Here is a 72,089-nt window from a genome sequence, read left to right as displayed (position 1 = left end):
TTTTGGAAATGTTTGATATGTTTTATTTACTGATTTTGCACCTATTAATTGATCATATTCTTTTTATTTATTTATTTATTTATTATTTTTACTTCTGTGCATTTTATTGTTTTATTGTTACTATTATTGTGCATCTTCTATTGTTACTCTACTTCTGCCTTTACCTCTGTGTTCTGTGCTCCTCTTTGCTTTATTTTTTTCAGCCTTGTTGATTTTCTTTTCTTTTGTAAAGCACTTTGTTAAGAAAAGTGCTATAAAATAAAGTTTATCGTTATTATCCTCATCTGAAATCTGTGGAAAGTCACATCCCAGAGCTTGATCCAAATGCCCAAATCCTTCTTTTGAAAGGGAGAGACATTGTAAGAGGTCTATAATTAGCTAAAACACCTGAATCAAGAGTAGGCTTCTTAAGAAGAGGTTCAATTACAGCTACTTTAAAAGACTGTGGTACATAGCCTGTTACTTAAGACAGATTGATCATACCTAGTAAAGAAGTGCTAACTAAGGGTAAGGCTTCCTTAAGCAACCTAGTTGGGATGGGGTCTAAGAGACAGGTTGATGGTTTAGCTGAACAAATCATTGAAGTTAGTTCAGAAAAGTCGACTGGAGAAAAACAGTCCAAATATATGTCAGGATTTACAGCTGTTTCTAAGGTGCCTGTGTTTGGGGAGAAATCGGTGCCTGTTGAGGGCAGGAGGTGATGAATTTTGTCTCTAATACTTAGAATTTTATCATTAAAGAAGCTCATGAAGTCATTACTACTGAGAGCTATAGGAATACGTAGATCAATAGAGTTATGACTCTTTGTCAGCCTGGCCAAAGTGCTGAAAAGGAACCTAATGCTGAGTAATAGGTAGCTCCTATCCTCCCAGACTAAGCAAGATTCCCCCAGTTTGATGGAACGCCAGATCCTTTCAAATTTTCATGATGTTTGCTTTAATTTGTGGGTTTCGTAGTTATACCATGGAGCTAATCTCTTATATTTTATTATCTTCCTTCCTGATTGGTTTTCCATGGTGTGGAGCCGCACTCCAACACTGCAAATAAACTACATTTATTACATGTACTGTTTTCACTAAAGGAGGCAGAGGAATAACTAAACATTTGACACACCGAACAAGAGAGAGCAGGAGGACGAGAGGGAGAGAGAGAAGCCAACTGTTTCGCCAAGTTTAGCTATGAGCTAGCTGCTGAGCTGAAGATAACTGTGGGATTAATGAGTAAAGTCGTAGTGTACGTTTAAATATACAGCAGGTATTTATCCACAGTAGTGAGAAATATAGCAAAGGTAACTGAGCTGGGAGCAGCAAAAACATATCAGGCAACCAGAAATGACACAATACGCTTACCGTAGCATGTCCAATTTACTGATGACTGTTTTGGAAGTTTCCCCGATTATTGTCGGTGAGTTATTTGGAGAGTCATTTATGTCCATGAAGGATGCCCACATTTTACTTAAAAACCTGCCAAAGTCTGGGTCTTTAAGCAAAGAGGTACTGAAGTGCCATCTGGAGGGTTGTTTATGGAATTGTTTACTGTGTAGATGTAATGAGATAGGAGCATGATCACTTATTATAATTGAGTGGATTGAGGTGTCAGTTATGCCCTGTATGATCAATTTACTAGTTAGGAAAAAGTCTATATGAGAGAATAAATGATGTAGTGGTGAGAAATATGAAAATTCTTTTGCTGTTGGATTATTTAGTTGCCATTTGTCGTCAAGTCCAAACTCTTCCGTATACTATTTTATTGTCTCTGTGGATTTCCATTTTCTGTTTGCTGTTCCTGTTCGGTCTGTTGCTGGGTTGAGAACTGTGTTAAAATCACCTCCAATGATAATTTTGGATTCTGTGAAACTACATAAAGTGAAGAATCTATGAAAGAAGAAGGGGTCATGTGTGTCGAGTTCGTAGATATTTGCTATGGTTGGACTGGTATTGTTTATTGATGATTTGAAATGATGAATCTGCCATCTGGGTCAATGATGGTGGAGATTAGGGGGACTCTCTTGTGAATCAGTATGGATATACCTCTTTGTCTTGAGTTATAGGGAGCAGAGAAAACTTGACTGAATTCTGGTGAAGTAGGCAGATATCTGGATTTAGTTTATTTAAGAAAATAAATATTTTAATCTCTTTAGTTTGGGAGCCAGTCCCACGTAAATTCCAGTTTAGGAATTTAAGTTAAGCCATGATTCAAGATTATTGGTGAAATGTATCCTGGTAAATACTTGCTTTGAGTTGTGTGAGTGTGAGAGTGTGTGTGTGAGTGTGTGTGTGTGTATTTGCCTCTGCTGTCACTAGATGTCATATATGATACAATAATACAACATATAATGAGAAGGAGAGGGGGAAATAATAACAACAAAAACAGCAATAAACACTTACATAAACACATGTAAACAAGCATAATACTACACAGCAAGAGATAGGAGAGAGTAATGGAAGAGGTTTGGATTTTAATAAGGCATATAACGGTCACTGAGTGTTAGATAGTTATAGTTATACTTAGTTATAGTTTGTCCACAACCAGAGGGGTGTTCCATCAACACAGCTAAAGAAAGCTGCGCTTACTTGAAAAAGCCTGACTAGAATTAACGTCAACTTTAACTTGAGGCTCAAGCCGTTCCACTAACGCAGTTTAGCTGCCTCTAGTCAGCACTAAGTCTAACCAGGCTGGAATAAGCTTCAAGTGTGTGCATGCACAGAGTATATAAGCAGCCCAAAACAGTTGATTGTAGAAAAGACGATACTATATCACAAAAAGAAGAGAAAACTGGAGCAGTGTTCTTCTCCACAGCAGAACAAACCTGCTAATGAAACTATATGAAGAAAATAAACGGGTTTTCACCAAAAAGGCCAATACTACTACAATTAACAAGGTGAAGGAGATGGCTTGGCACAAACTTGATGACAGATTAAATACATTCCTGTAGGTGAGTAGTGATGGCCTAAAGGTTAGAGGAATTAATTTATCACCAGAAGGTTGACGGTTCAATCCCCGCATCCGGCTTGATGAGTCTGGGTGGGGAAAGTGAAGAACAGTGCTTGTCCCTGTTTTTATCTGGTTTTATCTTTATTTGTTAATAAATCAGCATTCAGTAGTATCACCCTTCAGATCAGTGTGGTTGTATTATCACTGGCTAGATAATATCAGATGTATAATTAAAATTAGTGTCGGCAACCTAAGAGAACCAACAACCAAAACTGTCATACTCTTTGACACATTTTCTCTTTCACAAAATGTCCATTAACAAGCGGCAATGAAAGTTAAAAATTAAGTTGCAGTTGGAGATAAAGAAACTGAAGAAGGATATAAGAACAGTGGAAACTGCTTAGTGATCACATCTGTCCGGGTCAAATATCACTATAATATCATAACCTTTTTTTTTCTTTATTTCTCATGCAGAATACCATCGAATTGACATTTGTATATTTATTACCCTACATGAATATAGAGTTACTGAATTTTATTGACTGTTTCAAAATACAGTACAGCTGTTTCAAGCACATGGTGTGCATTTTTGAAGCAGCAGGTTCTGACTTTTGCCAGTGACAAGTTCCTTCTTTTCCCCGGTGTCAGAAAAGGCAAAGCGGTGAATTTTGCTTTCTATAAGCAGTTAATACTGTATAGCCTACATTTAAACACAGCAGAAGGACATGGTTCGGCCTTTATTTAATTTTCTTTTTGTCTTCACAGCTTGAACAAAATGAGTGAATTAATAAATAAATAACTTCAAAATAACGCTGGCACACTTTTATTTCTTAAATTATAGTCCAATACAGGTCCAGTCCAATACAGGAGTGACCACAAATAAAATGGGGATTTACTTAAGTATTTTTGTAAAAGTCCCTCACAGTTCTTCTATTTTATGTTTCCTGAACAGAGACAAGTCGGACATTCTTTGACATGCAGCTGAGTTAAGCTTGACCGTTAGCCTGCAATGGAGCAGGCTAGTTCTGCTGACTAAGTTACCATGGTTACTGAGCTGGGACTCATATAAGCCGCAGTGATGGAACGGAACTCTCACTTTAATTAGCGAGGCTTATCGAATTAAGCCAGGCTATCCCGCTAACCAGCTTGATGGAACACCCCCCAGGTTGGCATGTTTCTTGTTTTGTCTGTGATGTGTCAGGATGGGATAGAGAGTTTTACGACGTTTGTTTATTTCATGTAGGAATTGGTTGTTGAGTCCGTATTTTGTGCCTTGAAATGCTCCAGTTTGGCGATGATGGGTCGAGGTGACTTGTTAGTGCGGGAGCTAAGACAGTGAACACGGTGGAAAGTGATCTGATTTACAGTGTTGAGTGGGAGTTTGAGTTGGGTTCTAATGAAGTTCTTGGTCAGTGTTTCAGGATTGTCAGATGTGTGTTCAGGTATGCCGGAAAAGATCAGGTTATCACGCATGCTTCTGGTTTGAATTTCCAATATGGTTTTGTGGTAGAAGAATCATAATCATACACTGGAGAAATTTGAGTGTGTTTGTATTACATGTCACTTTGCTTGGGTCTGCATTAAAGTCTTCACCTTTTTTAAAAAAAATACTCTCTGGAGGAGATCAAGAAATAAGGGTGTAAAATGACTAGAATAACTTATAAAAAAAATAAAAGGCCAGAAGACAACTTGGCAATAATGGTGTAAAGTGATTCCCAATACTTATATAAAAAAATTGGATATAACCAGGTAGAATTGAATATGCCAGTACATATCCTCAAACAGCTCAAAACCTGTTTTGAAGAGTTTTGACCAACAACGAGTGACGGAGATAAAAATAACAGAATAATTGGTCAAAAATTAGGGAGGGTGGACGATAGGTGTGACCTATGCCGACCCAAGGGAATAAAAACTACGCCCCAAAGAAAAAAACCTTCGGAGCGATTTGGTTCGTTGTAAAAGTGCTAATTGCTCCCCTTTTTTGCCAGCATTAAAGAACACTTTGCTGCTTGGACCTCTGACTCCCTTTTTATTTTCAAAAGATAGTTTTTTGATCTGGTATATGTTCCTTCAACAATCTGAGACAACAGTTTCTTTAATTGTTTTGTTTTCTTTTGTCCATTTTTTCGTTGAGTGTTTTGACGGAGGTTTGGAGAGAGCTGTTGGACTGTTCTAACTTTTCGATGTATTTGTGGGCAAATTCCAGGCTTGAGCAAAGCTCTTTTATATAACCAGTAAGTCAGTCAGTCTGTTTTTTATTGATGGATTGTAGGTCACTGACCTCGATTTCTGTTGTCTGAAGATTGTTTGTATCTGTAGATGATGTCTTCTTTCGTTTATTAAGGTTGGATGAGACTTGCTGAGGGAGTTGTATCCATTTTGTATTGGTTGTAATGGTGATTGATGAATGCTTCCAGGTCTGCTAATTCTTCCAGTGTGCAAAAAAAAAAAAAGTGTTCCAGTTGTGGCTCAGGAGGTGGAGCGAGTTCTAATCGGAAGATTGGCAATTCGATTTCCGGCTCCTCCAGTCCACATGCCGATGTGTCCTTGGGCAAGATACTTAACCCCAAATTGCTCCTGATGGCTGTGCCATCAGTGTATGAATGTGTGTGAATGGTTCATTTCCTCTGATGGGCAGGTTGGGACTCTGCATGGTAGCCCCTGTACCCATTCAGCGTATGAATGTGTGTGAATGGGTGAATGTGATTTGTAGTGTAAAAGCGCTTTGAGTAGTCGGAAGACTAGAAAGGCGCTATACAAGTACAGTCCATTTATCATTTACTGAGGTGTGGGTTATTGTGTTGTAAAATGGAAAGAAAAGTCTCCAAAAGAAGTCAGATAGTCAAAGATCTGTTTGTTTTTACTCAGTGACTGGGCACCGTCATGATGGATCTCACCTCCTTGTGTAATGTCTTGTCTCCTAGAGCATGACACAGACAGTGTAACGGCTCTTGTCAATTAGATGTATTTATCTTTTTAATAATTCTGCCTGGCTTGTAGCAGCTTTTCTCCCCCTAGTGCGTTGGATAGGTTAGGGGAGTATGGCTTGGGAGTGGAGCGGCAACTCAAGTTGGGCTGCCTGAGCTGGCTCGCAGGCATCACTTCATATTCAGGAGAGAGGGAGAGAGGGAGAGGAAGAACTTGCACAACAGAAGAAAATTACATTCAGGAGAGAGAGAGAGAGAGAGAGAGAGAGAGAGAGGCAATACAGCAGAAGAAAACTACATTCAGGAGAGAGAGAAAAAAAGAGAAGTAGCAACATGCTGGTCCAGTCAGCAGTTCAAGCAGAAAAAACAAGGTAAATTACTGCATCCATGGCCGTCAGAAACAGATTATACTAACATGATAAGACAGACAAATGGAGAATACACATAATATTCCTGTATAAATTGTATTTTTCATTCCATAGTGTTTCCACTGATAAGAATTATCATTCTCTTCTCACTTTTAGAACCTTTTTTTTCAGAGACACCAATTGGAGAAGCAGCCTGCTGGTCCAGTGAGCAGTTCATGTAGGAACAGGAGGAAAAACCAAGGTAAATGCCTGCATCCATGGCCAGTGTCAGTTAGTCTCAGTTAGAGAATGGATGAGAATGGGTGAGAATAAAGCACAGAGGACACCCCATTTCTGGGTTTGCCTGAGGCCCCCAAATCACTAAGCCTGCCCCTGTGCATAATTTTATGGTAATTAGTGGCCCTCTTGCTATTTGTTTGATCAGAATTTGGGAAATACGTTTGTGTTGTGAACTGACCACAAGTTCTTTGTCTTTCTTTTATGACACTTCACTGAGACTGCAGGCCCAGTGGTGCTAACAGCCGACGTAGGATTGGGGGGTCCCATGGTGTTCCCCCTCACCTGCACTTCACAGCCCCAGATTGTACTTTATTTTTGCTTTTTCTTATTTTATTCATTAGTAACAAATTTTCTTTTTTTCGCAGTGTGTGTGTAGGGCACAGGCACATATAATGGTGAGTAACCTGTCCCCATTGACCTCTTTAGTGGTCTCTCCCTTGCTGTGCAATATAGTATATGTTCTTAAAAAAAGAAAATGATTACTATATTTTAGTGGATGACAGGTTTCAAATAAATTAATGTAAATTTTAGCCACTTTACAATCTTATTCCTGTGTTGTGTATGTATACATATACTTTTTTCCCTCCAAATATAAAAAAATCTTGAGTTTTGGGAGAAGTCCTTGTATCTCTTCTTCATAGACTGCACAGTGTATATTTTATTAAATCTGTGGGGATTGGCCAGTCTAGGAGTTGCCTGGGGATTGTCATTAAGGGCCATTGCAGCAAAGTGTCAGTAGTTAAATCTAGGCCTTACTATGACCTGGCCACACTAGGGCAGCATGAGACAGAGCCTGAAAGTGGGTGTTAAGAGCAACAGTTTAAAAGGAAAATACCTGGCGCCTGATAACTGCTGCTCCAATTATGGATCTATTGCGGCATCAGTCAAAGAATGATGTTACTTGATAGAAATAACACAAATAAACAATTAAAATATGTTAATTACTGAAAGAGCAGAAAGGATGTGAGCAATAAATCTCAGCAGGCAAGATAAGATGGCTACATTTGTACTATAGCCAAGTAAGCAGCGGTAATGCTTTAACCATCCATTCTGTATAGTCATAGAGAACAGAACTGAGTGAAACAATAACAACAGTGATTGCACAGCTGTATAGGACTGTATATACTTTTCCTAAATAAGCCAAGGTGCACTTGGAATGAAAAATAAGAAAAGAGGAACGGAAAAGCCTTTTGGCTTGCGAAAAAATAAGAACATTTAAAGAATGGTGTCATGATTCATTCATTATTCAAATTCTATACACGTAATATTTTCATGAGTAAATACGATGTTCGAGCCGGCATTGGTGCTGTTATTCCCGTTTCCACATGTAGTTTGATTAATCTACAGTATTACTATCATGCAGTATTATTAATATTGCAGTAAAGCTGTTTCTACATCAGCCTGACAGTTCTTTACAGTTCCTCCAGACAAGCTGACCAATCAATTAAGACATTCTGATCAAAATTGTGCTGTTCACTAAAAAACTTCTGCAAAGGATACGCCTGTGCTTCCTTGCCTAAAGCTCCTTTGGGAGCCTCCTCTGTCCTCTCTCCTTGTCTCCTTCTCATTTAAGACTTATTTAAGGGTTTGGAAAATCCCTGATGATGTCATATAAGGGTTTGGAAAATCCTCCATCCTCCAGCACATGAGTTAGTCTGGGAGGCTCTGCTTTATCTAGAGAGTAAAGAAGAGAAGAGAAATCTGAATCTTCACTGTCAAATTCTGAGCTTTACAACACAGGTTTGTGGAAGTGTGTCATAGCTCAAACAAAGGAGATTTCTGAGGACCTTAGAGGAAGAGTTGCTGATACTTACAAGGCTGGAAAGGGTTACAAAACCATTTCTAAAGAGTTTGAACTCCACCAGTCGACTGTCTGGCAGATAATGTACAAATTAAATACATCCAACACCATTGTTATCCTCCCAAGGAGTGGTTGAATAACAAAGATCATACCAAGAGCAGATGTGTAATAGTCTGGGAGGTCATAAGGGACCCCTTTGTAACGTCTAGGAAACTAAAGGCCTCTCTTGCAATAGCTAAAGTCAATGTTGATGAGTCCACCATCATGAGAACATTGAACATCAATGGACAATCTACAGTTTGCTCAAGACTATGGAATTGGAAAGGATTTGAAAATTGTTCTGTGGATGGATTAGATGAAAATTGAACGGCTTGAATGAGAATCATTGTTTGGCGATGAGCAAACACTGCATTCCAGCATAAGAACCTTATCCCATCTGTGAAACATGGTGGTGGCAGTATCATGGATTGGGCCTGCTTTGCTGCCTCTGGACCAGGATGGCTTGCAATCATTGATGGAGCTATGAATTTTGAGTTGTACCAGCAAATTCTACAGGGAAATGTCAAAGTATCTGTCTGTGAACTGAAGTTCAACAGAAAGTGGGTCATGCAGTAAGCCAACAACCCTAAATACACAAGTCAAGTCGCTCTACCAAAGAATGGTTAAGGCAGAAGAAAATGTTTTGGAATGGCCGAGTCCTGGACTTAATCATGCTGTGGAAGGACCTGAAGCATGTAGCTCATGCAGAGAAACCCACCAACATCCCAAAGTTGAGACTGTTATGTAAGGAGGAATGGGCTAAAATTCCTCCAAGCTGATGTGCAGGGCTGATAAAGTTACTGGAAACATTTGGTTGAAGTTATTGCTGCAAAAGCAGGGCACACCAGTTACTGAAAGCAAGGGTTCAAGACTTTTGCCTGACACAAGTGTGTAAGATTTGACAGTTTTCTTCAATAAATAAATGAATAAGTTTAATGTTTTTGTCTCATTTGTTTAATTGGGTTCCCTCTATCTAGTTTTAGGACTTGTGTAAAAATCTGATCACACTTAATGTCATACTTATGCATAAATAGAGAACATTCAAAAGGGTTCACAAACTTTCAAGCACCACTGTATAACGCATGAGTGTGTGTGGTGTGGTCACTGTGGTTGTAATTTTGTTTTTTTTTGTTTTTTTTTTTTTTTTACAAAAGGATGTTACTTAAAGAAAAAACAGACACAACAGTTTTGGTTGCAACAGTTTATTTTATCATTCAAAAAGAATGGACCCCATTAAAATATGTGACTATAAGCCAAACTTTATCTGTCAACATAAATAATATTGCACAATTTACTTAATCAAAGTGCATATGCCAAAAACATTAAAGGAATAGTTGGAAATTTTGGGAAATTATTTGCTTTCTTGCCAAGTTAGATGAAAAGATGCTCTCATTTTGATACAGTAAATATGAAGCTACAGTTTGCTGTTGGCTTCGCACAAATACTGGAAACAGCTAGTCTGACTCCGTCCAAAGTAGGGCTGTAACTAGATCAGAATTTCCTGTTTGGCTGCATATTTAACTTTTTGGGGAGGGATGGAGGTTGGTGGGGTTTTTGTATATTATTTTGTCATGTGATTGTGCTTCCTGTTTTTTCTCAACTATAGATATTTTTCAGTTTTATAAATACTCATTATTACAAATATTTTTTCTTCAGTACACCCTACCTTACTATTCCTACACCTGCAGAGCAGAAGCCCCAAACTAAACTAATATAACAGCCAACATCTCAAGTTGGACATTTTATCTACAAGAAGTCAATGAAATAAAGTGTGTTCTGGTCATAATCCAGTAATAAAAATTCATCTCTCCTGTGTGGCTGCTGATCACACTGGATGGCAGGGAGTGCTACTAGCATCTAGCTCAGGACTAAATTAGTTTAATCAGCTTGGCTAGTATTCAGCTTCGGTGCTGAGAGTATCAGAGCAGCAAATGGACACAAGCTCTACTGCTTTGCGTCATTCCATCATCCTTCTGTTTCCATCACAATTAGGTTAGTTTTGTAGTTAGGTGACTACACAGTAATGCAGCTAATTTGTTTTATTTTTTAAGTACTATGATTTGACTGAAAAAAATGAGGTTCTCTAATGAACACATTATATTTAATTTGTTTAATCTGCATAAAGAACAACACATTGTGCTTTTATAGGTGATTATGTGCTGAACTATTTTTTGGCCAGCTGCACTTCTCATAGCCATGAGGTTGCCAGGCAACAAACAGAGACTTCAGGAAGTTCTCCTAAGCTAAGTTTAGCTAAGCTTAGCTAACCATCTGCTGGCAGTAGCTTCATTATTTAACGTACATGAGAGTGGTATCACGCTTCTCATCTAATTTGCAAACAAGCACATTTAGCAAAATGTCAAACTATTCCTTAAACCAGTGGCTCCCAACCTTTCTCCTTAAGGGACCCCTATTTACCATTGAGTGAACAGGAAATGATTGGTCACAATAATAACTCATATTATAGTCAATGCAGGAAGTTTGTGTAAAACTAGCAATTTGGAGGAAGTTTTAACAGTTTATTTCCTGTGAATATTGCAATGCAGCAGAGACATATATTTATAGGAACATTTTATACAATTCTTTGTATTATTTTTTAAATTAACTATATGTTATAGGCTTCTTTTTGACATATTCAGTGTTCTCCCTGACACTTGGCCATTGTTCCATAGGTTTAGGGTTAGGTTGTTTGTTGGTTGTTTTAACTGCTTTTGTAATGCAGGATGGGGATATTTAGCTGGCTTTCTGCACTTGCTTAGCAGAGAGTGAAGGCTCTGTGAATACAGCTATATTTATTTTTCTTAAAAAATAGTCATTGTATAAATAGTAAATGGTTTCATTTATATAGCGCTTTTTTTCAAAGCACTTACCAGTTTTCTTTTTGCCCCTCATGCACCCATTCACTCACACACTGATGGCAGCGAGTTTCCATGTAAGGTGCTGCCTGACCAGCAGCAGCAATTTGTGCTACAGTATCTTGCCCAAGGTAACTTCAACATGCTGACAGGAGGAGCAGGGGATTGACTGATTAATCATTTACCAGAGAAACTCTCTTGAGCACAAAGTGATGTCGTCAGTTGTCTGTTTTATCTGACCAAACCATCCAAAAGGTAAATCAATTTGCCACAATTTAAGAAAAGGAAAAGCATTTTGAGAACCTGAAACCATCAAATGGTTCTACTGAAAATGATAAATTGATAAACAAAATAGTTGTAGGTTACTTGACTTATCTATTTATTGATTAATTGACCAATTGTCGCAGCCGTAATCAGGACCTCAAATATTTGGAGCAGCTAGCTCATTAAAAATGAGGTGTGCAAAGTAGGAAAGCCACACCTGATATTTAAACATGTCAGATTCATATTTAAAGCTGCCCTGTGGAGTTTTCTTGTGAACAACAGGTATGTTTACATTGATTGTTATTCACAAAAATTCATTCCTGTGTATCCTAGGTCTAGCAAACATGTTGAATGCATTTACTTGCTCATAAAACATTTGTAAACTGATTAAGTATTTTAAATCCTTCAGGGTTTACATCTGTGTTTACTAACTTGTCTTCTCTTCATTTGTTGGTGCACCGCTGCATTTCTGTGTATTACATCCACCTGTAGAACAGTGAAACCATTTGGCAGGACTGTGCAACATGTCATCCATGTGTACATGCACAAAACAAACAAAACAGGGACCCACTCATAAAAAAACTGCTCCAAAGCTCTATTAGGCAGCAACACAGAGGGTGACTCACGTCTCGGAACAGTGCTGCACAGAGGCTCCCAAGCACTACTGATTTCCAAATTAATTGATATTTGGCATTGTTTTTGGCATTAAAAACATTTTTTTGGCCTGGCGGGGGTTCTCATTCGTCTGACAGCCCTCTATTACTATTATAGGGGAAACACTCACCAGAATAAGAAAAACATGTACACTACTATCCATGAATTAACACCAGCACATGGACTAATGGTAATAATAATAATGAAAAGCAAGAAGAAAATGTTATCATCTTCGCAGGCTCTCACTCTCTGTTCCCTCACCCATACTAATCAGTGTTCTCTCACCCACAGATCATCCAGCAGTGGAAATGATTAGGGATCAGATAAAAGCTTAAACATCTCAGATGCATTTATACCTTTTGAACATCTGGCTAGAGTGCATCTCTAACAACCTCCTGAGGTGGTTTGGGCAATTGGATCAATCCATCTTGAATGCTTCTTGGATGTATTTACACTTAGCTTTTTAGAGCTCAGATAGCAAGACGCATGAAGTGACTCATGCGACATTTCATGTACTGCTGCTCACGTCATGTTCAGGTTCAATTAGGCTGACACTCAAAATAGTAGTATTTCTGTCTTATTAGCCAACAAAACGTGAGTTGTACTTATTTTTAACTTTTGTTACACACATATGTACGTAATTAGAGGGTATGGAATTTAAAAGGATTTGATATGACAAGTGAATTAACACCGGATTCAGATTCGATAAAATGCTCTTCATCCCCAACTCTAAAGAAACACTGACTTGAAGGCTTTCGTCCAGAATGACAGACTCATAATATTGGTCTGGTTGATTGCACTGTAACTTTTGGACATTTTAGCTGAAGCTCCTGCTCTACAGCCTCAGTGATTTTCTTACCAGGACACTTGTGGTTTTTAAGGTGTGACAGCAAACTAAATGTTTTCTCACATACACTGCAACTGAATGGTTTCTCTCCTGTGTGGATTCTTTTGTGTTTATTCAGATTTCCCTTCTCACTAAATCTTTTACCACAAAGTGTGCAAGTAAATGGTTTCTCTCCTGTATGGACTCTCATGTGTCTGACCAGTGTCCCTCTTTCATTGTACCTTTTCTTACACACTGAGCAACTGAAAGGCTTCTCTCCAGTATGAATTCTCATGTGCGCAGCTAATGTTCCACTCTGGGTGAAGTTTTTACCACAAACCAAGCAACTAAAAGGTTTTTCTCCAGTATGTTTTCTCATATGTATATGCAAACTTCCCTTTTGCCTAAATTTCTTACCACACTCAGTACAGTCAAATGGCCTCTCCCCTGTATGACATGTTATGTGTCTTTGCAGAGCTGTGTTGTGCTTAAATGTTTTGCTACATGCTGGACACCTATAGAGTTTTTTCTGATTATGAAATCTGTGATGAGACACAACTTCCTTGTCTTTCACTTTCACTGCATCTGGAAATGGCTGAGATACAATCATCTGGTTCCAGTCATCATCCAAATCCTCAGTCTCAGTTTTAAAACACTTTGAGAGGAAAAACTGACCATCACTGGCTGCTTTTAAAAAACCAGCTACATCCAAGTCAAAGGCCGATTCTGATCCTCCACAGTCCTCTCCAACAGCTTCAGCTTCCATCTTTTGAGGTGAGCTGTTGGCTGGCGGATCTGCCTCTCTGTACTCTTCAGTTTGTTTATGATGAAGCTGTGAGGACTGAGGATTCTCTTCATCATCTTCACTCTTCACAGTGACAGGAGGCAACGGGAACTCTGGGATATCAGCCTTCTCCAGTCCTTGAAGCTGCTCTCCCTCCTGATTGCTCCAGACTTCCTCCTGCTCCTCCTTAATGCACGGGGGCTCTGGATCCTCCTGGTCCAGAGTAGAGCTCCACTCCTGCTGTTCGGGGGGAATCTCTGCACTGACGATCAGCGGCCGGATGTCCTGAGACACACCTGAAATAAAAAACAAGCACATTATCCAAAAATAAAAAGAGATGTAGAAAACTGAAAGCTCAGGAGTACTGCTGTATGTCTGAAATACAGTGACTACGGGTGTTCCACTATCAGATGTTCACTACATGATTGTGAAAACATTCAGGGCATTCATCATTCATCAAACTTTACTGAAATACTACTATTAGTGCTTAAATATAGTCAGGGTGGGTGATATATCGAATATACTCAATGTATCGTGGCTTGTTTTACATGGGATGTTTCCAAGTTTATAAAGCTGTGGTCTACAGTCAAGAGAAATTGAGGACAATTGCATGGATAACCAGTTAACAAATAAAACTAAGTCAACACATTACTATAGGGCTTAACACCCCATACACACCCACTACATGTCAGCTCACATTATGCACAGCTGTGATGTGTGTGTGTATATATGTATATAGTTTTTTTTTGTTACTTTGATATGAGTTGTGTTGATAGCTTTGTTGATTTTTTTAGGGCCTGAGCCCCAAAGGGGTGAAGACCCTCTTGTCTGTTCTGTTTCTATATTTCTTTCTTTCTTTAGGGCGTGAGCCCCAAAGGGGCAAAGACCCTATTGTATTTTGTGTGTTTGTTTCTTTCTTCTTCTTATTCTTTTTTTATTATTACGCCACTTCAACCCCAAATTTGACCCCCTAAACATGCTCAAAAACTCACCAAATTTGGAACGCACATCAGGTCTGGTGAAAAATTTGATAAAATGTAAAAATTATCCTCCAGAGTGCCAAAATGTGCTCTATAGCGCCACCTATGTCACTAAAATGGAAGAATGTGTGTTGATGGGTGTCACGGTTAAATGGAGGTCATTTTTGAAGGATACAGCAGAAAGGTCTATATACATACAGTACATTATATACAAACTTTGTATGAAGTTTGGTGTTATTATTTATTTTACAATAATTATGAGTCTTATATGTATAATTCAGTAGTGGGGATGACCTATGAGGGGAAGGGAAAAAATGGAGTGAGAGTGACAGTTTAGTGATAAAGTGCAGTAGAAAAATAAAATCAAAACTAAAATTTGTAGTTCTGTACTGCATTTTTTCCTTTATTAGGGCCCTAGCACCTAGCGGTACGCTGACACTCACCATTCAAATATATGAGTATTTTTCTGTGTCCAGCTGCGGTTATTTATTATCTCTTCACATCTGACAGCAGTGTTCAATGCTTACTTTTTTGTCAAGGAGTACATGTGTTCCTAAATGAAAAAAATTAGGAGCACACATAGAAATCTAGGAGCACACTGAAGAATGTTCAAGTAACTGTTTATTAAAGAGAACAATTTATCACATACATACATAAATGCTGTGTGTGTGTGTATTTAAATGAAAATTTATGTTCTCTTTAGGGTGCTTGATTAGGGCAAAAACCATAATCACAATTATTTTTTCCTCAATATTGACATCACAGTTATCTAATACGATTACTTTTTGACTATCATTTTTGGTGATTGCCGATATATGCAAATATTTTTTCCCACTTGGCTGAGGAAACTATTACACATGCAAGCATAGATTGTACAAAGTATGATCAAAGATGAAAATATATGAGGGACGAACTAGAGTTCTGGAGCTCAGCATTAAAACTTTAATGAACCTGCCAAGTGGGTGGAGTAGCAGTTTTTTTTTGTTTTTTTGAGTTTATTAGACAGACAGGATTGATGTGTAGGATTTAATATTTGGTCTACAGTCTGAAGCGGAGGGTGGTGGTAATGTGCCTAAAATGCTAGTTGCCAACCCCTGTTATAACCCAAAAAGAGGAGAATAAGAGGTTTTTTCAAACAGAGTGGTACATCCTGTCAGCTGAGGGATTTCCTATCTGTGCAGCCAAACACAGCAACTCCTCCACGGACTGTTTCACCCTGATGGTCCCGGTGTTTCTTCCACAGGCTTCATTTCACTTGACTGACTGACAGACCCCCTGATTATTCCCACTTTAACCTGAATAAAAAACCAGGGCTCGGTGGTCTGGTTGGATCCAAACAGAGAGCCGGGGCTAGCTGAGAGCCGAGTGGAGGCTAACTAGTTATGCTTCCTTCCAGTCATGCTGCAGCTAACGCTCCATTAGCCTTATTAGCGTCGCCACTTTCTGTATCTGTCATTTCAACTTTAAATCCCTCTAGCATTTCATATAGTCTTATGGTTGTAATTTGCATATCTATTTTTAGGTACAAATGCAAGTGAAATACTTGCACTGTAGAGCCCTGTGACAGTACACATTTCAATCAAACTTTGACCGGGTCATGTGGGTTAAAAGTGTTAAAAGTGCACAATTTTGATGACACAGCTGTGAGCAAGTCAGCCTCAGAACATCATCTGATTCACATGAAATTTTCAAGGTGTGCTCTACAGTTGATATACAGTGACATGATGTTTATTTAATGCGTGTTTTCTAACACCATATAGTGGACACAGGAAATGAACTCCTTCATGCAATGTTAGATAACAGACAACTAAAGTTACATGTCTTTGTCCAGCAAGTACTTGTGGCACCGTACATTTAAACCGTAAACCATACACGACAGACATGAAGTGCAATCAGGCAGATTCCCAGAGCCATGGAGACAAGCTTTGTGATTCACCAGTTTCCAGAAAGTCCTAGAAGACGCCACTTTATTGACGTGATTGGTGCTACTGGTGGCTCGATTACTGGGCGTCGTGATGGCCTGATGACGTGTCATCATGCAAGCTTACAAAAACAGCCTGCTTGAGCTTGGCTCTTCCTACTTGGTCACACCGACATCGAGGTAAGACGTGTTTTCATCTGTTACCGGTGAGATTTGATGTTTCACCATGACAGAGGAAGTTGCTATGACTCTATTGTACATGCTCCAGTCTGCACCAAACTTTACATGTTTGATAAGAGTCCTGGCCTGAACACGTGTACATGACAATATTTTATCAGTGATGCAAACTGGCTGAATAGCGCCCCCTATGAAATTGCAGCAAAGCAGTCCCAGCAACAGGCAAAATAGTGGACAAAGGAAGTGATGTTTATCTCCTTCTTGCACTGTCTGAAAACAGCCCGGGTCTGAAGACATCTACATGCCCGTGACAGAAGCCCTTCAACTGCGCCGCGGCCCGACGTGCGCAGAGGCGCGAGGGCCCGTTCAATGCTGCTTGCAGCTTTAATTGTACATGTTCCTGTTCTAATATAAAGTAGAAAATAAAATCACTACATTCACTTTGGCATCATGTCATTTTTGCAGTTGAAGGGCCACCTGGAAACTATGTTTTAAATAAATATTTGAAAAACAAATGAGAAACAGTTAACCTTAATGTTCTTTAACAATGTGCATCTTCAAATACAATGTAAGGCACAGGTGCCTTATATTGTATTTGAAGATGCACATTACTTACCTGTCCAGTTACCTGTTTCATATGTGAAATAAGTTTCCTCATAACATTGAGGAAACTGTTTCTCCTTTTGTAATTCTTGTCAGCTGAGCTTACATTTTCCATGCCTTTCAATCCTAGATATTTGATCAATATTATGAACAGCAATTTAACAAGACATTGGGTATGTTTATTGTATTTTTTGAAGCACTAAGAGTTTAATTTAATCTTGAATAATTAAACATGGAATTTATTACAAATTATATACATGTACAACCAGTGGTGGAAAGTAACTTATCCAATATTTCACCAAAAATCAAACATTACAGAAAAGGTCCAAAAACTGAAAACAGATTTGTGTATCAGAACTTTGTTTTTTCTTCTTTCCCTTGTTTTCTACGAAAAAATATTCATTTTCCCACTGAGTCTGAAATTTTCTGCACTCGCTAGCAATCTTGTGTCTCTTTGGGTCTGCCATTTCTGACCCTCAGCAATTTTTTTCTTTGATTGCTTGCTTTGTGGAGACACTGCCTTGTTTAAGACAGTAGCTCCACCTAGTGTTTTAACTAAGAAGTACAACACAGTTAAGCACAAATATTATGTGTGGGCCGTAGTCCATTATATTTTTAGACTTTGATATGGGCCAATTAAAAACGGCCCGTGAGCTGTAGTTATGTAGTTTGGACACCCCTGCTCTAGCTTTATGCTTGGGGTCATTGTCATGTCATGAATAAATTTGGGACCGATCAGACACCTCCCTGATGGTATTGCATAATGGATAAGAATCTAAACATCTAGGGTGTCTAAAACTTTTGCACAGTACTGTAGGTCTGCAAGCCTGACAAGCTGGAGATCATGGACAAATTCGAGCCAGTGTTACACCATATTTGGTGACCCATCCAATACTGTGACCTGCAGTGTTGGACGAAGTATTCAGATCCTATACTTAGGTTAAAGGATCTGAGTAAAAATTCTGCATTTAAAATCCTACTTAAGTAGAAGTATATAAGTATTACCAGCTAAATTAACTTATAGTACTGAAGTTAAGGTACTAATTTTGCAGAAAATCAGGCTGTACATGATATATTAAAATACATTATTAATACTGATGAGCCAATGTATAAGCAACATTTTAATAGACTTCTATACTTTTATTTAATAGGATTTTAAATGCAGGATTTTTACTTGTAATGAAGTACTGATACTTTACTTAAGTAAAGGATCTGAGTACTACTTCCAACACTGCAAGTCACAGAATCAGATGGGTCACAAATATGGTGCAACACCAGGCAGTGCATTCACATAACCTAAATATAGCCATATAGCCTTATTGTAGCCTAAATATGAATGATGAACACAGATGAATAACTTTCAATAAAATTGACAAAATAATAAAAATCAGTAGTTGAGCATGTTCTCTGCTGTGTAAGTTGTATGTGCTTTAATTTTGTGCCTGTGCTGTGGATCTCTCTCTGTAGGGCTCCTGCTGAGGTGTGTGTGTGTGGGATGCAGGTGCGCAGAGGCTGATTGAATAATTCTGACTGTGAGTTTGTGGGTTGTTTCAGGAAGCTGATCGGTTCTACCCTCCAGGCTTGCAGTCTTAAGGCCAACTCCTTCCAGCTACTGCGGGACTCATCTCTCTCCACTTCCAACTAACCTGCCAGCCAACATGTTCTGATGTGATATGTAATTTGTTCATGGGAAATGTCAGCCCAGGTGCCGTAGGAGTGGGTAGCAATTTTGTTTAATCCAATTTTCTCCTGTTTTTTGTTAGGTTAGAAGTTACGTTAGTGGTTTGTCTTTTTGTTCTTCTTTGGTTTGAGTAGGTAAGTTTAGGTTCCTTAACTTTAGTTACTTTTGTTTGTTATGTTGCTGTTAGCCCACCCTGAAGTTGAAGAAATCCTAAATAAAGACCTAAAGGGATGTAAATTACTTGTGGCTGGTGGTTCTTGGGAGCTGGGAAGAGGGGAGTCTCACACACTTCATGTTGCACCAGGGTTTCCCCTAAGCCTTGTCGTAACAATAGGCTATATGTTTAGGAATTATATGAAAGAAAACACGGCTCCTACGCATACATGCACACACCAGGAGTGTGACAGTGTACACTTACTTAACAAGTTGCTCTTTTTGTGGACAGCCAGTTAGAAAAGATTCAGATTCAGTTCCATCTCAGTCTCACAGCGCAGTGAGCTCATCATCATTTATGCAGTTGGATGCGGTGTTTTTTGTTTTGATGAATTAACAGGCCTGTGTCTGGCTACACAAAAGTGATGTAAACAATGTATCAACAGATTGTAAAATGAAAAATAAAACAGTGGAACATGCTTGATTTGTAATGACTATCTAGTTAAAAGAGAGTGATATGAGATAGATAGATAAGGCGGTGTTGTGAAAGACTTTGTGCTTATGATGATAGGCTATAATATTTTAATATTTTAATAGACCTGTGTACCTTACCTCAGACAGACTGCCAGACGCTGCTCTGGGTCAATAGGGTCCCGGTAGTTCTTGCTCTGCCTCATCAGAGGTGGCACTAGCATCCCCAGGAGTACCTCAAACTGTCCCACCTAAAACATGTCTGGAACCGGCCATGGTAGAGCTTTAGCTCCTGTATGAGGCAGTGGAACTCTCCTTCTCTACTTTGTAAAATGGGATGTACCCAAAATCTCCTCTTCTTTTGTCAAGTGAGGAGAAGAAGATCATCATCACTGGATGATGTTGAATCCATCATTTTTTCTGAAGAAAAAGCTGTCACAAATTCATGTTTTCGGTGTTTGTGTCGCAAAGTTGTATCGCTGCCGGTGTGAATAGTTTTGACACGAAAATGCAAAATATTTGCATGCAAGTATTTCACATTTTCGTGTTGTAAAGGCCTTTAAGCTCTGTTTTCGTTGTCTACTTGTCTCTTTCTAGAACACTTTTCTCTGACACACATCACACCTCGTCTCTGGTCTCTCCCTGACATACTGGAGTCAGTCGGCAGAGCCCTGAAGCTCGTTGGTTTATTCAAAGTTTATTAATATTAAACATATCACATGTCCAAATTGCACCAAATTAAACGCTGTACTCCCTTTGTTCCCCAACCAAGTGCGGAGTCGATTGGATGGACAGTTCTAGAGATTCCCAGAGGACATACATACATACAGAGATTCCCTCCTTTAGCAGAGTGATTATAAGTGCTAACATTATTATAAACAGTACTTTAACTCTATTATAACAGTACTTTATGTAGGAGGACAACCGCTTGTTCTTTAATTGTGTTAACTAATCTTTGATTCTTAAGAAAAATAAGAGACAGACTCCCTGGATTCCTAAGTTTGTAAGAGCAGACCCTCGGCCTGCAGAACTGACCTTTGTAACCCTAAGTGGCAGGTGATGCTCTACAGACTCCTAAGACCTCCTAAGAAACCACTAAGTTGAATTATGACATTAACTAAAAGCATGAACTGACCCTAAAGGCCACTTGGACCAGAGGAAAACAACTCCCACCTTAGATGGAGCACCAACTCTTATCACCAAAGCCATAAACTAACCCACATTCCTGAGGACTATGGGAAGCCTCCCTGCAAATCTGAGGCAAACCTGAAATTCATGTAAATTAAATGTCTAATCATTATGCTTATATCATGTTATTTGTCCTGTAAATACAAGATGTATGGTATAACTTTCATATATGTATGACTATCTACTAAAGAGATACAGGACTTAGATTTTATTAACCTTTTATACTACAGGTAACAATACTGCCCTTTATTGACAAGAGTTAAATTCCCTTATATGAAGAGTTAATGAATGTTTGATAACCATGTATTTGTATTTTAACTTGTGATCTATTAACCTCATAGACAATCATATTTTATTAGTTAAATTAGACAAGTAGTTGTGTTGAAAGAATGAAGTTGTATGAAGGAATGTAAAGATGTTTGAAGGATTTGAGTTTAAAGTTTTCTTTTATTGTAAACAATAGTCACATTGAATGCTTTTATATTATAAAGTAAGTTTCTGAAAGTAATCTAATCACGTAAGCATGCCTAATTTTATTTCCTTTCACTATAGTATTAAACTTTATTTCAGTAGATGGTTTAAGATGTGTAGATAGTTTGAGAAAGTTGAACAATGCAGGTTGTATACTTAGACATCATGAAGTGTTAATATGAAGGTTAATGTTTGTTATTAGAAGAACTGACTTATCATGTAATCATGTAATATGCTTAACTGTCTCTTGAATGGTTTTACAAATATAATACAAGCTGCAGGAACGTTATTAATCAGAAATATCATGAATGCTTGGACATTATGAAAAAAATGTGTTTACAGCTTTAATGTGAAATAATAGGCAACAGTGACTTGAAGTGTGAGTTTTTGCATGTAAAAACTCAGAATTAGAGTTCCCCAAATTCCTTTACTTCAGGGGGCACAGGCTGCAAAACACCTAAACCCCCTAGAACAAAGAAATTAAATATTCATCAATAATTCGGCATGAAACCCTTTTAGAACACACCCAAACTCCTCCCGTTGTATCCTAACTTATAAAAACAGACGTCTCTTTTATTCGATTTTCAACCAAATATATCTGTATTTGGATCTTTTATTGCGACAAGTTAATTTGTTTTTATTCCATTAGTAACATTAAGTCTCCTATTTCCACATATAGTAATTTAATACGTAATTTAATTTTAATTTTGAAAAGACGCAAGTGAGGGAAACGTGGATGCAATTTAAGAGACTTGGGATGCACCCATAGTCTTTTGCTCTAGTGAGATCGGATCCAGCTTGACATGATCTTGCAAAGATTAGGCTATATTTTCTTAGCTTTCTTTTTTTCTTGGTGGCTGTATTGTAATGCTCACTTATACAATCATATTTGCCACACTAGTTATGAGATACGACTTGAAAATCGCCAGTTAGGCTATATGTTTGTGAATGTGTGACGAATCTGCTGACAGAGGCAGACCATAGCTGCTGCTGTTAGGGATGCACACCAGTTAGCTTGAAAACCAGTTAGCTTGAAAACTAGTTGGGACATAACACCAGCTAGTTCCGTCCAGCAGCCATAGGTGGCTCCACGCATCTCCAAAAACATTAGAGCAAATTTCCAAACAGCAGTTATTTGGATAAACTGACCACACATTGTTAATCTACATGATTATGTTTTCTCCTGAAAAAATAAACTTAATAAAGTGACATATTAACAGTGCTACAGCAAAAATTACAACAGCTTTTAGCCTGCTTTAAAATCTCAGCTATTGCTGCCAGTTGGTGGGAAATGCATTCTGGGATACTTGGCTGCATACTTCAGTGTGAACTGTCTGCTTAATGGCATTAATGGCATACTTAATCATTCATTTAGTACGCACTTACTGCAGTACATACTCATTGAGTAAGTAGTAGGCAGTACATTAGTATGTGATTTCGAACACAGCCACTGATTTCTCTGGGTTTGAAAACTGTGGGAAAGATTTGGGATAATGCGAGTACATAACTCAACATAACATATAACGTAGGTCTAGTTATTTTTAGACATTTTAATGCAGAATAGTTATATATTATGGCTTTAAATGTTATGTGTTATTCATCTACAGTCACTCTACAGATAGTTCTTCAACGTTGCCGCTATTACTCACAATGTCTGACGCTTCTGTAAGGTGCAGGGGAAGTGTGTACCTGACAGCCAATAGCTAACCGTTTTTTTTTTAAAGCAATGGAAACATAAAATTGAATCTGTCACTACTGACCAGGTGGCATTAGTTCAAAGGTGAGCCTTAAAATAAAAACGTGATCATTACTTTAACAAGACAAACCTGTTTCGGTATTTAACGCTGTCTTGATGGCGGGCAGCTGCTCGGCTCCCAGCAGCCTGCGGTGCCGGTCGATCTCCTCCTCGTACACGGTTATTGTTCTTTCAAACATCCCGATTATCTCCTCGACAGCCACCGTCAGTCGCTGGCTGACGAACGATCTCAGTAACTGGATTGTAGACATTTTTAGGAAACAGCCAACCGAGGAAGAGGAAAGAAATCTGATCACCGTAAAGGAGGCCCGGACCCGAGGGGTGCACTTCCTGATTGGGGCTCTGTTTTGGGTTCGTGTTGCTACGCAATAATAAAGCCAGAGTCCACTTGAACCCCTGTGGTGTGGGGTCGCTACTTTCCGCCTCTCATCTCTGTTGTATTTGCATCTCCCTCCAGGAAACTGCGCACTCTGATATCGGTTCTCCCCTGAGATGTTTTCAGTTCACGCCTCACAGAGCACACAGCTTTGTCCACTGGTTCAGTGTCTGACCCGTAGATCGTGATTTTACGCTCGAAGCAGACTGTTCGACACTGTATCGACCTTTCAAAGCAAAAGTAACACGGCAAGATGTATGAACTCCTCGCTTCGCCACGGCAGAAATCACGTGACCATCCTATATGGAAAGCCAAAGGTATCACATTTCGTCTCAATTCTCCGGCGTTTAAAAACGCCGCTAACGCCGGGTGGCATTTATTAAACGCGTTGTGGCATTTGGTAATGATCTCCGCCCTGTGATTTCTCAGTCAATAAAATTGAACTGTAATCACCCAATCACTACAGAATAAGGGCAGACCACACTCATCAAGCACAGATTTCCTTTGCTGTTTGTTTGGATAGCCTAGAGAAAATACCAAGTATGCACATGTGTGTTATTTTATTAGTTATTATTATTTTTATTATTTATACATATGATTTTATGTTCAAATATATGGAGTGTAGTGATATCAGCCATTTAATAGGTAAAGGCTGGTCATTCATGCTTGTTGACTGGGATAAACCAGCTTGCATGCTGTTACGGTAGGATTCCTGAGGGTGGCAGCAGAGGATCATAAATAAAATATTATGGTGCATATCTTTATATTCCCTTGTAAAATAAAATAAAAAATAAACCTCAGCATGGCATTAATGACACATCTTTTCTAAGGAATCGATTCTAGCTTTGGCATAACTGTGTAGTTATTGATGTTATAGAAGAGTGTTATGGATATTGTAAAGGATACATAGTCATTTTAATTTATTTTATTTCATTTGTAAGTTTGTTTTATTAAGAGTTTATCACAATAGGGTTAGTCACAATGTAAAGACTACAATTAAGCAATATTACATGAGAGGGTGTGCTTTACCATCATTAATAGTAATAATAAAGGTAAAGCACACCCTCTCATGTAATATTGCGATTGTACAACATTTACCAACAAAATAAAAGATATAAACGAAATGTATTCATATTGTGAGGCAGTTTGCTCTAAAAATAAAAAACTTCTTGCTTGTGTTATTGCCGTTTCTATTGGATTACATGGGGTATGACTTATACCTGGAAAACAATCACTCACATCAGTAGACTCCTATGTAATGAAACCTAGTTTACTACTCCAGCAAGTAGGCCAACCCTTAGTAACGACCTAGCAACAGAGATGATTTCTAGTCCCTGCTGAATCAACCAGCCAACTTGAGCCAATGCTTTCTGGAGATTGCAGCATTTCCCAAACTGAATAAATACCACACATATAAACACAAAACTGCTTTGCTAGCTCAATCTCTGAGGCTTTTTTCATTTGAGTACGGCTAGGTGTGCTGTCATGCTGATTTGAGCATGTTCTAAATGTCTAGTGAGATTGCTTGGTAAGAACTACGTGTTGTATAATGCCCCTTCCATCTTGACTCCCGTGCCATAGATGTTCATAACATATTGTTTTAAAGCATACAGTTTAGCAAACCCTCTTGACATACAAACACAGTAGGACTACTGATTGTAGAGTGTAATCTATTTCTTCACCATAAGATGGTGTCCATTGTAACACAAGCATTAAGGGTTAGAATTAAAGGCTGGAATCAAGGGCTACACCATGCAGTGCATTTTGAATGCTTATAACATATTATTTTAGTTTACAGCAAGCACTCTTGATGTATGAATACAATACATATTCTATTGCTGAGAGTGGTGTAATCTTTTTATTCACCGTAAGATGGTGTACAAAAAAATAAACCCAATGATTGGATTTATCCAAAACCTCATGGAAGTAAGAAAGTTTCTTACTTCCTTACTTCCTTTCTTACATTATTCTTTACAACAGTTTTTAAAACTTGACCTTACTGTATAAAATGGCCTATGACATTAAATTTTATAAAGAGCCTATTTTCTTTGCTTGCACTCTCTCTCCCTCTCTCGCACACACACAGACACACACACACACACGCACAGACACACACACACACAGGTGAGGTTCACAATCAAATCAAGAAAAAATAAATTGTAGAATGTCAGAAAAAAAACTTTTTAATAAGTCTTGAAATTATCTGTACAGAAGCCCTGAAAGGCAAGCGAGTACATTTTTTTTCTGGAGATTCAATTTCTAAGTCTGATCTAATTTATTTTGTCTTTTGTGTTTATGAGTTAAGAACAAGTGGAAAAAAAGGTTTTGCCAGGATAATCTTTCTAAGTTCCATAAAAAAAAAAAAAAAATCATCTGTGAAACAGGTGAAAAAAAAAAGTTTTGCCAGGATCATTTCTCTAAGTGTTTTTTTTTTTTTTTACCTGTGAAAACAGGTGAAAACTTTTTTTTTGCCAGGATCATTTTTGTAAGTTTTTTTTTTTTTCATATGTGAAAGGAGCATGTGAAAAAAAAACATTTTTTTCTGTTGGGTGTTTGTTGTTGTAATACTCATTTTGGCCACAAGAGGGCTTTTTTTCTCATCTGTGAAAGTAGCAGGTGAATTTTTTTTTTTTTGTCAGGATTTTTTTAAGTGTTTGTTGTTGTAATACTCATTTCGGCAACAAGGGGCCACAAGTGCACCACAACCTCATGTTCTAAATAGCATTCATGTTTTCTTCCAGGTGAGTTTTAATAGCTCCATACCCTCTAAACACAAGGTACATATATTGTGTATTAGCAAGTTATGAAACATTACTGTTGCTAATCTGCTGTTAGCGTTAGCTATACTGACGTTAGCTGTTAGCCTGACAGCTATCGGGCTATTGGCTGTTAGGGTGCTAGCTAGCGGGCTGACATATTGTTCATGGCTAACAGCTACAACCTGGGTTAAGTCGACTGCATAGCTAACGTTAGTTTACTGTATCATTAGTCATCTTAACGGGGACAATTCACCCCTCATGAGTGGGCTGTTTTACAAATAAAGATTAAAAAATAAAAAAACTTATGAGCGGGACATTTGGACACTTGCTCATGGAACAGGAGAACTTTGTACATTTAATTATAGTTATAAACAACAGAATAAGAACTCAATACATTTTGATTTTGGCAATTTGGTTTAATATGGTTATTATTCATATAAGGAGGAGGCTATGTAAAGTTTATAAGCTTTCTTTGTTTATTTAATGAATAAAATACTTAACAGTCACTATGACTGAATGATGCTGTCTTGTTTCACAAAGGGCAGAATGAGACCTACACACTGTTGGGGAGAAATTCAAACCTGATCAGCTGTGTGTAGGTAAGGCGTTATAAAGTATGACCCAAACATTTTGGAGCAATGAGCTAAACTTGATTTTGTTGGCAGATGAAAGTGCTCAGAGAGAAAATAAGAATGTGTTGTTAGTCTTACCTCATGAATACTTTTATGTGAAACACAGTTAGAATTGTACAATGTGCAGTGCATTTAAAAAAAGACCAAATTTCAGCTCACTCTCTCAATACATTATAACTGTACTTCTCACTGTCAGTTGTGGATTTTCCCCTTCCCTTTGTTTGCCGTGATATATGATATATAATTATTGCAGATTGGTGTAGAGTCATTTCATTTGAATGAATCATTCTTACTCTTGATAAAATCTATAGGAGAAATACAGTGAGCACAACCTAAGGGTCCAAGCACACCTGAAGGTTCCACTGTTGGCCAAGTACCCGAACCTGATCAGATGAGGACATGACAAGTTTCCAGCTTTTCAGTGTTGTGTCAGAGTTGTACCTATGATTTTGGAGATAATCATAATATAATCAGACATTTACACAACCTGATTAACAACCTGGTGAAGTGTCCCCGTTAAGATGACTAACATTACAGTAAACTAACGTTAGCTATGCAGTCGACTTAACCCAGGTTGTAGCTGTTAGCCATGAACAATATGTTAGCCCACTAGCTAGTGCGCTAACAGCTGTTAGCCGGTAGCCTGCTAGCTAGCGCATTAACAGCCGATAGCCGCAAGCCCTCTAGCTAGCTAATGTCAGTATAGCTAACGCTAATGGCAGATTAGCGACAATAATGTTACATAACTTGCTAATACACAATATATGTACCTTGTGTTTAGAGGGTATGGAGCTATTAAAACTCACCTGGAATAAAACATGAATGCTTTCAGTCCTGTTTAGAACATGGGGTAGTGGTGCACTTGTGGCCCCTTGTGGCCGAAATGAATATTGCAACAACAAACACTTCCTGACCCAAAAAAAAAAAAAAAAATTCACCTGCTACTTTCACAGTTGATGAAGAAAAAAAAACGAAAAAAACTTTGCCCTCTTGTGACTGAAATGAGTATTACAACAAAAAACACTTAGAAAAAAAAAAAAACTTAAATGATCCTGGCAAAAAAAAAAAAAAAAAAAAAAATCACCTATTTTCACAAATGGAAACAAAAAATTAGAAAAATGATCCTGGCAAAACTTTATTTTTCTTTGCCAGGCAAAACTTTTTTTTTCACCTGTTTCACAGATGAAACCAAACAAAACCTAACAAACTGGGACTTTAACATGATTATGATAGCGAACCAGACAGAGTGGTAATCCTGGAATGCTGTTTTACCTTTGCATACTGTTTCATTGTCAAATCTGACCCACTTTTACATTTGAAAATGGTGAAACATCGTGAATGCTGTGTTCTTTTAGCCTGATAATTTGCACAGCTGATACACACTCTTTGGGTGTTCTGAGTTAAATTCGACCCATATTATCCAAAGGCAACATTTAAAATTGCTCTTGCTTTTTTTCACAATCAATGAAATTACTGTGGCTGTTGTAGGTGACAGCGGACTATAGTGATGCAGTGTGTTCTGAAATAGACAGAAGTGAGAGTTGGTGTGTGCAGTGTGTGAAAGAGGAGGAACAATTTAATAAGAAAACACTCAAAATTTAATGAATATCAATGGACTTAATTTTATACAACACTTGCGCTCTTTCTTTTATTGAAAGGGAAGGGGTGCTCATAGCAGACTGTTCCCTTTTGTGTGTGTGTGCCCCTGCCCTCTGCAGCGCACATACAGAGGAGCTGCATCAGAGTTTTCCTTTTTTCCTTCCTCCTCTTCCCAGTCGTAGAAACAGGCACTGCTAAAAGCAGCAGTTTTTTTTTTCTCTCTGCTCATTCAGCTTGGGTGCTGTAAACCAAAACTTTATGAAGGATTAAATCACCTGGTTATTAATGGCTTCAAGTTTTTTTGACTCTCCAGCCAAATGTGTTATGGGTAGAATAGTGGTTATGTGCTTATTAAATATATATTCTTAAAGTAATTTTCATGGCTTAAAAATCATGACCAATTATTTGACCTATGACCTTAATTGTGATAAACAGATATGTGGGTGGTGCAGAGTGCAGTAACTACAATCTCAGTGTCTTTTTGCTGAGAAAATCCAAATCTAATTTGATTTCTTATTACATTATATCTGTATTTAATTGTTTTATTGTTTGTATGTTTAAAAAGTTGAAATAGATGAGTAATTAAAAAAAATCAAGTAATCCTCAAATATTATTTGGTGAGGATTAATCTATAAAGATGGTTTGACATATTCATTTTAATTGTAAAATTTATGTAAACCCATTTTTAGAATTAGATATTTGCTCTCATAGAATATAACCAAGAACCTGTCTTAACAGAAATAAATTATACCAATCAAATCTAGGTTAATAAACGTTAAAATTGTAATGCTGTATAGGTTACAAGCTGAGGTTATATAAATTATGATTCAGCTACATAGTGTGCACCTATCAATCAATCAATCAATCAATCAATCAATCAATCAATTTTTATTTATATAGCGCCATATCACAACAAAAGTCATCTCAAGGCACTTTTCACATAGAGCAGGTCAAGACCATACTCTATAATTTACAGAGACCCAACAATTCCCCCATGAGCAAGCACTTGGCGACAGCAGTAAGGAAAAACTCCCCTTTAACGAGTAGAAACCTCAAGCAGAACCTGGTTCTTGGTGGGCGGCCATCTGCTTTGACCGGTTGGGTTGAGAGAGAGAAAGAGAGAGGGAAAGGGGGAGGGGGGACAGAAGAACAACAATCATAACAATAACAATAAGTATAAGCAGCAATAACCAGGGAAGGATGCCGTCAGGACTGTGAAGGACTGCGAAGGCTCGGCCCAGAACCCAGGGTTTCCTGTGAGATGAGAAAGCACAAAAAAAAGGGGGAAGAAGCAGTAACATAACTAAGGGCTGATCCAAGGTGAGCCTGGTTGGCCCTAACTATAAGCTTTATCAAAAAGGAAAGTTTTAAGCCTACTCTTAAACATAGAGAGGTGTCTGCACCCCGGACCGAATCTGGTAGATCCTATCCTATGCCATCCTAATCCTATAGATGGCATATTTAACATTGCCTGTTGTGATGAGGTAAAAGCAAGCATAAAATATAAAAATAAAGCCACTAGCGGAAAGAGAGTAGGAAAAAGGCAGAAAGAGAAAGAAGTGTTGGGATGGTTTGTGCATGAGGACACCAAATATTAATAGACAGTGAAAAAGACAGGAAAGTAGGATTAAGAACAGGCCAAACTGAACACAACACACAAACTAACTCAGCTGCAGTGAGATGAACTGACTAAACAAAAGACAGATAAAGGAAACACACAAGCTCTAGTACAAGCACCAGTGGTAAAAACAGCACCCCCACAGGTTGAAGGACCAGTCTGCAGTCAACAAGCAGACATTCAAGCCTCACAGCTCCTGCCCATACATGTGCATGTCTACTAACCAGGAGGTAATTAAAGACCACAGCAAGGGCAAGGAAGACCAGTGATGAGAGTAGGCACCGGCCAGAGAGGGGCTGGAGAGGCCAACTACTATCTGCTTAATATGGTCGACCACCACTCAACCAACCAAGAACACAACGAGGTCCAGGGATGCCTAATGACAACCTGTGCTGGGGATGTCACCAAATAGGACAGGCAAAGAGACTGTCCCACCAACCCCTGGAAACTGTGGGTACGAAACAACTCAACAAACCCATAGACCCAACATTACCTCTTCACTTTATTTTGAAATTTTACAGTGACCAATCAGACAAAGACTATGAAGAATGTTGGGATGAACTTTTGAACAAACACCAAGTTCATCTGCTTGCAAAAGACATGTATGTGGGGCCACAAGGAGGGGCTGCTGCTGTACAACTGCCAGAACACCTCACACAATGGTTTCAATTCAAAAACTCCACACCATGTGACTTTAATGATTGAAAAAAGTCCAATAATGAAATAAGCCCAGCAGGAGCAAACATGGTCCCCCAGAGTGAGCCCTTACATCCACATCTCAGCAGACAAACAGTTCATTAGGATATAAAACAAAATAGGAGATCAGGGAATAGCTGAAAGAGTGATAGTGGATGACAAACCAGCCACGCTGATAGCATTCAGTGCAGAACAGGTGAAGTTGTTGCAGCAAATACCAGACTGTTTGTGGTCAGAACACAAGACAGATGTAGAACTAGTGAAGTCAGCACAACCAGTGGAAATCAAATTGAAACCAGGGGCTAAGCTACCATACAAAAGACAATACCCTCCTACACTACAGGCAATGGCAGGGATAAAACCTACAATGGAAGGTTTGTTACAGGCTGGAGTGTTGGTAAAAACCCGAAGCCTATGCAATTCTCCAGGCCTTCCAATAAAGAAATCCCACTCAAATGATTAGGTTGGTGCATGATCTACACTGTGGTAGATGTAGAAACCTCAGTGATACCTGATCTACATACTCTGATATCAAACGTTCCATCAGACATTGAATGACATTGTGATTGATTATGTTCAGCATTTTTTAGTGTGCCTTTATATCCAGATTATCAATACCTGTTTGCAGTCACACACCAAGGTGAGCAGTATACCTACACTAGGATGTCACAGGGTTGTTTTGCGAGTTCATTTTCCATATTTCACCTCGACATTGAAAGCACACTGACACAATATATGGATGTTTGTTAATCTGTAGCTCATCAATATAACAGTGTGAAAAAGACTCAATAGCAGTTCTAAAAGCATTAGCAGAAGGAGGTCACAAAGTAAGCAACAACAAATTATAGCTTTTGTCAACAAGATGTAGAATACCTTGGCAGAAGACTAACTGATGAAGATAGATATGTTGCTGCCCCACAAATTGCAGCAATAACTAAAGCACCCAAACCACAAACAGTGACCCAAATGCTATCCTTTTTGGGTATGGCAGGGTATAGTAGACAGTAGATTTGTGACTATGCACTTAAAACAGCACCACTTTGTGCAATAATCAAAACAGCAGGACAAGGTGATGGCTCAATTGAATTGGTGTGGACAGACAAAGCTGACAGCGCATTCAAAGGCATTAAAGGGGAACTACAATTAGTACTGGTATTGGGCACCCCAAATGACAGTAAACCCTCTCACCTGTATGTGGCAGACAGGTCAGGATATGCAAATGCAATATTAATGCAAGACATGCCTACTGGCAAACATCCACTAGCCTACTATAGCACCAAACTAAACGATACCTCAAAACAAATCCGGTATCATGAATGGTATGGCCCACAGATGGCACACCCCATGACTGTGAGGCACAAACTGAGTCATTCCTGAAGCCACACCCAGACATGCACAAAAAACTAGTTGAAGCTGAGTTTGTTTTAGCAGAAGAACAGAGCCCAACATCTGACTTGTCCTCTCTCATCCAACCTCAAGAAGCAGCCAGCATTTATAAAAAAAGTGTTTAGTCAAAAAGGGGGGAATTTAAGACCCAGATGGGCCCCACACAGGCCTCTGTTGAGGTCCTGATGGTCATTTTCTGACCCCAACCTCTGTACTATACACCTTGATTAAGGAGGCACATGGCAAAGGCCATTGCGCAAGGGGGGAAGTGATACGGAAGTGATATGGAAGTGATACGGAAGATCCAGGGAGTTAGGAGACAAGGGAATTAGTGGTCACTATATTTGACAGCTATGGTTGACAGATTTCTGGCAGATTGTCCAAAATGTGCTGTGCATAATTGAAGAAAAACATTTTTGATGCCTATTGCTACCATTTTGGTGCCAGATGGACCGTTCAGACACACAGTGATAGATTTTATTGACATGGGAGAAGACAGGAAAGCACAAGGCAAAAAAATTTGGCGTACCTGATAAGATCAGTTCAGATAATGGTCCACACTTGGTAAATGCGACGATACAGCTCCTGACTAAGTGTATGGGTATCAAGCACAGGTTAGGGTGTGTGTATCATCCACATTCGCAAGGGATGGTGGAAAGAGCAAATGGTACTTTGAAACTGAGATTGGCTAAGATGTGTTGGAATTTGTGTGAAAGAGGGAGGCTCAAGTTGCAAGATGTGGTGCCTTCGGCACTAATGAAGATGAGAATGCAAACTAACTAATGACGCATTTAACCCTGCATGAAATGCTTACAGGTTGACCTATGCCAGTTGCTTATCTTAGAGGACCCTATAAGGGACCTCTGCTTGAACAGTTAGAAATGGAATTAGCAAGCTATGTCAAACACTTAACTGCTATCCACAAGGCTATCTTTTAACAGGTTAAAGGAGCCACCGAAGGGAGAAGGAGTGAGATCACAGAGGATCTCCAACAGGTACAGCCTGGTGACTTAGTGTACATCAGGGTGTTCAAGAGAAAACAATGGGACCAGCCCAGGAGCGAAGGACCATTCTAGGTGCAGTAGATGATGATGACTAACAACTAGGACTCACACATGGCCCCACCCAGACAAAAGACAACCAAGAAGCAGTACAATAAGTATTTACAACCGATCTTAGATGACTTGCCTTATGGACCCATCTCTATATCTTAGTCACACACTATCCATAGTGTCCATGCACAAAGGCTTCAGTTCAGTCAGTAGGATATCAATTATTTGGGACCCCTTTGGCCCTTTATGAAATTCGCATAGCAAAGGTACAGTGTAAATCCTGGACAAATAGAATTTATACGTTGCCTGTAGGTATAACCCTTGAAATTAGCAATCTCCAATTACTATACTTTTTTGATCAGGTACATCACAGGGTGCATCACAGGGTGTATTATGACGGTTGGTGTATGCCATTAGAGACAACTGCTGATAGAGAAGTGATCACATTGAGACTAGGGCCTGTAATATTGTTTAGTATGTATGCCAGTTTAGCATGCTACAGCAGGAAAGGTATAGAGCGTACAGCTGAGAAGTTAAAGGCTCAGTATAGAAGACACAAAGGCAGGTACTATATCTCATTATTAGAGTACACTTTGTTAATGCCTTATGGTGAGGGAGAGATACTAGAAGATGTATATTGCATGTGCAAAGACTGTTTTGCTGATCGTATGCTAGATCCCCAGTGTCCCAAAGCATGGAGACAACGCTCGACCTAGGACACCTATGGACCAATCCGAAGGAGTCCACAGATCAGTGGATGCCACGAACGGACAATCGAACAGATCAGGACCAGAAGAGGATGCGCCACGACGTGCGAAGAGGATGTACAACAACAAGTAACCCATCACCCTGACTCGGCACTGCAGTTGTCTGGTGTTTTGAGAGTCAGTGCATGATGTGGGGGTGTTAATAACAATGTTATTAACAATGTTTTTGCATGTAAAAACTCAGAATTAGACTTCCCTAAAATTCCTTTACTTCAGGAGACGCAGGCTGCAAAGCACCAGCCACACCTAAAGCCCCTAGAACAAAGAAATTGAATATTCATCAATAATTCGGCACGAAACCCTTAAGAACACACCCAAACTCCTGCCATTTTATCCTAACTTATAAAAACAGCCTCAAAAAGATTACTCTTTGAGCTGGCCTCCAAGAACTCCAGAAAATTCTTAAGACCTCTGTTTTGTTTTGCAACCAAATATATCTTTATTTAATCTTTTTTTGCAACAAGGTAATTTGTTTTTTTTAAAATTAGTAACATTAAGTCTCATATTTCCACATATAGTAATTTAATTTTGAAGTAAGCACGTACTTTTATTTTTATTTTATATTTTATTTTGACGTAAATGCCACTGAAGATTTGAGCACAGTCAGACTAAACTTTATTCGGTACTCAACTGAAGTTACTAAAAGCCAACCAAAGCCTGAATCCTCAACTTGAACTCCTGAAGAAGAACAACAACAACAATGCTTGAAACTGAACCTCTGCCTGCTCTCTGAGAGCAATACTGCAAACCAGAAGTAAAGCTGGCCTAGAGACTATCTCAGAGCAGCCTGAAACTGCTTGATTTTTGCATCTACGGATTGCATCTATGAAGATGTCTTTTTATTTATTATTTTCTGCATATTATCTTATGCTTTATCATGTATCCTCAAGACGTTTTGCTATTGATAAATGTCTTCATTTATCCTAAAAGTGTTTGGTTGTTTCTTTGAGCTGCAGTAAACTGTTCACCGGTCACTGTTTGGGACAAGAACTTAAGATTATGAGACTGATTAAATTGAACAAGGGTTAGTGCTCCCTCCTAGCACTAACAAATCCTAACCAAAAAGGAGTTGGTGCCCCAATAACGAGGTAAATGCACAGTCCTGCAAGTATGTTGCCGTGTTTGACCAAGGCCTCCTGTGAAACTGCATCAATTCCAGTTAAACACAGGGAAGCTCACATGGATACAGAAATTCTTAGTGTTTTCTGTCCTCAGTTGAAAAGTTGTATGCCGACATCAGCAACAAGAATGCAATTCTGAAACAAACAGAGGGATTACAGTTCTCAGACACAACCATCTCAAGAACCATATCACTGAGATGATGGCTGAAGATGACAGCAGATATATCCATTGTACCTCAGACTCTCACTGGATGAGAACCCAGATGTGTGGAGATGCACAGCTGTGTGTGGGTTCGTTAACCCAAGGAAGAAGCTTTTAGAGAGAAACTGCTGTGGCTTTGATACCATTGCAAGGACAGAGTAGTACAAGTGCCTGACAGTTTACTTGATTTCTTTTTACTTTACTTTTTTTTACCAAGAATAATTTCAGTTGGTTGCACCTAGCATCACTTTGAACTAACTGTGTGTCAAACATGAAGAGAAAAGGACAACTGACTTAGACTGATGACAGCACAGTGTAACACTTACCAGTAATTACATCTTTCATTTGCAGTCCATGGAAAGGTGTTTTTCCATCGATGCCACGCAGCTGAGCTGTTTAGAAAGGGAGTTTGTAAAACAGTGCTTCATCACTGTCCTTAATGTCAACCCCTCCAATGACACTCAATGCAGTAATCTGAAAAATATAATTTAAAAGCCATGGATACATGCGTTATATTATCACTAGTCATATTAACTAAATTCTAAAAATTTTTAGATATTATTCCAATTTTCCCTTAGTTGGTGTTCGAGACAGTAGTGATGTTATCTTGATTGGATAGCATTTCTGCTGTCCAACCACATACAGCTTAGGTGCCAAGTAAAATATTAATAAAAACTCCTCTCCAACGGGAAGAAACCTCAAGCAAAACCTGGCTCTAGGTGGATGGCCACCTGCCTTGACCGGTTGGGTTGAGAGAGAAGGGGGGGGGGAGGCAGAGATATATTCATACGGGTGACAAAGTAAAGGAAAAACTGGTACAGGTCTGAATGCCTGACCCCTACAGTAAGAGGATCTGGTGGCTCTGTTATGTGGTGGGGGGAATTATGCTGGCATGGTTTGAGTTCACTTGTCCCCTTAAAGGGAACCCAGATAGATTGCTGGCCTTCTTCTGGCCCGGACAAAATGGATGTGAACCTGAAATGGCCCACATGTAAAATAACAAATATGGCCCAAATATCCCAAAACAAATGTGGGCCATTTTTGGTTAAGATGCAGTGCTCATCGCTTGGCGATGTGTAAACTGGATGTGACGCTAAAGTCGCCCATGTGATACATAGTGAATATGGCCCAAATATCACAAAACAAGTGTGGGCCACCTTGACCGAAAGTGGCCAACATATGACATGGGAAATATGGCCTAAATACTATACAACAAATTTGGCCCACTTTTGGCAATTGTATGGCACAGTCAGCACTGGCTGTCATAGTGTGAGCCTAATGTGGCCCATATTTGAAATAGTGAATATGGCCCAAATATTGCTGAACATTATTGGGCCACTTTAGGTAAGGATGTGGCACAATTGGTACTGGCTTATCTGAATGTGAGCCTGAAGTGGCTATCTTAAACATATGGGCCAGTTCCGGCAAATATACGACACAGTAAGTGTCAGTCCGAACCTCACTGTCCTACGCTGAGACACTCAGCTGGTTGCATCTTGAAGTGAAGTGAAATAGGATCAGAGTAACTGTCTCTCTCTTTACTCAACATACCAGACTCTCTGGGTCACACTGGACAGGCTCTGTAACTAACACTTTGTTCAAATTCACATTTCTTAGCATCTTATCACTTATCGTAATACATTTAAAATACTTTAAATCTTACTTCTCTTACTTCATTGAGTTAATTTATATACGACCACTTTGATAACACCTAAACATTGTGATGACATGTGATACAAGGAATCTTGATAGCTGGTAAACAACCTCACTGTGACTGTACTGAAAGACCCAAATATGGTTTCATATTGTGAGTGTAGCCATGTTTTTTGTGTTTTATTCAGAGGATTCACCTCAAACTGAAACATTAGAATGTAAAATGATAACCTACAGTTCCTTTACAAGACAGTTTCAAAATGCCTTAAGGTGTTACTGAGCTAATTTTGTGAAAATTACAAATTACAATAATTGTACTTACTGCAAATGTGTTGCATTTAATTACCACCCATGATTCATAACAATACACATCCTTTATTTGATTTTAAGGGGGAAAAAAATCATTTAACACATTATTTCTTTAAGTTAGCGAGTATTTATAACTCCCAGATATTTAGCATTTTAATAGGCTTTTAACAATAGCAGAAAGGGGACAAAATACACAAGTAAAATTAACTTAATTTCATGAATTGTTGCATTTGAATTTGATCATGTAGTGTACACCATTACTGGTGAATACAAATCTAACAAAACAATACAACAATGATTTATGGTGAAGAATTCAATTTATGGGACTTGTATGAGCTACTGTACATGTTTCATGTATGCACTGTACAAAGATTAACCATCTCTTCTAATCATCCATATGAACAAAATGTATTTAATACACCTAGGACTCAAAGTGTCTTGGATTTTTTACTTATTGTTCACAATTGTTTGTACTGATATCACATATCTTGTCATGCTTTGATAAGACATCTGGCATTTAACTGTTTGGTGCCTCTCTAGATCGCTGCATTCTTTCGAATAGATGAATTAGGCCATACTGTGTATGTAGTCACTGATTAATATCAGCAGATATCTTTCAACATTAGTCTTTTTAGTGCCAAAGTCCCTGTTTTTGTTACTATACTTCCACTGCAGCTCAACACTGCCTGAGGAAATACAAAGAGGAAATTCAATGCTAAAAAGACTGTAAATGTGTCAGATATCCACTTGATATGACTAACTCAGACTGTTGAAGCCTCATATAAGCTTCAGATCAACTTTTAAAACATGTCTTCACGTCTCTACAAAGCACGGTTTAATAACAAGGATTTAAGGACTATGTAATTCAACAGTTGGTGGCGATAATGCTCCGAATGGTGGCAATTCGCCATTAAACAGGAAGAAGAAGAAGAAGAAGAAGAAGAAGAAGAAGAAGAAGAAGAAGAAGAAGAAGAAGAAGAAGAAGAAGAAGAAGAAGACACAGATACACTGCAGCCGGTGTCACTGTTTGTACTTGCACGCTAGCCGATTGTTATGTAAAAGCGGCTAACAACTGCAAGAAACTGAGTGCAAGGCGTCCGCTGAATTAAAAGAAGGAAACAGAAAGAGTATAATTGATTTCTTATCTTCATTCTGATATAACCATCTGTGGGAAATGTCTGCTCTTGAGAGTCTGAAAGAGTTCGCCGAGCAGCGGCTAGCTGCGGCTGTCGATGAGATATTTGAATATTTTGAGAAAACAGTAACTGACTATGACGAGGAATTGGACCGCTATTGCAAGTTGCTGGATATTATTTTGCAGCCTGAAATTAGGCTTCGAAGAGCAGGTTTGTTTTCCTTTACCGCTTAATTTCCCTATGTAACAGTTTCGCTTCGCTAATATACGTTAGACATACACAGTCAGTTAGTACCAGTTAACAGTTAGCTTCTGCTTCTAATGAGCACATCTGGGGTTGGTTGTTAAGGCTAAAAATATATATATATATTTTTAAAAATATGCACGCTTTGGTGAAATTACTTTTTGTAAATGTAACGATATGTAGCCTAACTAACAAGACTAACCAGCATTAAATTAATGGCGCTAGATTTGTAACATAGAGATACAACAGCGAACATTACATTCTTTGATCGAATACTATCCAACAATTTTCCAGACAACACAAGCGATCTTGCTGCGATGTTTGGGCTCTCCTGTGTGTGGGAGGGCGTCACGTTGTGTTGGGGTTTATTGTGGCTGCTTGCGCCTGAATTTAAAGACATATTTGACCAATTTTATCAAATATAATTAATTTAAAACGTGTAATGTTAGAGACTGCCGTAGCTGGAAAAAGACAAGAAACTGGATTCCATTGCAGTTTTTCAAATTTCGACAACTTAAAGGATGTGTTCACAATTTTTCAAGTCTGTCTGAAAACAACATTTGGGAGACCAAATGAACATTAAAACTAGTTTTTCTTGCTGTAATCATTCCTCCTGTTCATACTGACCATTAGATGATCCCTTCATAATGTGCTTTAAATGTAAGTGATTGTAGACAAAATCCACAGTCCTCCTCTTGTGCAAAATGTATTTAAAATTTTATCTGAAGCTAAAATGAAGCTTCAGTGTCCAAATGAGTCAATTCAAGCAGATATTTGTCTTTTTAGTGCCAAAGTCCCTGTTTTTGTTAGTATACTTCCACTGCAGCTCAACACTGTCTGAGGAAATACAAAGAGGAAATTCAATGCTAAAAAGACTGTAAATGTGTCAGATATCCACTTGATGACCAACTCAGACTGTTGAAGCCTCATATAAGCTTCAGATCAACTTTTAAATGCATTTTTGCTCAAAATGTCTGCGGACACACTGTTGATTTTGGCCCCCATCACTTACATTGAAAGCACATTTAAAGGGGATCTTCAGTATGAACAGGAGGAATGATTACAGCCAGGAAAACCTCTTTCACTGTTCATATGGACACCTGACCACTGAAGACAGACCTGAAAATCAGCCTGTCCTTTAACATCAACAATGTATCATATCACTTCAGAAATTGCTGGATTTTGTCCATTCAGAAAGTGTGTTAATACAGAATTTCCTCAACCAAAACACAGAGTGCAGTGTAGGAGACACTCATACATGTGACTGAGATGGTTGCACTGAGGAGCCCTGCTCCACTTTTGGACTGTTTCTAACCATGTAATACTGATTTCCTTGTGGATAATAATAATAATGATGATAATGAAATTAAATAATGTATTCCTTTCTGCATGTGTAGAATCTTTACCCAAGATGGATCAGAGTGGTCCTGGTCCACTGATTGACTGCACCTGAAAGGGGAATAAAATGCTAACTGTTCAGCATCACAGAGTAGTCTAATCTGTAAGACAATGTTACTGATACTGAGACCACTGATCCTGCACCAGAGAGAAGTGCTATAAAACCCATCATCTAAATCTAGGAATGAAAGCAACTTGGTGTTATGTTACACAATGATTATGAGTATGCCAAACTCATAATTACAGGGAGGAATCTTGAATCTTGTTTTTATTTTACTAAATATCTATTTTTGGTAGCTGAAGTGCACTTGAATAGCCGGAGGAAGTAAAACCTCGAAGGTCAAGGTACATCAAAACAGAACATACAATCGTAAAACAGTTGTATCACACTTAGATCGACATAAAGGCACAGATATTCATGTTTGTGTATTTGTATATCATTACTTTCTGCAGATGTCCGTTCGCTGACTGTTAGTGCAGAGGTTCCCCCTGAGCAGCAGGAGATGAAGCCCAGTCTGGACCAGGAAGCCCCAGAGCCCCCATGCATTAAAGAGGAACAGGAGGAAGTCTGGAGCAGTCAGGAGGGAGAGCAGCTTCAAGGACTGGAGGAGGCTGATATCACTCTCATCTCTGTGAAAAGTGAAGATGATGAAGAGAAACCTGAGTTATCACAGTTCCATCAAAGCCAAATTGAGGAGCACAGAGAGGCAGAGGCTCCAGCCAGCTGCCCGGCTGAACAGATGAAAGCAGAAGTGGATGGAGAGGACTGTGGAGGATCAGAACCAGCCTGTGATGTACTAGCAGCTACTGCTGACAGCAGTGTAGACAGTTCTGAACCAAAGACTGAAGACAGGGATGATTTGAACAGATTTAATGGAGGTAAAATGCATAAACCTTTCAGCTGTTTATTTTGTGAGAAACGTTTTGTCTGTAAATTGGATTTGGTGATACACGCGAGAGGTCACACAGGGGAGAAACCCTTTAGGTGCTCAGATTGTGGTGAACGTTTTAGCCACCGTGCAGCTCTTAAGCAACACATGATGCTCCACACAGGAGAGAAACCTGTCACTGGCAGTGTGTGTGACAGAAGAATCATCCGGAAATCACACATCAAAACCCAGGAGTGTGTTGATCAGAGCAGCTGCAGGAAGTGAAGCAATGGTGCTGGTGGACAGGCAGGATTATTAAGCATGGAATGGTCATGGAAGAAACAGAATGGTGTGTAAAAGTTGCCATTGTTTTCCCTCTGGGACAGAAATGAAAACTTTCATTATTCACTGTGTGTGTGTGTGTGTGTGTGTGTGTGTGTGTGTGTGTGTGTGTGTGTGTGTGTGTACACAACGTTGTCTGTATGTTTCCAGCCTATGATGGACTGGTGACCTGTCACCCAGTGTGATCTGGGATAGGCTATGAATTAAACTTTTCTTAGGAGGATGAATAATGTCTAATTTCTTCATTAAAAAGGTATATAGTCCCACTTTTACACATCTTTAATGCTTCTTTTAGTCATTTTCCCTTTTTTTTCTTTTCCTTTTTAGTATTTTTATGTGACTTGCATGTTTAAATAAAGCATGGAACATAGCTGGTGTGAAAATGCTGGAATTACAGTGTCTACAATTGACACAGAAACATAAATTAACCTATGATTGTAATTTGTGTCATTAATCAAGCAAAAATGTCAAGCATTTGTTGGTTTTAGCTTGTCAGATGTGAGGATTTGGTACTTCTGTTTCCTTTCATTCTAAATTGAATATGTTATATATGTTATATAACAAATTTAGAGATGTCATCTTGGGCTCTGGAAACTTGTCATGTTCTGTTTTGGGGTTTTTTGTCACTTTTGAGAATAAGTGATTCATCATACAATAGAAATGAGAATTGGACCTTTGAACTTCAGAAAAAAATATTTTTCAAAATCACATCGACATTCACTAATTACTATATGTATATATATATATATATATGTTCCTGGAACAGAACTTTGCTGTATGTTTGTTTTTTGGTTCACTCCATTTGTCTGCAGCAATGGTGAATATTTTTATATCTAAGTTTTTACGCCATTTCCCACAAGACCAAGACGTTCACAGACTAAACTTGACTGGCTGGACAGAATTGAGGCCTGTTGAGTGATTGCATCTTGTCTGGATGTAAATGAAAGTTCGGAGGGGTTCAGATTCTAGCAAGTGGAGGTGCAGCAGTAGATAATCATATTTTAGAATATAGATAGTACATCCCAGGACCATGCTTTATTTCAGATGAAAGAAATCTGAAGATTGCTGAGATTGCAGTGCATCACAGATCAAACTGTAGCTTCTGCTCTATAATTCATAGGAATAACTGCATTAAAGGATATGGCTGGTAATTTTATATATCTTTCTTTTTGTCAACAAATCTCATGTTTGGATCTAAATAAACAATAAACTGATCAACTAACAAATATTGGTGTGTGTATCCAAAGTCTGATTTATCTTTATATTCCTCAGTACCGTAGGCCTCCGTTGTCCAAAAACTATGGAAAACATGTCAGTAAGCCACACCGTGGACTGGGTGACATGTTCCTTAATTATGAAGAGAGTGATTACTGTAGTTATAGAAATGGCTCCAAAGAGTAAACGGCGATAAGTGGCTCAGGAGGTAGAGCACGTCGTCCACTAGTCGGGAGATTGGCGGTTCGATTCCCAGCTCCTCCAGTCCACATGTCGATGTGTCCTTGGCCAAGATACTTAACCCCAAGTTGTGAATGATTAGATGTCCTCTGATGGGCAGGTTGGGACCTTGCATGGTAGCTCCTGTACCCATTCGGTCTATGAACGAGTGTGTATGGATGAATGTGATTCGTAGTGTAAAAGGGCTTTTAGTAGTCAGAAGATTAGAAAGGCGCTATACAAGTACAGTCCGTTAACGGTTTAGATATTATTTCTCTGAGTGGTTTTCCAAGTTTCGTGTTCCAGCACGAATTCATTCTGATCAGGGTCGGAATTCATGATCATGATCATGATCATGATCAGACCGTTCGGCCTGAGTCCCTGGTGGAGGGCCAGATGGTGCTGTTGCGAGATTTTGGCAGGAGAGGTCGTTGCAAGATTCAGGATAAGTGGAATCCAGCGGTGCATAGGGTGATCAAGGCTCCCCCTGGAGAAGGTCCTGTGTATACAGTTGCACCAGTAGATGACCTCACGAAGGTCAAGCGGGTGCACCGCACACTGCTTAAGGCCCTTGTTGGGATTGCCTCTCCGGGCAGCTTTTCTGCTCCTCCTCCCACTGCCCTTAGGGGGAAACCCCTCCCCCACCAGCTGGTCAAGTGGTGAGAGAAGCCCAAACCGCAACTGCATTGGCACCACCTGCCGCTGCAACAGTTCCTTTGCCCCTTTCCCATTCCGCACCTTTGGCTGTGTCCCTCCCACAGAGCAGTGAGACTGCTGTGTGACGTACAGCACAGCCGGCATTGGCCCCTCCTGCAGATGCAGCAGTATCCTTACCCTCCACTCATTTTGCCCCTCTAGCAGTCTCTCCCCCAGGGAGTAACGGAACTGCCATATGGCGGACTGCCCGATCTACGGCTGGCCATCATTCAAACCCCCATTGCCTTCCCAGGCCTGCCAATGAAAGGGCTCATGCGAGGTCCCCACCCGCCCAGTCAAACATTGTGTCTGCTTTCTTCAGACCCTGGCACTAACTCCTACACTTTTCCAGCGCATCGTCGGGTCAACAATGAAAAAGGGGGGGGTGGATTGTGGCAGTATGATATGCTGCTGTGCCTGAATGCAGGACGGTCTGGCGCTCTGCACTTCACCTGGTGCATTAGCCTATCAGTGCTAGGGCGAGGGGATATAAGGAGGCTGTGTCCCTCCCTCACCCTCTCACTTCCTGGATCGAAGGCCCTCCCACTTTCTGGCCTTTCACGTCCTCCTCTGCTCTCCATGCGGGTAGGCATGCAGCTGCATTGTCTGTAGCTTGCTGCTTTAGCTCCTGTTAGCCTGTGTATTAAACAGCTCACCTCTGTTTTTAGTGGTCCATGGTGGCTGAGGTGATTGCGAGGAGCTCCATTGTTTTGCCATAAGCAAGTAAAGCCTCCAGGTATGGACTTAATGTTTTCATTTACAACAATAGCCTGTTAGCCCAGGTATAGAACACCTTACATGTCCGTTTTTCATAGTGGATCCTGAACACATCACCGGCGCACCATAGATGCTCCAGTTGGCACAGAGCAGTGCAGAGCCTCCTTGTCTTTCTCCTCACTGGGAGGATGCTCGCTGATTGGGACCTGTGGCTGAACTCTGGACAGTAAGATAAGTGCAGGAACACTGCTGCTTCGCCTACCCTCTGTGTATGGTGGCTGTTTTGCTTGGGACTGCTCTGTCGCCTTGCTACATAGACTATGGCTGTGGTGCATGCTGCTCTCTGCTTCGCTCACTGCTTTCTGCTTTGCTTGCCGCCTCCTGCTTCCCTTGCTATTGTGACTGTTTTCTTCAAGTTGCTCTGCCCCCCGTTCTTTGTCCCTCCAGCGGCAGTTGCCCAGTCGGGACTGTGTATCTCTGGCCAGAGACCCTGTTTCTTTGCTTACTCTTGTTTGTTTTTTTGGGTTTGTTAAGTTACCAATTATGAAATAGTTTAATGATTTTTGTTTCTTATTTCTATTTGAGTTTCAGCCCCAGGCTGTTAGTATCTTGTGTTAGGACATTTATTATTATAATTCTTTTTATGATTGTTGTCATTACGTATTGTGTTACTGATTGTGTTTTCCCCTCTCCATTTAGTCGCTTAGAGCCGATGGTGGTGGTGGTGTCCCAGGTGGTGGTTTCCCTTTGTGTGTTGTGTGATCCTGGATTTTTCGTTTTCTTTGCACTTCATCTTCTTTTTTTTTGCTGTGTGCCACGTACGAGTGGGGTGCTCCTTATTTAATTTTGACTTCTTTCCCCCAGTTTTCCCCTCACCACCGGTAAGCCTCAGCACTGGAGCAGGGTGTTAGCATTTTAGTTCTTTTTTAAGTCTTTTTTAATATATTGTGACCAATTAAATAAATTTGTTAAATATTTGTTAAACATTGAACCACGTGTCCTGCCCTTCCTTGTATTACTTACCTGCGTGCCTCTCCATTACCATTTATATTTATTTAAAATTCCCTGGGTGAAACTCCCAGGGTGGCGTTGTGAATTTTCTTTTCAAATTTCATAAGCTTAAATCTTTACCCATAATTGTATCCGCCACTCATATCGCCACACCATGTTAGGGTGTAACAATATCGATACTGAATAAAAAAGGAAGCCGAGTGAAATCCAGTTAAAATCAGTGGTATGGCAACATTTTGCTTTCCCCATTTCATATAAGGCTAAAAATGTGCATGTTGTTGACAACAACGTGTGAGCCATCGTTGCCACTTAGCACTATAAACACACTTGACTGGTCAACATATTTGGAACACCACATTTTCACAAAGTATAAAAGAGCCATTACATTTTTACAAGCCTGCAGCCCCTGTCCTGAATCTTTTTTATCTACACCATTTTGTGACTGTCAATTCATGAGCAACTTTTAAAATATGGCTTGGAGGAGCAAGGTAAATGCACACAGTGCAATGTGACCGGATCTGCCTCACCACATCTGGAGGTGGTCTGGCTCGCACTGACAGAATGTCAGTCACTCTTAGCTAGGTGTATATGCAATTTGAACAGATAACTCATATTTGTGAGAAGGTATCTTCCCACAAGTTAGAGAATGTCAATAGATCACCAATTACTTTTGACATCTGGTGTCATTGGTCCTACTTAGACCAGATCTGATCACAATGCAGACAGACTGCAGATAAAACAAGTGAACAGATGTAAATGCAAAGGACATGATTGGATGTCATTATCTGGGTAATGCAACTACAAACAGATCACATTTTTACAAGCCACCTGATTGACTCTTTCTGGACTGTTTATCTCTCAAGCAGCATTTCCCCTATATGCTTTCAAAAGCGGGGCAGCGCTGTTGCTAAATGAAGAACACCACTGCTGAAATTTCACATTGTACATAATAATCACAATGAACACAAACCACACACACTTTCTCCGCTTCAAGCAGCTGACTGGAGCTAGAGATGCTGCAGCCTCTCCTCTCTGTCCTCTCCTCTGCTCCTACACACACACACACACACACACACACACACACACACACACAGTGACGGTGCAGTGAAAGATAAGGTTTTACTTGAGTTAATGACAACTGCACTTGTTACTATGAGTGCAATAAAAGTTTTGTGAGTAAAAAGCCACTAAGTACTTTATCAAACTACCTTTTCAACAAGCATAAACATGTAGAAAAGCATATTTCCCCCTGCTTTGCCCACAGTGTCCCATCCACCACCGGTATATTTTACACTACCATAGTGCACTGGGTAAGCTAAGAGTGAATTGTTATGAACAAGCTAAAACAAATGCTATATAGCCCAACTGTTTATCTTCGTTTGCCATGTATCTAAAAATTTGGCAAATTCTTGTAAACTTAGCTGCTGGCTGATTTCTATGCTCTTCATTCTTTCTAAACTTCACAGTATTTTGATGTCAGAAACATCTTATTTATTTTATTGACATTTCAGATTTGTTTCCACTGAGATATTGAGTTTAAATAATTAAGTTGTTGAAAATAACAAGCTAAGCTGATATGTAAACGGTGAGGAATAGCTACTCCAACTGCTCTATGCATGATCGGTGACCTCAAAATAAAGTATTTTTTCACATCTGCTTGATGACGACACAACAATGCAATGAACCCCTTAAATTTAGTGATTTACAGTGCATGTTCAGATTTGTTTACTGGACCATTCTGGAGCCCAGGAATAACGTGTAAATTCCTAAAACGAATAACATTTCCCTTTAACTATCTAAAATTGTATTTACAGGTTTATGGTCAATGAAGGCCAACCTGGACTCCTCAATGCTGTGCCAGAACACTTTTCGGCCGACTCTGTGAACAGTAGAATGTGGGTAGCAGTCTCAGTGCAAGTTCCCCGTTGGCATCTGTAGAAAGACAATTTTATAGGTATCAATATGATCTCTGAAGTATTTTAGGAACTTAAGCCTGGGGCCAATTTTTGGGATTACACAGTTGATGGTCCCCTCAACTAAAAGCAAAAAACCTTCTTCATCTATTGTCTGATCTGAAAGACAAAAAGACACAAAACACAGACATCTTGTCATTTTTACAACAGAAAAATCACACAGTAATCAGGGTCTGAAATTAACACTTGCCATCCGCCAAATGCAGTTCAAATTACCCGCCACTGTGGCAGGTTGGCTTTTTGTATTATTTTAACAAATCAATCTATTTCTGTAGGCACAACACTCACTACATCAGGCAACTTCGTTATTGTTAATTTAATATGAAAGAGATGGAGGTCAATGTTGTGAAACACTTAAATTTTCTATCCAGCCTCTTTCCTCAACATTGCACTTGCTCCTACTAGTTCTGAAGTCTTGGGGTGAACAAGATGTTGCCATTGTGTTCATGCAGTGGAAAAACATAATATGATGCTGTTGTCAGTGGCAGTTTAACAAGATGTTCCAGATAAATGAATTCCTTTGCCTAAATATGCCGGAGTTAGCTAAGGAGCTAGCTTTCATCTGTAGTCCGCAGGATGTAGCAGATGAACAACAATACAATACATCTCTCTACTAAAGGAAGGAATCGCTGTATGTATGTATGTCCTTTGCATATCTCTTAAATCATTCATCTGATCCACTCCACACTTGGTGGGTGTATGGCTGGTGACCCAAGGGAGTGCAGTGTTGAATTTGGTGCAATTTGGACACACATGTTTAATATTAATAAACTTTGAATAAACCAGCTCTGTGCAGGGGCAGGGCATAGCTTCAGGGCTCTGTCAACTGATTCCAGCATGTCAGGGTGAGACCAGAGACGAGACGTGACGCGAGTCAGAGAAAAGTGCTCTAAAAAGAGAAAAGCAGACAGCGAAAACAGAACTTTTAATCAAGAATGGACAGTCTTACCCCATGTCTGGACAGACAGTGTAGCATTAGCAGGACATCTAGCAGATCAGAAGCCAGTGACCACACAGGAGGTGTTCAGGTACATTGTTGCATGTAGGTCAAGACTGTAGTTATGTGTTTACTATTAGAGTACTTATTATTTATAACATCTGTGCATAATAGAATGTTGGTGTATATACTCATTGACACCTCACATCAACTGTATTAATTTTTCTAGGCGGTGAAGTAGCGGCTGGAGGCCAAGCAATCGGCCAAACAGGCACATTTTGAATACAGAATATACACAATAATACACTAGTAAATATAGAATATGTTACAAAACAAATAAATAAATAAAAAAACAGACATGAAATATAGGAGCAGTGCCAGATATGACCTGGTATGATTTAAATTTGTATCAAAAGAAGGGTAATCAGTATATCCAGTGAGTAGAATGTACATTCATTCATAAATGTGGTTGTCACTATCAAATTCTGGCAGTGTCTAAGTAGCTAATATGTTGCTATATAGGCTCAAGATGCTGTGGGTGCAGGAAACATTACAAGACTTAAGTGATGATTTGCTTACCTTTAAAACTATTTATCAGGCCTGGAAGCTGCCATTCTGTTAATTTCTCTCTGACAAGGCTGTCCATTAGGATAGGCTATAGTCAACCTGAAAAAAAACAAGAGAGAGCTATACAGAACAAAAATAAAATGGCTAGATCAGCATTTGAATGGCTTTTATGATAAATGTGTTCTCCAGTGGGGTTATAGGTTACTATGAGGTCTTTAAGATATGATGATGCATGTTACAGAGGGCCCAGCAGGTAACAACTACAATGGGGCATGCTCCAGGCTGTTTAGACCAAGCCAAAGCACTTTTATTTGGATTCGCTTGTGTTGAGCTGCTGCTACTAACTTCTGCTCTGTCAACACACACACATGCACGCAGGCTAACATGCTAATGCTAAAGTTGTCCGGAGTTGGAATTGTGACCAATTTTTGCACACTTTGTCCTTTTTTCCAACTCTTGTCCCAAAGTCCTTAAGCTCGAGGTCTAACGTTAAGTTACCATGATTACTAACACAAGCGATCACACTAGCAAGCTATGTAGCTTAACATGGACCAAAAGTAGGTGTGCAACATGGTTACGCTAACTACACAGACAGTGACAGTTTTCGCTTAAATGTGACTTATGTAGGTGCCAACATGTATACAAACCTTTTATTTTACTTTACTTTCCCCTTAAATGCATGAGGAGGATGCACTGCTTCTTGAAAAGTGTGGCTGGGTAGATATGTGAATTTGGAGGAAGGGCGGTCTTGTCTGCGATGTGTTAATCGTCATTAGGGCTGAGCCAACTGCTAAACCAACACCTGGGTTACACAAAAACTACCCAACTCCCTTGGAAATAATCCAGATAGATGGCCGAACAGGCTCAACCCCATGTTTGGGTAACCCAGCATTTTTTTGTGTGTAAGGGTGTGCATGTGTGGCCAGACACAGAATAAGTGACGGTAAAGAATACTTTTGTTTGATTTATACTCCCCTAGATGAGGCAAACGCCTCCAAGATAGAGAAAAGTGAGGTCGGTTTGTGCTCTGGTTGCCGTTTTTTTTTTTTTATTATTTAACGAGGGTACGGCTTTGACAAGTACAGCGACGTTTCACTTCTACTGAGTATCTGCAGTAGACAGAGTAGTCTTATTTCATACTATTTATTTTCCTGTGACCAGACATTAGCCAGAAATAGGTTGGGTAGAGGAATAGCCTTAGGTCCAAGCTGTGTTAGCTTGGCTCTGATTCTGGCTATCTTCCCTCTCTTCCTGGGGTGATCTCACTGCTTGCGGACATTTGGTCCAGCTGATCTGGCTGGGTGTTCAGGAGATGCTGTTGGCAGTGATCATTTCAAGGTCTGCTGCACTTAATCCAATCTGTATTTTTCTGTCATAAGTAATACATACTTCAGTAATTAAGGCAAAAAAATAGCAAATTAAAACAAAAATGTAGTGAAGTTTTAAGGAGCTACTGGCCACTGCATCTGCATGTGCTGCTGTTGCCATGGTATATATATCAATATATGTATGGTAAATGGACTGTACTTGTATAGCTCCTTTCTAGTCTTCCAACCACTCAAAATGCTTTTTACACTACAAGTCACATTCACCCATTCACACACATTCATACACTGGAGCAATTTGGGGTTCAGTATCTTGCCCAAGGACACTTCGACATGCAGACTGGAGGAGCCGGGAACTGAACCGCCGATCTTCCGATTAGTGGGCGACCCGCTCTACCTGAGCCACATCCGCCCCATATGTATATAAAATATATAAAATCCCCCTCTCTACCCCTTTCATGGGGGTGGTGGTGGTGGTGTGTCTTCCTCAAGCTCAGGTCCTCTACCAGAGGCCTGGGAGTTTGAGGGTTCTGAGCAGTATCTTAGCTGTTCCTAGGACTGTACTCTTCTGGACAGAGACCTCAGATGTTGTACCTGGAATCTGCCGCCGCCATAAACAACTGGAACTGAGGTGGGTGCAACCAAAGTTCAGAGCACAAAAAAGGGTTCACATACCCAAATGAATTACTCTGTGCATTTTCCCCCTGTACTCAAGTTTAATGGAGAAAACTAAATAATCGTGACTGATTAGGGTGTGCGAACCATTTTTTAGTATAAATTAAAAAAAATATATATATATGATATTTTTTTTTTTATTGTTGCTGTCACAGTGGTCTCCTGCTGCTTCACTCTTAGTGACCCACATAATTTATTAATATAATATATAAATAATTAAATAATCTATATGGGTACACCACAAAAGTACACCTTCACACAGAGAAAGTTGATGTAACTCAGGGATACAGCCCATGTAAAGGCAAATCAGAGATTTCATTTGAAACACATTAGACCTGTTAGAAAATAGTCACTGAAAACATGTGAGAAGACTGTGAACTATGTAGTACTGAATTGTGAAGCTGGACTTGCTGCTTTTCACCATTTCCGTCTTAAAAATTTTTTGGGCAGGCCTGAAATGGTGGATCCACGATGTAGAGGGGTGACTAGTATGACCCCTCCCCTAACACTAATAGAACTAGAGCGCCTTGGCATCATCGGCTGGGTGTGTAGTCTGTTGTTTGCTAATGGCAGCATGCAGTACTTTCATTGCAAGCTTAGCATTACCATCTGGAGGGGATGTATGATGCAGTCACAACAGTAGATGTAAACTCTCTGGGCAGATAGAAAGGTCTACAGTTAACTACGAGATATTCTAGGTTAGCAGAGCAATGCCTCTTGATAATGGCATTGTTCATGCACCAAGCTTTGCTAACATAAATGCACAGACCCCCACGCTCCACCTCTGGTCATACTGGAGTCATTAGATGTTGATTCTGCCCTTAGGATGTAGCACCCCAGTAGCTCAATGACGCTATCAGGGACACTGCTGTTAAGCCATGTTTCCTTAAAAATCATGAAGTTGCAGTCCATAATCCTTTTATGAGTGGTGATCTGCAGTCACAATTCATCGATGTTGCTCACCAGAGAATGTACACTGGCGAGGAGGGCCCTAGCTTAGCCCTTTGCTCTCCTCTCTTCCACCATTTACACTCTCTCCTGGCTGGCAGAGCCAGGTTAATAGCCATGTCATGGTATTAGCTGTTATTGGTGAATGGGGCCAATTTTGGTCAAAAGTAGCGCTCAAGGAGTTATTTCAAACCCAGATGAAGCGTCCATTGATGGGTAGAGTGAGTTTTGGTCCACACAGAGGATATATCCATGTCCTGCTGTTGGTGCACTGTCAAGTCTCACCCTCACTGCCTCGGGCTGCGTTGTGGATGCTACTCTAGTGCCTTCGCCGTCATTTCCCAAATGAAGGCACACTCTTGTCTCAAAAAAGGTTAATGTGCAGGCTAGGCTATATTTCAATCTTACATCATTTAGCACATAAATGTGGTATGCCTGATGCATTATATTAAGAAAGACAGTTCATTTATAGTATCAGGGATTTGAGTAAAGTTCAGCAGAAATGGAACCATCATGCTTTCTACAAAACAATATAACACAGAAAGTCACACTTAATACAAAGGTTATTCACTAAATGATAATTTTTCCTCTACAGAAAACACCTTTTTATGTGGTGTGAAAAATTCAGAACACATATTAATTATTGCTTTACACAGAGTTTAAACCTAGTCTAGCAGTTACCATGTTAAGCCACTAGAGTGCGCAAACACAACACCCCATCAGCAGGCACAGCTCTACTGAAAAGCCTTTCAACACCTAGACACAATAGTACTTTTTTTTTTTTTTAAGATTGGTTACGTGCATGGTTCAAAACTCCTCACACAGGTAACATGAAAGCAACAATTACCATAGCAACTATTGTGTACATAGTCAATTTTTGCTGTATTAGAGAATTAACAGTAGTTTTTTTGTTTTCTTCACAGCATTATTCTCATGTCCTGTATTGATACTGTATTACAGTATTATTAAGTACTGTATTTTTATTTTCTTTATGACAAGAAAAGAAAAATTGTCAAAAATAAAGCCCACTGAAAGCTTTCCTACTGCATTTCTATGACAAGTCCCTGTAGAATATACTGTAGTACAGTCTATACAGAGGTACAAATCTTACTGTCTTTACACAATGTGCACATTTCTGACACTATCAACCATTAAAAAACAACATATACACAATAAAAAAGTGATTTAATTTCACAGACTGCCATAAAAAACTGTTGTTGCCTGTTGTTAGTGTTTATTTTTAGTGTGTTCTGATTGACACATGAGTTGTGTTCATGTCTGCTGTAAGGATTCGCTTTTGTATGGAGAGAGATTTGTTTCAAAATGATTTGTGTCAGTTCGACAATCTGTGTGTAAATGTGTAATCTGTAAATATAAAACACCTTCCAAAAATACAAAAAAAGATTTGTAAACTCACAAAAATATTTTGCAAATATAAAACGGATCTGCAAATACACATACAAATTACCCACCTGAAAGAATAAATGAAAAATATAAATAACGGGGTGGCTGATAACTGCCAACTGAAGAGGCAGTCAAGCCACCGCTTGAGAGAGCTTAACGTTGCCCACAAGTATCCTTGTGCCTTTCATACTTAAACAGAAATGTATAGGAAAGTGTGTGCTAGATATTATACATAGAACAAATAAACACACACTAATACTCACTGTATGACATTAACATATAACAATGAATGCACGTTACTTATCGCTAGCTATTTAAAAAACAAAACAAAACATGCAGCTCATAGAAAGACTGCATGCTCCTACTTTGAAATGCGGAAATGACATTGTTAGCAGGCGATCACATGCTATGCTAAAATGGCCGAGTGATACACATGGATTTTCGCTTGGACTGACAGAATGTTTGTCTCAAAACTCTGTGTGTATAAAAAGCAAATCCACAAGCGTAGAACTGAGATCCACAAATGCTTTTTCAATTCACAAATAAAAAATGAATACACAAATGCCTGTTCGAAAGTTGTAAATGTTAGCTTTTCAGAAAGCTGTTCTAAACTAAAAGTGATGTCTCACTGTTGTTGTTATTGCTGAACATCCCTCATACAGCCGCTAAGAGTGAGAAGTTACAATTGGATAGAGTCAGTTTCTCCTATGCCACACAACCATCCAACTTGGACCATTTTTATTGCATAAAGCATGTCAAATATTGGTGCAGGCATACCTATTTGCACAAACTGGTACAGGGATGATATTTTGATGTTCTTTATATCGCTTTCTGATTCTTTTTCACAAAAAGTAAACATTGAATGTGAATCTGAAATGTGTGCCTGCTGTTGACAGGCATATCAACAGCCAGCAAGCTGATTTCACTAATAAAGTCTCACACATAAACACATACTGGTACATGTCAGCACTGTTAGAAAGGCTCTCTGAGCACTGAGGAGGTTTTATCAGCAGACATAGTTTTCCTTGAGCAAAGTTTGTCTTGATTTTATTCTGTTCCATTCTTAGGAGGGGACATGGAGGAACATCTTATTGTGTAGTCTCGGTACTTCCAGGTCACTTGGCTATCTGAAAAACAGAAATGGAACCATCACTTTGACTTAAATCCATGTACAAGCATAAAGAAGAAAATGTCATCTACATGTATTTTATAGTAAATGATTGTTTGGGTGAATACTATGGGAAACACCATGTAATAAAACAAAACAGCTGAATAAGCATGGGGTATATCAGTAACCATGGTTACAGGTGTTTCCTGGTTACAGTAGAGACTGGTGTGTGCCCATACTTTTTTAAAAAAAAGATTTTGGGGGCGGAATCTTTACCTTTTGCCAGTTTGAAAGTGCAAGGACAGAAAATGTGGGTAGAGAGAGAAGTATGACATGCAACAAAGGTCCAATCAAACAGCAGATGTTGTGTTTATGGTTATGTGGTATGTGTCTTAAAGGGGAAATATCATGCTTTTTGTAATTGTCTGTTTTCTGTCCTGTTAATCAATTGATCATTTCATCTAGAAACTGTCAGAACTTGTGAAGGTTGCCCTTTATTACTGTTGCTGCTGACAGCAGAACAAAAGCTAAATATTGCTCTGTACACTTCCTTTCCCATGAGGTGACTCTAACAAATTTCCCAAAATATGAAATTTTCTTTTATGTGCATATATTTAAAACAGAACTATCTTATTATAATTATATTATATTATTTTATTCATATTATTATTAAAAATCTGTGCATTAAAGTTATACTTGGAAACAGTGGTTTGACACACAAAAAAAGCCTGATATAGTCCCTCTGTGTCGTAGACCACTGTTGTCCAAAAACTATTAAAACACATAAATGAGCCACACCGCTGCACTGGGTGACATGTTCCTTCACCAAGCTGAGATTATGGTCATTGTAGTTTGTTTAGAAACGGCAGAAAGGCAGATGCCCTTGAACATGTGCAAGAACGCGGTTCACTAGCTTCACAGTGGTTCACTAGCTTGTTGTGCAACATATTACAACCTCCTGACTTTGTGCTAAAATGTACAGTATATTGTTTAATGTATTTTTGGTAGAAGTTATTACTATGATATTCTCTTTTTTCTTGCTATTTCTGTGGAGTTCTGTTGCTTTTTACTGTGTTTTATGTTCCGTGTTTATGTTTAATACTGAATATTACAACTGTAACGGGGGTCTATATTAGCCTCACAGTTTACAATGCCCCCGTTAAGTTTGTCTTATATGGCTGATAATAGTGACAGCCTACAGTCTCTGCGTTGTGTTGTGATGATGATGGTGGACTAACAGCTGACAGTTAGTAACGTCAGTTGACTCCAACGAAGACAACCAGACAGCTCCGATGTCGATTCAATGATGTCTGTTTATTGCTTACAAACACTTTGGGGGATACAAGCCCAGTCTCAGTAAAACTATTTAACATAAGCAAAATCATAATCAAAGGAAACTTAAAATACTAATAAATGATTTTTGTGACGAAGCTTAATAACCATTAAATAACAAATTACAGGGCCAACGGTCTAACCTTGACCAGGATCAAAAACTCACTATATTACAGATTACACAAAGCATTGATACAGATGAATCAGTTCAAATAGATAATCACTCTGAATGTCAATATAATTAAAATTAGCAATAAAGTCTATCTCGGGTCAGCTACACATTATTATTTACAGGTTTCCATTTAATAGTCACACACTCTGGGGGATACAAGCCAGGTCTGACTTGTTCCCCCGGTGATGGGCTTTATAGCTGCATCGTTACCTTGGATACTATGTAGCCTAGTATTAAATATTAAATATAAGATAACAGCATAAAATAATGAAAATAACACAAATATGTACACCTTACAACTATTAAATAAAGGTAAAATTACTGACAAAATTATATTCTATATTAAAAGATTTTGCTATTAGACATAGTGACCATTTAAAGCACAACTAATGTATTTAATGTAACATGCAAGAGGTATATGTTACACAACCATAGACGTTGTTGGGTTTTGATATTTGAATTGAATGTCTATTAGTCTCAGCACAGAAACACACATATAACAGATACCACCAGATTAACACCAGTTGTGACCTATGACTCAACACACCCTCATTATGGTTAACACACCTCCTCTGTTGTGATGGTGCTGTATAGCCTCACTCTTCACATCTTTTTAAATGCACATTAACAGTAACTGTGGAAAGCCCACCATTTAGAACAGCCCAGGTGTAGAAGAGAAATGAAGGGTGGAGAAAAAAGACAGCATGAATTGCAAGTGATGAAATAATTTGCCTGTTTGTCCCCAGGCCATTAAAGCTTGTGCCTCGTCAGAAAGCAAAAACCTGCAGGGCTGCATTCCATGCTAAGCTTTTACTCCAACACACTGTGGAAACAGGGTGTGAGTGATGTTGTGAAATTTGGGAGAAAACATGTAGATGTTAACCAGGCTGAAACACATTCCAAAGGCCAATCCTGAGTGGGATTATAGGAAAAATGTGAGCTGACATCAATATCTCCCCTAGCCTACTGTTTCATCTTCTTCTTGATGACAGCAGCACTGAAGGAGCCACAGAAACCTTTATGCGGGTCAGTGTAATACTATTGCAGCAATAGCTGCTATGCAGTTTGTAATAACTATCATCCCTATATCAACTGTGGATGACCATTAAACACAAAAGGCAGTACATTATGTAATGGGAGATGCATTGACATTTTTTTTGAGTATTATGATTATTTCAACAGTATTTTTAGAGTTTCAGCAGTGCATTTTTTAGTTTCTCTAAAACACTGCAGTTCAACCATTTGTTAGATGTCTCACTGAATGTCTAAACAGTGAGCTGTTCACTACCTTGACCCTTTCCCTTCATCTCTGAACACAATCAAATTTTTTGCAGTGAGAGGCTTCTTGCATTTACAAGGCAACACATCACAGCTGTAATCACAGAACTGAATACAAAATGAACACTGACTGATTGACACTGTGATGGCTTGCCTGTCCCAAGCTATTTTCGATATTCTGTAAGTGGATTTTTGTACTGACACAAACTGACACCAACTGTTGTCAAGAAGTTATTAAATAATAGTTAAAACAGTACAGTGTACTTGTGAGTGTGGGGTCAGTGTAATGACAAGCTAAAAAGTTTGCTGTTGCTGGAATTTGTGTTGATGAGTGGTGGTTTTGAATGAATGTGCGGTGACGAATGCACACAAAGAATTAGCAGCATGTCTTGATTTGGAGTGCTTCTGTATTCATGTTTGTCTTGTGCTGGTTTTGTTCTTCGGGTTGTTGAGAAGTTTTTGACAGAGCAATCTCACCACAAGTTCCATTTAGGAGCTGTCCTGGACTTTTGATAATTTTTTTCTTTTGGATGGACAAGTTCTTGATTGGCCTGCACAGAGCTCTGACCTCAACCCCATCCAACACCTTTGGGATGAAATGGCACACCGACCAGAGCCAGCGCCAGACAATTATCAGCAAGCTAGTGTAATTTAAATGAGCCAGATGAATGGCTATCTAAACATAAAAGAAGAAATAACACAAAACAGTGGAATCCGCTTATATTAATCACGTCTGTCCAGGTCAAATCGATCACTATAAGCAGATGATAATTATAACCGATTTTAAAAAAATTTTTCTTAATTTCTCATGCAGAATACCGTCTAATTTGTATATTTATTACATGAATAAAAAATAATGAAACGGGCAGCTTTGCTATTTACTGAATTTTACTGACTGTTTCAAAATACAGTACATCTATTTAAATGCTTGTTGTGTCACTGCTGCATCTTGTTGGCTCGTTTTTGGCAGTTTGTTATTAGCTTCAAGACTACATTTTTCAATGAGAGAAAATGACTTTCTTTTTCCCATCATGATTTCAATATGCACGCAGCACCAGCCTCAGGTCACCAGCTGGAAGCAGACGGGTTACCACAAGGTAATAATGGTGCCGCAGCCACTAGGTACATATCAAATGTGTATCATGGTAGTAAAGTTAAAAAAAAAAAAAGAATTACCGTAGTTTTAAAATTTTTTCCATATGTTGTCAAGTATGAAAAGATGAAATGAACACTGTAAGTGGACAACTTGACTACTATAAGCAAATTATTTAAACAGCTTTTGTATAGGAATAATTCTGTCCCAAGCTTTTTGATCCATATAAGCAGTTAATCACTGTAACCGTGATCACCATAGGCGGTTTCTGCTGTAATATTAAATCCAACACTGCATAACCCTTGTTACAAGAGCAGCTGCAAACAAAATTGAACAATGAATATGTTACAGTTCAGCACCACAGAAACCACAATCATAACATGCCACAGCAGGCCAGAATAAAAAAAAAACACTGGCTTAGAAATGGCTACTATTCCCACATAAGAAGAAGTCTTCTGGCCTTTGAATTGGAAAGGTTGATTATGTCATTGTAATCTGAAGTGTTAAGTGTTAATTCTCTTTCAAAAGAGTGTCGAGTTGTTCAGGTGTCCAGTCAACATGGATGATCTGACGTGCATCTGGATCTGTTCTTACACCATATTTGGTGACTAATTGGGACCTTTAGAGCCAACAAACGTCTCACAACCATCCTGCTGCGAATTCTCTTGAGGCATGACCTGGTTCAAACATATTTCATCCTCTGGACGTTGTTTTTTTTAAAAAAGCGGCTCAAAGATAGCTGTTTAGCCATAGTTTCCAACTTGTATCTAGCTGCTAGCTACACGAAACCATGTTGTGACAGCGTATGTGCGATGTAGTCATCATGTACAGTAAATGAGGAATATGAATGATGATAGGGTGGGCAAACTGTCAATCTGCTGACTGACAGCTTGCTCACCCTATCAGATTGAGGAAAACTTCCTCTTATGCGACTAAGTGGCTGCACTCTCATGAATCTGATAGAGTGGGCAAGCTGTCAGTCTGAATTTTGGGGGGGCAAAAAAACCCAATTGGACAGACATTGTCCCCTCAGTGCCCCTCTGTGCCACAGGCTATGACACTGACTGTGAGCCAGACCTTATCACCCAACATCAGTAGTTGTCCTCTCTTGTTGCTTAATGGAGGCAATTCTCTGCAGCCAGGTTACAGCTAGCCACATCTGGTGAAAAGCCTTTCCAAGGATTACATATGGCTGTAATTTTTCAGGTGTCCACATACTTTTGATCATGTAGTGCACTACCTAAGTGATTTTATACATATCAGTACATTTTTTTTATGGTAGTAGCAGTGGAATATGTAGTAGAAGTGGTGGTAGTTGATCAGGAACCACTAGGTACCAGCAGTGAGCCACATCAAGCCTAATGTTCACTGCACTACAAAAACCTGCAGCTCTCCATGTGCAACATGACACCTTAACACACCTCTTAAACACAGTGTGTGTTGCTGTCACCAAGTGCTTGCTCATGGGGGAATGTTGGGTCAATGTAAATTAAAGAGTACGGTCTAGACCTGCTCTATGTGAAAAATGCCCTGAGATAACTTCTGTTGTAATTTGGCACTATATAAATAAAATTCACTTGAATTGACGTGTGTGTTTGCCCTGCAGAATACTGTCTGCCTCACTGTTAGGATACACTACGCTTATAGCACTGTGAATTGTGTAGCATTTGCTCCCGCAGTCTGCCCCTGCAATCTGCCCCATTTTAAGATCCTATTCACAAAAGATTTAGTGCTAATGTTATGCCGGCGCCCATTAAGTTTTGAAAGCTGAGTGCAATTTGCCCTTGTTTTGTGTCAAAAGCCACACAAGCCTTTTGTGGATTTGGCCCTGAGTATCAACATTCCATGTACTCACCTTTGACCTGAGTTTTGTCTGTGTGCTTCTCAATTTGGCCTGAGGTTCATCTGAGCATGTAAGTTGCGAATGCTGAGTGTGTGACTAATCAGCAGTCTATACAGACCACCTGCACATTTTTAAAATTCTGCTCTTAATGCATTATCATGATATGTAATGTCAGGTATAGAGTTAGTATTTCAACACTGCTTTCATTGCAACAATGCATTCTCCTAACTTTTGTCAGTTTACCTACTGCCAGCTCGTTTTATGTTTCCATGGAAGGAGAAACAATCTGCATACAAACACAGCCATATAATGACTGCTGCCTGCTGTCACTAGCAAGGTCTCAAAGTTCACTTTATAGAAAATAACATCCTTCATATGCAGCACGTGATGGCTGCCAAGTTGAATATTAAAAACAACACCTCTAAAGTCAGTGAGTGAGTTGGCCGAGCTGCTGGCTTTGTTGGGTGACCTGAAATGAGCTGAGGGCTGGTGACTTCTTATCTAACCAGCACTTTGAACTGATAATACAGGGCTGGAATGGTTTGTTTTGGCCAGTCCAACCAAACTTGGCACAAAAACTGAAATCAGAGATAAAGTAAATTAGAAAATGTAAGTCACAGTTCTGGGGTCAACATTACAGCACTAAATACACAGGCTGACCTCATTTGGTAAACACACAAAGGTTTTGTTTTTGTTGGCATGTGGAGATGGAGGTGTGTGTAGCAATCAATATAAACAGTACTTTTATGTTTTATATATACACATATACAGTACCAGTCAGAAATTTGGACACACTCTCTCATTCAAGTGAATGGGAAGGTGTGTCCAAACTTTTGACTGGTAATACACATGTATATATATATGTGTGTGTGTGTGTATGTGTTTTTGTTACCTTGTGGGTTACTGTTTCTGGTATAAACACTAACCTTATTGGGACCAGTAGTCCTCATGGGGACCAAAGGCCGGTCCTAATGTGACAAAACGTCCTGAGGTCCTGGTTAAGGTTAGGAGTAAGGTGTGAATTGAGGTTAGGTTAAGGTTGGGGTTAGGCATGCATTGGTTAGGTTTAGGGTTAGGGTTTAAGGCTTAGAGATTAGGGTTTAGGGTTAGGGGTTAGCGTTAGGGTTAGGCTGTACAAAATCAATGGAGTCAATGCAATGTACTAACAAGAACAGCTGCACAAACTTGTGTGTGTGTCTGTGTTTTTACATCTGAAGATATATTTTTGAACTTCCACGACTCAATAGTCAAGTAAATATGATCCTCCTATATGATTCAGTGTTATATGTAGTAGTAATAATACAAACACAGAGTAGGTTGTTAAATATGAGGAGGTAGCTGACTGCAGTGGAATAAAAGGCAATCTCTTGGTCAGGCTCAGCTGTTGACTGATGAACTGTCTGTCCACACAAACTGTCTGTTCACACCGTCGGCTGTTTGGCGTCCTCACACAGGACTGTCTACTGTTATTTTTAGAAATTGTGACGATTTGCAAACTTCTGTCATCCACAACCTCTCCTCCCACTTCCTTGTTGGAATGAAAGATGGCTGTGTCATGGAAAGTCAAGTCAGTTCAAAAGCTTTGTTGTCACATGCACAGAGAAAACAGTTTCATTGTTCAATTAAATTCTTACTTTGCTTTAATTGACAGCACAAAATATTGAGTTAAAACTAAAAGAGAGATGTGAGATAAAAGAAATAGAAAAGAAAAGGAAAACCTTGTATATAACCTAGATTTCTATTTTTGTGTATATTTTGTTTGAGAAACGTGCAAATATGGATGTAGGGATTCCAGTCTGTAAAAATAACAAGAAAATAAAACCTTACTGCAGGTTTGACAGACTGCTTTCATGTCTAATGTTCTAATCTATTTAAAAACAAACATTAACCTAACCCCTTGATGGTGTGAAAGAGTGGTAGTAAAAAACAGGGAGAATAGCAGGGCAGGTTTGTTTTGTTGATCAAGTTCTCAGGAAAGTGGAGGTGTGGCCAGCTTCAGGTGGAATTCCCCTGAACTCACCTGAGTCCGCCCCCACTCCTTTACAGGAGTATAAAGCAGTATAAAGGTGGTTAAATGCGGCTGCAGGTGCACTTTTACCTCAGAGACAGAGGAGAGCACTGACACTCATAGAATCATACACCACACGCTAAGACTACAAATTGTCTCGGAACATCATTCCTTTGCATCATATTGTGGCCATAAACAGGTAAGAGTAACAGTAACTGTTTAACTGAAAGGTTAGAGTAGTCATACATAGAAATGTTACAGACTTTGATTATGTTCAAGTTGAATGACAAGAGGCAAATGTGTCCTGAAGATCATTTGAATTTAAAATTGTTCTTTTTTTAACTGGTGTGTAAACAAGATTCTTCTATGTTTGTCAGTGTCTCCATGTCATCGCCGTGCCTCAGCAGCGTCCTGACTCACGCAAACCTCACCATGTACCAGAGTGGTGTTTCTGATGTTCTGTCGCAGCAGCCCAGTGTGCTGCCCAGTGTCAACACCCTGCAGATCAGTAACCCAGCATACAGCTCCATGAGTGGTAAGAGGAACACCAACTGCTGCTGTGACAGTCACTTATGTCTTATTATTGCTGTAGGACACAGTTGTATGTGTGAGCTGTGTGACACAAAAGAAACTAAAATTGCTTAGTCCCTGGGCTGTGAAACCTTTGTTAACCATTATAGTTTCATGGGCACTTTCAGCTGAGGCCTAACTCACAGTAAACATTATGCTTTATTTTCAAACTTCAGGCAGGGGCACCATTATCTCACCGAATTTTGCTTTGACCTCATTTAGACACTGTTGGCTCAATCATTAACTAGGCAGCCAATGTTTAACTCGGCATAACTGTCAAACAGAAGAATGCTACCACCTCATAGTTGAAACAGCTCAGTCTTTGTTTGTATGACACATCCAGACCTGGCGATGATGCAGACTGGTATCAGTTCACATGACAGATAGCTGAGCGGGCAGACATGTTGCAGTAAATTGAGAAGCAAGTGTTGACATATTGTTTGTGTGTTTTGGAAGACATAACAGTAAATCAACTGAAAATAATTAGATGCCTTAACTATGACTTATATGAAAATATATCTTCTCTAAAGCCTTGTCTCACTACCATTTATCACCATTAAAGCTCAGTGCTCACTAGTGCAGCAAGTGCAGAGAGGGATCACTCCATAAACACACCATCCATATGCTGATGAACATGAAGTCATTCCTGCCTCTCTCTCTGCAGGTCAGTGGTACAGACAGATCAGCCCTCACTGCTGGACAGAAGAGAATGTTCTGGACTGGATCAGCGACCATGTAGAGAGCACCAAGTTTGATGCGAACACCCTGGTCTACTGTGCCATGGACGGGCCCACCGTGTGCCAGATGAACCATGACCAGATGATTGGGGTCTTTGGCCCGCAGCTCGGCCCACACCTCCACCAGAGTCTACAGGAACACAAGACCAAATATGGTAAAACTGCATCTGTTGTGTGAAGGATTTTTATCATTTCAGAGCTGAATTATATAGTACATGTTATTTGGATGCTAGTGTAAAGATTTTTGTAACCAAATCAAGGGTTCAAAGGGACAGTGCACCATAATGCAGACAGGATTAAAACTTTGAGTTCTACATATGAATAAACCTGTACATTATACAGTCAAAGAAACAGAGATTTAACAGTGTAGTTCCATGAATACGCATTGTTGTAAAAACATTTTTCTTCTGAATGATGAATAAAGTTTATGGCTAAAACGTCTTTCTTTCTCTCCTCATGTCTTTTTTCCCCCAGAGCTACAGAGCCTGTCAGTACCAGAGCTGAACGAGACCTGCCTGCTCCTGGACAATTTCCTGGACAACCTAAACTTCCCTTTGCTCAGCACCATTAGAATTGGGCAAGGTACATATTGTATAGAGATGGTACATACTAGCATAAAATAGATGATGTGTGGAAATTATGAGACTAATGCTGCCCCTTACTACCAACAGCTGAAGGAGCTGTCAGCAAAAGGGAGTTTGACTATGGGGATGATTATGATCTGACCAGCCTGACCATGGACCCCATGGCACCTCTGGGAGACACTGAGTACCTGTCTGATAATCAGTCTGACAGCGAGTACAGCTCCTCCTCCAACAGTCAGTATCTCATCCTTATGTTTCTCATGTCTACTATTATCTTCTCCTCTGCGTTCCTACCTCTCAGTTTCCACCTGTTACTCTTGTAAACCATTACCTTAATATTTATGGGACTATTAAGGATTCTGCATATATGAAAGTTGTCTCTCATTTGTCTCATCAGGTGGCATGTTTGGCTTCTCAAGCCAAGGCTCACCGGAGTCTGGCAGTGGTGAATCAGACCCAGAGTTCTCCTACCCTCTGATTTCAAGTGAGTAAGCAGAAAAAACTAATTGTTTGTTAGATTCTTTGCATTCCTCACCCTGAGCACTGTCAATGAGTTTAAGTAAACATCTGATAATTAACTGTTGTGTTGACAGAGGCACACATCAAAACAGAGAAAGGAGAGTCTCGACTGAAGCGACCCCGGGGGCGACCTCCTAAAGTCAGCAGAGAACACTGCAGCAGCATATATGACAATCCAAAGAAAAACAAGCATGGTGAGGCCATGTTTGGAGAATCAATATGTCATTCATTATGAAATACACTGTTCAAAAGACATCTGTACCTGAACACTGCTGATCTGGTTCACAGATTCTACTTTGCATCCATTTTGCATCTTTATCAGGCTGCAGATGCATATCTGTTTGACTTGCATACTTATGCTTATACATCCATGCGCACACAAACACATTTAGCTTACTGTGCTCCACTGTTTGTCTGCAGCACCTCGTGGCACTCACTTATGGGAGTTCATCAGGGACATTCTGATCCACCCAGAGAGGAACCAGGGTCTGATGAAGTGGGAGGACCGCCACGAGGGTGTCTTTAAGTTCCTTAAGTCTGAGGCTGTGGCTCAGATGTGGGGCCAGAAGAAAAAGAACAGCAGCATGACATATGAGAAACTCAGCCGTGCCATGAGGTGAGTTCATGTAGACAGAGAGGCTTTATTTTCTTTGGACAAATTTAAAGGGCCCATCCAGTGATTTACTATTACACTTCACTTTTAGTCCGAATAGATCAAGCTCCAAAAACTGTTTCCAACATCTCCTATGATACAACTAGACAGTACCTTTAATTAGACCCTACCTGCCTGGTGAACACCCATGGCTTTCAAACTCCACACCTCCAGTTTATATCAGGCTTTTTGTTCAAAATTTGAAGTCTCCAAGCCCAAACAGAGTTATACTCCAAGTGACAAATAGATTGACCTTGACATGTAAAATTTGTGAAGTACTGCTCTAATTCTACTCTGTTCACCAGTGCATGAATATTATAGAAGAGACGAGAAGACACCTCTAACGTTTTTATTTAGTAAAAGATGCTTTAAATCAGTGAAGTAAAGCATGTGCTGAAGGGGACTGCATACTCTGTGTCTTAAACCTGGACTGACTTCCTCCTCCCTCAGGTATTACTATAAGAGAGAGATCCTGGAACGAGTTGATGGCCGAAGGCTCGTATACAAATTTGGAAAGAACTCCAGCGGCTGGAAAATTGAGGAGATTGGCATTGGCATGTGAGGATTCAGTCACCATGCGGGTAGAAACCAAAAAGCCAATTAGAGCAGTAGTTCAAGAACCGGAAATACCCATGTTGCCTGTCTGAAAAAAAAAAAACTTGCTGCCCCAAATGTTAAGACACTAACTTCCTCTTTGAAGGAAGGTGTTGCAGAAAATGTAAGCCAGTGTTTTTGGCTCTAGTAGGTTTTATGAACCAATATTAATGTTGTACCTGTGTTTTTTTGTTTTTTGGGGTTTTTTTAAAATCTTTTTTTGTCACTACAGAAACTTAACTGTGTGTGCAATAACTAAATTGGACATTGCTTTGGATGCTTGTGAGCACCTAAGAGACTGAAAGAGCAATCTTTTTACAGTTTTACAGAACTCACTCTGGTTTTGTGTCCCTCTACTGATGCAGGACTAACTCATCCTCATCTGTCACTGTGGAGTTTGTTTTGGTAAATGGGCATTAATGATTGTATTATGACACTGGAAATATTACTCTTAGTGATCTTGTACTTATATTACTATTTTGTTATTCTAAATAAGGGTGAAACATTGAGTTTTTTGTATAAAATCATTTGTGGATCTGACTGTAGGACCATGTTTGGAAAAAGTCTTCTATTAGTAAACTAAATGTGACGGACAAAGACAGAACAGAGAGAAATAAATGTAAGTGATGCTACTTCACATTAATATAGTGATGATGTGCACTACATGTCTATCGGTATCACTTATTATAAAGTGTTTTTTACACAATGTTTGAGTCTAATGTAGTTAAGAAGTAACTAATAAATCTCAATATCAATTATGATATCTCTTAATGTACAGCATTGTTTTTTGTAAAGTGTTTTTATAGATATACATTAATTAATACATAATACATTTTATTAACATGTTGTTTTGGGATTCATTTTTAAATATGTACTCTGCAATCTTATTGGTGTTTCTGTAACTGTCTTGAATGAAGGAAGATATAAAAATTGACTTTAATTGTGGGTGTTAAGCTCACAATTAGTAGTAATTATCTGTGGTGCTCCTTCAAAACCCAAACTCTTTGTTCTGGTGGCTAATTTAGCTAACATTTAGCCAATGTCAAATTGCAGGAGGCATTTCATAAGAATATTCTTCAAGAAAATCATCCTTGAATTAGAATAAAAAGGTGTCTGTACTATAATCTCTCATTTTAGGGTACAGATGACTAATATGTAATATATAATATATAATACATATAATATATAATATATATAATATATATATAACAGTAATTCACGTGCATGATTAATCAGAAACTTTAGGCTTGCTACAGACTGTTTATAGACAGTGTACTAAAAACCACATGGTATCTTTTCTTATGTTTCAAGTCAAAAGATTTATTTTTGTAATTTTTGCCTTTGTTGGATTGACAAGAGTAGAGACAGAAAGCATGGGATTGAATATGGGAAGGAACTTTTTCAGTATTTAACCAAGGCCTCCATCTTTCACTAACTTCAACTAAGTTTTTTGAGTCTTAACACAACCATAAAAACATTCCATGCCCTTTAAAATTATGTTTTAGTTAATATGAGCTCATATTATAGGAAACAAATGACATACAGTATGTTATCAGTGAACATTTTGCAAATGCATTAAGCATGAAGATTTTGGGACGTTTCTTTCTGAATGTATTGGCTGTTGCAAATTAATATTATATAAACTTCATATTGAGACAGGGTTGTTGAGAAATTTACCTATTTAGCCTATAGCACAATATCCACATCATGTCTACCTACCTTTAATTGACAGTGTTCAATTGGATAGAAGTCTAACTACTTCCTAGGTGTGAGTTGGGTCAGGGTTAGGCCTCCATTTCTGAATGAGGCCTACTCATGCGGCCTCCATTTCTGAATGAGGCCTACTCACGATTGTGTGGCATTACAGTGCCACACAATCGTTATTTGGGTCTGTTTGACCTGCACAGGGGGAACCAGGTTTCAAAATAATCTCAAATAGGGCTGTGCAGTACTATTCTGTATTAATTGCAAATATGCAATGCTGAAACACATTTCCCAACTTGATCCCAAATCACCCTAGAACTGTATTTAGTATCACTGATCATATCAGCTGGGGTTCTTTGTTGCATGGTATTACCCCATCTCACCCTCATTTACTGTCTCCTCTCCACAGTTGCTATTTAAAGGGGCTATATGCACATTTCCAACTCCATATTTTTTATTCTGGGGCTCAACTGGAATATCTTTGCATGATTTACAGTTCAATAAACTCCTCATTTATCTAATACTGGCTCTTTATGCAGCCCCTCAGTTCAGCCTCTGTCTAAAACGTTTATCTCCTGTCTCTCATCCCAGCATATTTAAAAAGTGCAACAGAGGACTACAAAAGTTTCTGTGTGGTACCAGTGTTGTAGCTGAGCTTGTGTCAGTATGTAGCCATAGCTCTGTTGTTTATCATGGTTGAAATGACCATTGTCAGTCCTAAATATCTTGTTAAGCTCTGAATATAGCATAGTTATCAGTGGGCCCATGTGCTGTGTTTACTGTCACAGAAAAGGAATACATATTTTGGTTATTTGCATAACCACGGTTCTCTGAGTAGCATGACGTCGCCTCTCTGCCATCTCTTATCAGTCTTGCTAATGCTACCAGCAGCTGTGTGTGGGAGGCACAAACTGAGGATACAGTTAGCCAGTGTTCTGATATTTATACTTCGCGCAGCAGCTGATATTTGAAATATACCTCAGAGTCTTGCCTAATATGTCACGTTTAGGGAGGGGCAGAGAATTCAGCTGAACTGAATTTTTAAATCCAAACAGACAGAAATAAACTATTGTTGAGCAGAAAAAGTAGTTTTAACACACAATATGTAAAATATATAACCCATATATTACATATTCCCCGGAGTTTTTTTGTGCTTTCTCATCTTGCAGGAAACCCTGGGTTCCGGGCCGAGCCTTCGCGGTCCTTCACAGTCCTGTTGGCTTCCTTCCCTGGCTGTTGCTGTTGCTGCTGCTGTTGTCGTTGTTGTTATGATTGTTGTTATTCTACCCCCCCCCCCCCTCGTTCTTTCTCTCTCTCAACCCAACCGGTCAAAGCAGATGGCCGCCCACCAAGAGCCGGGTTCTGCTTGAGGTTTCTACCCGTTAAAGGGGAGTTTTTCCTTACCGCTGTCACCAAGTGCTTGCTCAGGGGGGAATTGTTGGGTCTCTGTAAATTAAAGAGTACAGTCTTGACCTGCTCTATGTGGAAAGTGCCCTGAGATGACTTTTGTTGTGATTTGGCACTATATAAATACAAATTGATTGATTGATTGATTGATATAATATATGTGTATTGCTGGGAAAATCACCTGTATTAACATCATCTACAAAAAACAGACCTATGTGATTATGTGTACAGTGTTACAAAAACGATTTTGTTACTGTTTAAGTTTCGTTACTGCTCCCTTCCCACTGAACCCACTCTCCTCTGATTGGCCAGCTTCCCTCCGGCAGACTTCCGTTGGCTCTGAAGGCTATGTAAACAAATACATCTGTACATGTTGGAGCCCAAATCAGATACAGAATATGCGAGTGGACAACGTGAGCAACCCATGGCAAAACCTTGGCATCAAAGGCTACAGAACAGACAGACATTTATGAGCACATGTGACAAGCTGATGTCAGTTTCTCAGCGATGTAGATAAAACATTTTGACATATGTCCACCTCAAGTTTTGGAACTTTGACTATGTTAACCATAGATATCCAACATCATAACACATTGTATGCAGCATTGTATGTCCCCTTTAACAAAGGTGCAAGATGCCCTGAAACAATTCTTAAATCTTTAAACAGATTGCATACCTTATTGGCACAAGTGAGTATCTTTTTAGAGGTGATTTAATCAAACTTGCACCATGAGAAACACAGATGTGGGGGGTAAATCCCTAAATCACATGATCTCCATTCATCGGTATTCAACTTGAGAGATTTAAAAATGCTGGATCTGTGGATACAAGAAAATAAATAATTATCACAACAGCAAAACATGAAAACAAATCAAAGTACAAGTGATACAGATGGTGACTAAATGCCAGGTCATTGCCTCTGTTGCTTGCTCTGTTGCTGCTGAGATACAGTGTTGATCTTGTTATACTTTTACTCTGTCACTTGTACTTCTTTTGAAAAGAACTTTTATTGCATTATGGTTTTGATCCTGATTAAAAACAATATTTAATTCCAGTTGTATTTTTATAGTAAGAAGAAATAGCTTGAACTTAAACTTGACAATACATTTTAGGGACATGTAGTTGATTATTGTTTGCTTCAGTATCTGACAGATTGTCCATAATATAAACTTCAGAGAAAAGTTTATTATGAATGTATCTGCAAAAGGTTTACAGCAAATGTTTTTCAATCAGATATTCATTTCGTCTACATTTTTGACATGACTGTGGTATGAATAACACAAGGCAACTAAAACAACTCGGTTACAGCTCTAATCCTAAAGATTTCAGTCCTGGTTTATTTGGTGACGTGGTAACAGAAAGTATTTAATAATACAGATCTGAGAGTAATTAAATTGAGTTTGTTTATACAACACTTTTATTCCAAAATGCTTTACACAAACACACTTGCATAACGATAAAGGCAGAGCTGTGCTGCACGGGGCTGGCTTTGCCCTCTGGGGCAATTTGGGGGTATGTGTCTTGCGCTCAAGGGCACTTCAACATGCTGGCAAGCCAGTGATCAAACCACCAACCCTGCTTTACATCACAACCACCCTCAGTTGTGTTTCAAATCACAAATATCAACCACTTGGGGCAACAAACCAGCCTTGAGCAGCTACTCTGGCAGAAATACAACAGAACTAGAGCAATTGGTTTATCTGTTTATCATTCATTTTATCATTACAGCTTTTTACATTTGCTCATGTGCATTTCTCTAAACTGAGTTCAGTTTTTCAAAACTGTTCACACAGTTCTCTTTACTGACATGCAGCTTGATGCAACATTTAATCTCACATACAGAATGCACTAATACAACCAAAAATACCTAATCCATATCTCAGAATCAACTCTGGTACCAGAACATTTACATTTTTGCAGTAGTTCCAAGTGCACACAATGATTCTAAAGTAATACCAGTGATGCATAATAAATATTCACTATACTGTACTACTATTCTATAATCTGATCAAGATGGCTGTGCAGATGGCTGCCTCAGTGTTGCGCTCTCTAGTATTTTTTCTGTTTTTGTTTATTTGTACGGTCTTCAGTGCTCCCTTTCATATCACATTCACCAGGGAAGAACTGTTGAATACTCAACCGTTCACTCCAAAACTTTTTTAATGAAGTTATTATTATAACTAAAGTTCAGGAACAAGACCACGCCCCTCTGTCTCTCACTGAATTCAATCACCTGCGCCTCACTAATTCAATCACCTGTGCATACCTATATAGGTGTGTCTAACCCCTTTCTCTCCCGTTCGTCTCAGTTGTCACTTGACCTATGACAGGCTTGCATCGCAAACGCTTACCTCCCGCCCATGATCTATGATCCACGTTCCTTGGCAACATACCGTCCACGACTCGATCCAGCACTACCTACGAGATACCTCCTTCACCACACGGAACCCTTCTCCTCCAGATGCCACGCTTCTGATCAGCTGGGATCCAGACGCTCCAGACACATCCACACAATAGCCCACTTGGATGCGACTCTTTTCTCTTGAAGATTAACATCTTCAACCGGACGTTTGCTCATCTCCGGCAAGCTCTCAGGAAGACGGTCGTCCCAATCCTATGAAATGATGATATGGACAAACTTTCCAACTCTATGAGGACTTTCATCAATCCCCTTGCCAGCAGCTCAAATCCTCCCGTTCTTCCGGGTTCACTGTCCGCCGCCGCACACCGATGACATCACAATGCCGCCTACTACAGCAGAGCCCAGACTTTTTCAGCCCTGGCTGAAGGCCACCCTCATGCCTTCATCCCTTCATTCCTCATCCTTTCATCCCTCATCCTTCATCCCTCCCTTGATCCGTCCTTTATACATCATCCTGGCTCTCCACCTTCGATATTATCCATTTGCAGCACCCCAGACTTTTTGCTTCCTCCTGCCACAGCTACTATAGCTCCCTCAATTCCGTCTGTTTCTTTTCATTCATCCAACCTTTATTTATATCTCGAGGTATCACCCTCATTTTCAGTGACATTGACTGACTGTATCAAATGCTTTATAACAGTGAACAATTTTCAATGCAATTGCTTCATATTGATTCAGTGCTTCAGAGAGCCTAGTTTTCCCTATCACTAGTTGATACATCAGCAAGCCACGGAGCTCCCTCCCTCTAACCCTCTCCGTTTTGTTTTTTGTTTTTTCTTTTTTTTTGTAGGTCCGAGAAACCTTCCAGGCCACCAGATCATCCATACATGGTCGTCCCACGGTTTCCACCCAGTCTGTTCTTTCCTCCCTGTGTCCATAGGCTGCACATCCTACCCCCGCACATACATCCCTGCATCCTTTCTTACCTTCCTTCAGCTGCAGCTTCCTTGGCGCTTTCGGCTACACCCGCTCCGGCAGCTCCTTCTTCCTTCCTTCTTCCTTCCTTCTTCCCGCAGCCACCACTGGTACTGCTGTTACCTCAGCCACAGTCGCACTGAGCCACGATGCTCCTTCTACTGGACCCACTTC

The 72,089-nt window shown here is 39.3% G+C and overlaps 3 protein-coding genes across 3 annotated transcripts; 2 read left to right on the top strand and 1 right to left on the bottom strand.

The window, feature by feature from the left end:
• Positions 1 to 12,682: 12,682 nt before the first annotated feature.
• On the bottom strand, positions 12,683 to 24,050 carry LOC122981375 (zinc finger protein 184-like). Its single transcript, XM_044350072.1, has 2 exons — positions 23,203 to 24,050; positions 12,683 to 14,027 (listed from the first exon to the last, which is right to left on the bottom strand). The coding sequence occupies exons 1-2, from the start codon at positions 23,381 to 23,383 to the stop codon at positions 12,895 to 12,897; spliced, it is 1,314 nt and encodes a 437-aa protein (XP_044206007.1). The 5' UTR covers positions 23,384 to 24,050; the 3' UTR covers positions 12,683 to 12,894.
• Positions 24,051 to 38,254: 14,204 nt separating this feature from the next.
• Positions 38,255 to 41,562, top strand: LOC122981482 (zinc finger and SCAN domain-containing protein 12-like). Its single transcript, XM_044350224.1, has 2 exons — positions 38,255 to 38,648; positions 40,533 to 41,562. Exons 1-2 carry the CDS (start codon positions 38,477 to 38,479, stop codon positions 41,231 to 41,233), a joined length of 873 nt encoding a protein of 290 aa, XP_044206159.1. The 5' UTR covers positions 38,255 to 38,476; the 3' UTR covers positions 41,234 to 41,562.
• A 20,304-nt stretch (positions 41,563 to 61,866) lies between these two features.
• Positions 61,867 to 65,546, top strand: elf3 (E74-like factor 3 (ets domain transcription factor, epithelial-specific)). The gene is made up of 9 exons (XM_044349447.1): positions 61,867 to 62,010; positions 62,189 to 62,346; positions 63,046 to 63,273; positions 63,593 to 63,700; positions 63,790 to 63,936; positions 64,100 to 64,186; positions 64,296 to 64,415; positions 64,642 to 64,837; positions 65,324 to 65,546. Exons 2-9 carry the CDS (start codon positions 62,196 to 62,198, stop codon positions 65,433 to 65,435), a joined length of 1,149 nt encoding a protein of 382 aa, XP_044205382.1. The 5' UTR covers positions 61,867 to 62,010; positions 62,189 to 62,195; the 3' UTR covers positions 65,436 to 65,546.
• The last annotated feature ends 6,543 nt before the right edge of the window (positions 65,547 to 72,089 follow it).

Source organism: Thunnus albacares, chromosome 4 (assembly GCF_914725855.1).
Source record: "Thunnus albacares chromosome 4, fThuAlb1.1, whole genome shotgun sequence".
Classification (NCBI taxonomy): domain Eukaryota; kingdom Metazoa; phylum Chordata; class Actinopteri; order Scombriformes; family Scombridae; genus Thunnus; species Thunnus albacares.
This window is presented reverse-complemented; position numbering and strand designations above follow the sequence as displayed.

What these genes read in the sequence shown, in the direction of transcription:
- LOC122981375 (XM_044350072.1), bottom strand. Translation starts at nt 23,383, where the DNA reads ATGTCTACAATCCAGTTACTGAGATCGTTCGTCAGCCAGCGACTGACG. An exon ending in AGCGTTAAATACCGAAACAG is followed by an intron (nt 14,028 to 23,202) that starts GTTTGTCTTGTT and finishes TTTTTATTTCAG; the next exon opens with GTGTGTCTCAGGACATCCGG.
- LOC122981482 (XM_044350224.1), top strand. Translation starts at nt 38,477, where the DNA reads ATGTCTGCTCTTGAGAGTCTGAAAGAGTTCGCCGAGCAGCGGCTAGCT. An exon ending in AATTAGGCTTCGAAGAGCAG is followed by an intron (nt 38,649 to 40,532) that starts GTTTGTTTTCCT and finishes TACTTTCTGCAG; the next exon opens with ATGTCCGTTCGCTGACTGTT.
- elf3 (XM_044349447.1), top strand. Translation starts at nt 62,196, where the DNA reads ATGTCATCGCCGTGCCTCAGCAGCGTCCTGACTCACGCAAACCTCACC. An exon ending in AGCATACAGCTCCATGAGTG is followed by an intron (nt 62,347 to 63,045) that starts GTAAGAGGAACA and finishes CTCTCTCTGCAG; the next exon opens with GTCAGTGGTACAGACAGATC. An exon ending in CTCCTACCCTCTGATTTCAA is followed by an intron (nt 64,187 to 64,295) that starts GTGAGTAAGCAG and finishes TTGTGTTGACAG; the next exon opens with AGGCACACATCAAAACAGAG.